A 70,815-nucleotide genomic window follows, 5' to 3' on the forward strand; every position below is an offset into this window, starting at 1 on the left:
GTGGGATGCAGAGCTTCATTAGCCAGAGACAAGCCCATTGTGGTGCCGTGGCTTCCACCGTGGCAGGGAGGTCTGCGGGAAGAGGCTCCTGTTGGAAGGAGAGGAGCAGAGCCCAGCCAGGGCCACCGGGCCGTGTAAATTCACCCCCTGCTCCTCCTGGTTTGTTTAGAAAGCTCAGGGGTTTGTGTTTACCGAGCTGAATTCAGAGAGAGGCCAGCAGCAGCACAGAGAGCATTTCTGAGAGGAGGATTTATGGAATTATGGAATCCTTTAAGCTGGAAAAGACCCCTAAGGTCAAGTCCAACCATTAACAAACACCACCAAAAGCAGCCTGGCTGCAGGAGGAGCCAGCCAAGCTGGGATGGGGGTCCCAAGGGCTGCTGCCTCCAGCAAACCTTCAGCACCAAGCTCAGCCCCACCTGAAAAAAGGAGGGATAAAGATCTGCTACCCTGAGCAACGCCCAGACCTTTGCAGGATACACAGCACACCAATTGATCCTGTTTGGAGGGCCAGGAGCACATCAGGATTGCTCTGAGTGCCACAGACTCCCAGATTCAGGGATTTAGACTTGTCTGGAAATCCTGCAGCACTCAGGCAGCCCTGCATCCCAATCCTGCTGGAACCTGGATGAGCAGAGCCTGCACTGAAGGGAAAAATAACACAGGGGGAGGAAGAAAGTCAGCTGAACTTTGTTTAACCCCACAACGAGTGCAAAGGGATTTCTTATTTTCTTCCCTCTGGTTTGTCCATCCCTAATTAGTATCTCAGAGAAAGCCATGTTGGAGTTGTGTAACCCCACAGAGCAGGGAGGCTCGGCCAGGACTGCCTGGGGTTGCAGAAATTCAGAGTTTTTGCTCTGTCCTCCCAGCACTTCTCCCAGGACAGACCACGGCGTGTGCCAAGGACCAAACTGCCAGACATCACAGCCCTCTCTGGCCCAAAAAGTCCTCAAAGGGTGACCAAAATTGGAATGTCTGGAGGCTGGAGCTCCCTGGCCTGCAGCCAGCACTGGGAACATGCTGGACTGGACCAGGCAGGAGGGATAAGGACTTCACCATCCAAAGATTGGCCCATAAAAGCTGTTGTGGACAATTCCCCCACATTTTGCCCATTTAATCTCAAGGGTGAGGAGCTTTGGAAGTTGTAGCACCTCAGGCAGAGCTCCTAGAGGGGCAGGAGACTGAGATGGGGTGGGAAGGATGCAACCCCCTCTCCATCCCAAACCCCAGGGCCAGCAGCTCTCTCAGGGGATGCAAATATCAACTATCAACCACTGACAATCAGGATTGCTCATCCTGATTGAGCAGGTATTTATGGGGTGCTTCCAGGAGCTCTGAGGCAGGGAACTGTGGACACTGCCTGGAAAGCCTGTGAAGGCTGAAGTTGGATTTTAAGGGCTATTTCCTGGCACTGGGTGTGTCAGGAATATTCATTCATAACTGCCAATTCACACCAAAAATCCCAGACTTGCCATTAGAAGTCAGGCCTAAGAGCTCAACCAGGCCAGGGAACAAAACCAGTGCTGAATGATCCATTATCCAGCCAAGGGAGTTAAATAAAACCACCGTGACTTCCTAACAAGCCAAAATATGAGACTGCTCACTCAGAAACCTTTGATCCTGGAGGACAACAAGTGCTTAAAAGGAATCTCATCCATTCACCAATTCCTCCCACTCACGGGCTACCAAACCTGGCCAGGACATTCCTTTGTGGAGAGATGAAGATTTTACACCAGATGTTGGAGCCTGAGCTTCAGAGCCCCACAGAGCCTGGTTCACCAGGACTTGGTGCTGCCTGGAAGGTTCCAGGGGTGTCCCCAGCCCACACCCACCACAGCAGGGCCCACAGCTGGCTGCTCCTGGAGCCACCAACAGCCAGAGGAGGGGGCTCCTTGGGAGGGATTTACTCCAGAGGAGACACATCCTTCCTGATAATGTGCTCCAGCTTCCTATTCCCTGTTCACATCTGGGCTGTATTTCTAGGTAGCCAATTTAGCCCCGTGGTTCCACACATGGCACCGCAGCATCGCCCTCCCTACTCAGAGAAAACCCTTCCTCTGCTGAGAAACAACCCCCAGCAGCTCCTAAAGCTCGACAAGGAGTGGCCAACATGAAGGAACAACAGAGCAGGGGGGGGAGGAAAAAGGAATAAAACACAGAATGAAGCGGTGTGACAGCTCTGGAAAAAAGCAAGCAGCAATGATGCCGTTTGTATAAGATATTCCGAGAGCCGGTGTCAGTCCATCATGGTTTGTATTAAAGCCAGATGGAGATCATCTCCTCTTCAAAGAGAAGTGGCTGTAGTTGTTACAGTCGGCCAGCTGGTTCTGAGCTCCCCTTTTCCCTGCAGTGTAATATATCCCGTGCTCGTTGGAGCTCACGTCCCATGGAATATCTGTGCAATTTGTAACCAGCACACAATGCGGCTCAGCTGTAATTCCATAAATCACCCCGCAGCCTCCGTTTAAGAATAAATCTTCTGATGGCTCTGCCTTGCAAAGGACCAAGCAAAGGTTTGAAAGGGTTTGGGTTTTTTTGGTTTTTGTTTTTTTTCTCCTCCTCGCCTTTCGAAGAGGAAAAGAGATTCAAAGACAAAATCCACAAGGGGTCAGTGTCTTGGCAGAAATCCTCCTCCAGCGCTGAGGAACACAGGCATGGCCCCAGCTCCAGGATGTTTTTAATACTCCGAGACAAGGGAAGGATTTGTGGGGGCAGGGGGTTGATTTTGATGTTTCTCCCTGCCTCCTTTTTTAATGAAAAAAAGCAACTCAAGCAGCAATTCTGCTTTGCTGCGCTGTTTTTCTGCTTCGGCACGAGTGACCTCTGAGGAGTGGGAGAGCCCTGGCGGGGGATGCTGACCTTGGACCTGCCCTGCTCAGCCAGGGGGAGGCTGGGGCCAGGCAGGGAGGGGGCTCAGCCCCAGCAGCTTTCCCAGGGCTCAGACACATCCCCTGTGGGGCCACGGTGGTGCCACAGTGGGGTCACAGCCCCTCCATGCTGGAGCAGCTCCACGGCGAGCTCAGGGTGCTCCCAGTGTGGGGGTGTCACCCCCAGCGGGCCTGGGGACATCGCACAGGCAGGATGGAGCAAGGTGAGGCTGCACAGCAAAGTGAAAAGGGTCAGTAACACCCCAAAGCTCAGCCCAAACCCACATCCCACCACGGGGCTGGTGTGGAACTGAACTTGTGCTCACACAAAGCCTCAGAGCCCTAAATAAAGCCCAGCCCCAAATCCTTCCCTCTCTTTATACCAAAAGCAGGTCTAAAGGAGGGATGGAAACTACAGCACCTTCAAGGTCCCTTCCAACCCAACCCATCCTGGGGGGAGCAGAGCATTTCCCAGCCCTTCTCTAAACAGCAGCCCCAGAGGTGTTTCTAAAATAAATAAAGAACATGTCCAGTGTTGCTGCTGAAGCTCATTCATGACCACATAAGAAGTAGGCTGAGCTTCCCAAGCCCATCTGCTGCATTTTCCTGCCCACATGGAGGATTCAGGGCTGTTTTCTGATTTTCCCCTGACTCAGGGGCTGCTGCTCCAAGAGGTGATGCCCAGGGGCTCACAAGCCTTGACTTGGTCTCCCTGCCTCAGGTGTGTGGCACCAGATCAGCCAAAGGCACAGGAGGGGTCTCTGAGGGGGGCTGTAGGTTGGTGAGAGAGGAAGGATTGCCCAAGTCTTACTCAAGGAGCAGCTCTGACCTCCCACCCTCCCTCCACACACCACCACTTACTTATCTTGGAGGAAACATTTCACAACACCACATTAAAAAAATTCTTTTACATTTAATAAACCAAAGTTTATGACCATTAAGCTGCTATCAAAAGCCTTCTGGAAATCTCATCTCAGCTTGTCTTATTTCAGGCTGAAAAGCTCCAACCATGTTGGTTAACTCCAAAAATCACCACAAACCCCCTTTCATCTTGCTTGATCCCAGCTCATGTGCACATTTCTGTGAGAAGTTTCCTAAGCAGGAATCCAAGGCTATCAAGGTTTTTTTTTAAGGGAAAAGCAAAGCTGAGCTCAGTTCCCATCAGGGCACCTCACATGAAGCCACCTCAGATGCTGGGAGGCTCCTGCCCGAGTTCCTACAGCTGCACTGCAATCCCACAGGTTACTGATCCCAACAGCAGCAAAAATCCTGCTCATTTAACCCCAGCTGGGCCACATCTCCAAGTTCAGGGATTGATAAATCTGGGAAGCAGAGTGGAAGAAAGTTCTGCCATCACATTGCCACAGATGGAGGGCGATGTCAGATGTTCCCTCCAGCCTTTCAGGAGAGCAGAGCTTGGATCCTACCAGGGATTTCTCTGCCAACACAACCAGCTGGAGGAGGGGAGGATTTGCCCACAAGCAGAGGGGATCTCATGGAGCAGAAACACAACTCAGCAGGGACTTTCCTGTGGGAGGCTCAGAAAAGCAGAACAGCCTCTCTGACCATCCTCATGTACCTGGACCTTCAGATCCAGCAGCAAACCTCACACTCAGAAATCCACACCTTGGGCAGTTCCAAGAAGCAATAATGGGTTAATTATGGACTTGCCAAAGCTATTTTTAACTGCTGCTGTGACAGAAGAGCTGCAGAAGCTGCTCCAGCACCAGCTTCCCTGGGCTGATGGTCCCACTCCATCCCCAGCATGAGAGCTGCACCAAGGGCTGGCTCAGAGTCCTCAGAAGAAAGAGAAAAACATGCTGAATTCCCCAGCATTTGAATCACGGAAGTGTTTGCCAAGAATGGGCCTCCCTCGTTCCAGTTTCATAATTCCTCAACGCTCTCAGCCCCGCTCAGACCCCGTTTGGGTAATAATTAACTGTTCCCAGCACAGCTCCAGCTTGGCACACAGGCCTTCCAAATTAACAGCACTGAGGAGTTTATTTCTGTTAATTGCACTGTTTTGGAAGGAGAAGAGGAAGGAAAGCAATTTCCAGAGACGTGTGGGGGTTTTCTTCTCACCCTTCCCCCCGGCATCCTTCGGGAGAAGGCGCTTCACGCCCACCACGGAGCTTCCCCAGCATTGGGCTGTGGTTTCAATCCCGCATCCCCAAAGAGAACACAGATCCCTGCTGCCAGGGGAGGAGGCCCAGCCCTGCTCCACACACAGCCCCAGGGGTGGTGGTGACTCAGTTCCCTTCCTGGAGGGGTTGGTGCCACCAGCCTGGAGAGCCTCGTGTCCCAAATGCCACCCACAACCCGACTCGCCCAGCGCTGGGACCATCAGAGATGGACAAGGACAGAGGATGGGGATGAATGAGACCAGCAGGGACCAAGCAGAACCTTCTCCCTCCAAAACCTGCCAGGGAAGCCCTGGGGACCCTTCCCTTTGCTCCCTTCCCTGTTCTCTCCCACTGCCCATGCTTGTCCCTGGGATGCCAGGCTAGGGCACGCCCTGGGGACAGAGCCAGGCTGTGACCTGCTGCCACTGTGACTGAATCACACAGGCAGGAAATCAAAAATGTTTTGTGGCCACTTCAGTTGGTTACTGCCCCACCTTGGGGTGCAGAGACACTGGGGGACCCAGCAAGTGCCACTGTCTCCTGCCCTATTATCACACATTCCATGGCAATGGAAAACCCATCCTGGAAAGAGGCCAAAGACACTTTATTATTAAAAAAAAATTTAAAATTAATAAATAAAGAAGCTTCTGTGAGTGTTTCATAGAAGAGAACAATCTCCTTTCCTCTTCCCTGTGACACAGCTTGGTGCCCGCTCTCTGTCAGCACAGTGGAGTCCCCAGCCAGTCCCACCAGCCCTGGCACAAGGCCACCAAGCTTGTCACCCAACCCCAGCTGGCAGCTGGAGGGTGCTGAGGCTCCCAGCACCGCCAGGGCTGTGGAAGGAAGGAGCTGGGAAGCACCAGCCTCTGAGGAAACTGCTGGCAGCAGTTTGAGAGCAGCAAGGAAACCCTGAGCTCTGGGCTTCCTCCTGACCACAGTGCAGGGAGATGCCACCAGCCCATGGCCCTGGCACTCCCAGAGCAGCTCCCAGTGCCAACCCCTCCCACAGATGTGATCATAGCAAGCACAATCCCATAAACAGCATCCAGATGTGCTTTGGGAGGCTCCATAAACCTTCTTGATCTCCTGACAATGGTGCCCAGAAGGACTTGGAAAGCTGACAGAACTCTTTGAAGTTTTATGTGACGTGCTTTGGACATCCACAGCAACTGCTCCATGGTCCCCATCCCACCGGGCTGAGCACCCTTCCCACATCCCCAGGTGCTGCTGGGGCAGGAGCACGAGCCTGAAGCTGCTGGATTCAGGAATTGGGGAGCCTGGAGGCTGCCCCACCCTTTATCTCCACCCTGGGGGTCTGGAAACCGCTCTGGCATCACCCGAGGAAAGCAGCACTTGGGACACTTCCTCTGCTTCCCTGTCCAGGCTGAAAATACTGTGGGAAAAATTATTCCCAGGGAGCAATTTGCTATCTCCAAGCCTGGCAGTGAGCAGAACGTGAGGGGCAGGAAAAGCAGAGGAGCAGCACTTCCCAAATCCAGAGGGGAGCTGAGGGGCGTCATTTTCAGCCAAGTTTCCTAAGGAAACAAGGAATGAGCCACCCTGCCAGCCCATCCCCTCAATTCCTGAAGCACTGACTTGCTTTTACCCAGAACCGTGTGAGGATGAGCCCGAGCCAAAGCCATTCCTGGGGGTCTGAATGCCACCCCACAGCCCCTCCTGTCCCTGCAGGGAAGCAGCACCAAAATCCTGCTTCAAAGAGGAGCCACCAGAGATGGCCCAGCCTCCAAGCCACAGCCAGAGCTGCATCTTCTCAGGCAAGCAGGAAAATCCAAGCCCCAGATGCAATTCCACGCCAGCTGGAGCCCCCCAGGCCCCTCCTCAACAAACTCCTTCATTTTCTCCAAAGCTTTGCCTCTCCACCAGCCCCCACAAGTGGGGTGCACCTCCCACCACCCTCCCAGAGCTCCAGGCCACTTCCCCAAGGTCCATTTGCAGCTTTGTCCCCCTCAGCCCCGTGGCAGGGCTGGAGGAAGGCTGGGAGAGTCACATTTCCCCAAGAAATTCCGGGAAAAGCACTCCTGCTTTTAATGAGAAGACTTTTTTTTTTTTTCCCTCTGCTCTCTTCCATAGCCAAGCTAATAAAAATGGAAAGCACTAAGAAATTCCAGCAGAAGGGAGGTGCGGGGGAGGAGCAAAGGGAAGATCCCACTCATTTAAACCTATCCTAAGCAGGAGATAATTAGCCACATATATCCCAGAAAGAATAGCAACAGTATATGCAATTATTGGGAATGCACACTTTAAGAGCATTTGCCAAAAATGCCTGTTTTTATTAAAAAGGAATGGTTTCACAAAGGCCCAACTGTAAGAAAGGTTGTAATTTGCCCAAATAAAACTTAATTTGATCCATGGAATAGCTGTGGTTTATTGTGTAATATATGTGCTATGTGTTTTAATTTAATAGAATCCAATATAATTGTAAGCCAGTTGAGTTTCAGAGCAATTTTGGGTTGTTCTCACAGTGTGCAGAGCACAGATGCCACTTTGTGCATCACACCAGCACATCCATAAATCAGGAATATAGGAAGGATTATCCACAAAGCAGCAAGTAATGCTTCATCACGCCCCAGACAGAAAATAAGACCTTTGAGGGGAGCAAAAGGAGTTATTCACAGGAAATAACTCTGGATGCTCTGCACTCAGCCAGGCTCCTGGATGCAGTTTTGGGGTGCTGGAGCAGCCCCAGGTATCACCCAGCAGACAGTGATGCCATGGGCCCCCTTGCAGAGCCCCCAGCCCACCCCAGGGGAGGGGAGATGGAGGTGAATCCTTATTTTTGCTTTCTAGGAAAGTCGTGGTCCCTGCTGGACACACACAAGAGCAGATCCTGTTCTCCCACCAGGCAGCTCAGGACACACAGAGGGGAGGTACAGGATCTCCCCTCCCCAGCACAGCTCTGCAGCACCCAGCTCCCATTTCCCCCAAAGCTGAGCTTAAACCAGCCAGGGAGCAGCAGATCCACCACCAGCCTCTCCCCAAGCCCCCAGCCATGCCCTGCACCAGCAGCAGTTCCCCACACCAGCTCTCTCCACAAGGCATTGGGATGGATGAGATTTAATTTTTTTTGTCCTGGTGTTTGTCAGGAAAAACCCCACAACCCCCTCTGGCTGCTGAGGCTCATCCCACATCCCTGAGAGGCACCAGCAGCTCCATCCTCTGAGCCAGCACCACCCTGGGCAGCTGTTAAAGCTCCTCCTCCACCTCAATCCCACCCCGGAGCAGGCAGAGCCCCAGCCTGGAGCACCCAGGGCTTTGGGAAGCGCAGGTTGGTGTGTGAGCAGCTCTGCTAAAAGCATTAACACACGTCCCAAAGAGCTGGAGACCTTCCACCACTCACAGCCCATGAAGCCAAGCAGCCTCACACCCCAAACCAAACCTCAGCTCCCTTCTCTACACCAAAAGGGATTTTTGTCCTCTCCCTTGGTAGCCCACACAGAGTCCTGAATTTGAATTCCAGCTCTGAATTATATATTGAACAAGCCCCCCACTTCCACTGTGGAGATAAAGCCCTGAGAAGGAGGATTATGGCCCAAAGACTGGCAGCCCCCAGAAAACTGTGGCCAGACCTGTGCCACAAAGGGCTCTCAGCCTCTCTTTTTCGTAAGACCTGAGAGTGGATGAATTTAGCAATAATTTCTTTTCCATTCTGGCTGCTGAAACACATTTCTCAGTCATAGCAGCAGTGAAGTCAAGGACTGGGATGATGAATGTCTGCTCACAGGAGGAGCAGCAGCCTCTGGGACCCACCAGCAGCAACTGGCTGCTCCTCCCCAGCCCAGTACATGACTTAAACCCCATTATTGCTAAATTAAGAGGATCCTATCAAATAAACACAGTCCACACACCAAAGCCTGCAAGGACTCAGGTCCAATATGAGAATTACTAATTCAGGACTTCCACTGGAGTGGACTCGGGGTACATGCACAACACCAGGAGAACCCAGGTGATGCCTCCAGCCAAGCCTTAGCACTCACAGAAAAACTGTCCATGAATTTCACTGCTCAAACACCAGCTCAGAACATCTCCCTGTCCCACCACCCTCAGGTGACCCACGGAGAGCCAGGTGAGCCACTCCACCCACCCCAGGCTCTGCAGCAGCATGGAGAGAGCTGCCTGCTCCCTGCCAAGGCCGTGCCCTGGGGCAGCTCCACCTTAGGAGTCACTGCCTCAGAGGGGTGACAGTCACCAGCTGAGGCACCAAAGCCACCCAGCAGCCCTGTCCTGCAATAAAACCATCCCCTCTCACCCATAAAGCAGAGCAGCTCCGGGTCAGTGCCCAGCTGGGCCCTCAGCACCAGGACAAAGCTGTGTTTGCTGAGGGATCCCCGCCCCGGCCCCTGAGGGCTGCTGAGGGCTCCCCGCCCCGGGGCCCGAGGGCTGCTGAGGGATCCCTGCCCCGGGCCCCTGAGGGCTGCTGAGGGATCCCTGCCTGAGCGCTCTGAGGGCTGCTGAGGGCTCCCCGTCCCGGGGCCCGAGGGCTGCTGAGGGATCCCTGCCCCGGGCCCCTGAGGGCTGCTGAGGGATCCCTGCCCCGGGCCCCTGAGGGCTCTGAGGGCTGCTGAGGGATCCCTGCCCCGGGCCCCTGAGGGCTGCTGAGGGATCCCGGCCTTGGCACCACAACAGCAGACGCTCAGAACTCCCTCAGCTCAGTGTGACCCTGGGTGTTTCAGTACTGCTACAGGGAAAAAAAAACCCTCATTTCCCCACTGCACTGCCCAAAATAGGCACCTGATGATTTGTAACCACAGGGGCGACCCAAAAGCCTCCTCAGGACAAAGCTGAGCCAGCTCCAGCTCAAAAGGAGCCACAGAGACGCCACAGATCAGGCCAAGCACAGGCCAGCACCCTCCTGTGAGGGAGCTCTTCAATTTCTACCCCTAAAATGCTCTAAAACACCACACAGATCCAACAACAGGGAACATTCCACTTACCTCAGGTACTGGGAGAGCACAATTCCTGCAGGAAGGAGGAAAATCCCACATGGAGAAGCTCAGGAGGCAGCTCAGAAAAGAGCAGGGTTGTGGCCATCCTGCTTATATAGCTGTGGGTGCTGTACAGCAGGACCCCATCAGCTCCTTAACCAACCCCAACCGTGCCCAGCTGCTCCTGCAACCCTGGCAGGAAATTCACTCCTCCTTCCCCATGGCAGTGCCCTCCACCCACAGCCACCACCCCAGGGCTGCTCCAGGTGACATTTCCCAGCCCCAGGTCCATCCCCACTGCGGGGAAGGCTCCGGCTGAGCTCTGAGAGTCCAGTGTGGAGCTCAACTGCTTTGAAGTCCTAAAGCTCCTGTAAAGAGTTCTAAGTTTTGATGATTATAAGGTATTAAAGGGGCAAAATGAGACAGAAAAGGATACTTGATGTCTTATTTTGTTGCCTCTCCATAAAATCCTTTTTTATTCCCTTTAAAGCCCCGCTGTCAACTGAAATAAAACTCCAGATTTATTCCTGGGGAAGCGCATGAGTAATGAAAAAAAAGAGAATTAAGCACCACCAGTGGATTGCACAAGGGAAAGCCCCGAGTTAACCCTCAAATCCGTCCTTGGTGCTGTTTTGTCCAAAATTATGGATGAAGTGGGTAGAAAGTGGAAAATGGTGGCACTGCTCCACAAGGAGAAGAACAGGGAGCAAAGGTGTGAATGTGGTGTGGGAAATGCTGGGGAAAAGAAAAGGAAACAAAAAAAGCAATGTTTGCTGGTGCTCCCCAGGTAAAATGAGGACAGTATTGAGAAAAATCTTTTAAAAGCCCCCAAAACATAAAAGTGGCCTCTTGATAGACTGTGTGAAAGCGATACAACAAAGGAGGTGGGTGGTTTGGCAGGACCCACCAAACCTAAGCCAAAGGGATAAAAAAACCCCTGCAAAGCTCTTGAAAGCTGCTTTAAATGAGAGTGACATGTTTTGACACCGTTCCCTAAGAATGGCTGTAACACAAACAAAAATTAATGATGTCAAGTATTAATACTGATGCTGCAGGAATTCAACCAATGTGGTCCTAATTAAACATCAAATATGGTTATAATTTGAAAAATGACTGCGGGAATGTCATTGCAACATTCCCTGCTCAGATCTCTCCAGCATCCACCCAGGTTCCTGTGTTTCCCTGTGGGATGCAGCCCCCACCTTCCTCCATCCCTGGAAATCTCCAGGGCCAGACTGGACGGGGCTTGGAGCACCCTGGGATGGTGGAAGGTGTGCAACAAGGTGACATTTCAGGTCTCCTCCAACCCAAACCACTCCAGGATTCCACAATTCTGCGATTCCCCATCCTCACTCGTGGCTGTGGCAGGAACATCAGGGACAGGTGCCAAAATGCAGGACCCTGACATGCACCAGAAGAGCTTTTGAGTGGTAAATTCAGGCCCTATTTAACCCTTCGAGGTCTCATTGAATCTTTTTCTCTGCAAATACGAAGGTGACAAAAACATCCTCTGCAACCTTGAAAGCTTCCCAGTCACTGGGCTCCAGAGGCTGGGATTTTATGGAAATCAAAGGCACAGACTGGAATTGTAGCAGAACTCCAGGACTTGGCAGAGCTCCTCCCTGGCAATAAATAACTTCCCTGACCAAGCAAAGCCCGTGTCCAATCTGCCCCTGCCAGGCCCAGCACAAGTCAGAGCAAAGGAGCTGATTTTATCCAGGATTTCCAGGCAGAGTAAATCAGCTGAGACAGGCACATCTGACCAGGACATTTTTTTGGCTGCAGCTGCTCCTCAGAGTAAATATATTCTTCCCAAACACTCCTGGATCATTTATTGCCTGGATGACAGACTGGGAGATCTACAGGACAAAGCTGCTCATGGCTCCTCCGAGGCACTGGAGACGTTCCCAAAATCCAGGCCATGCTCCAGTGGAGGATCCACCCAACCATGAGTTGTCCAAAACCTCCATTTGTTTCTCAACCATCAAACACGTCTGGGACGTGCAGGGCTCACAGACAACCCCTGGGTAAGGCAAAAAATCCAAACTGGTACTGCTGGGCAGCTTTGTGGCCGTGCAATACTCTGCTTTTCTCCAAGACCTACTGATTAGCACTGATGAAGATTAATCTGCACAGCATGGATGTGCACCCTCATCCCCACCCTGTTCTGTGTTATCAGAGAGGTCAGACAGCCCTGGGTGAGAAGAGCTACAGATCTTCCTCTCACCTCCTCCCAGTGTTCCCTGGCACTCCAACTGGCCTCACTCACCCTCCTCTTGGAGCCAGCTGCAGCCTTCCAACTCATTTATTGCTTTTCCAGGGTCCTGGCTGAGATGGGAGACAGCAGCTGCCCTCTGGAACCCCCCTGACTGCTGCCAACTTCAGCTGGGGGGGGAAGAAAAAAGACAAATCCCCCCCCATAATGCGAATACTTTATTATCAATGAGTGACTGGTATTAGCTTTTTGTCTGGGTATTAATAATATTTCAAAAAACCATACATCAAAATTAGGGCTTTCTCCTATTTTTGCTGTATAATTTTTGTTGTTTTTTTTTCTTTTTTTTAAAAATCTGTATTGAAAGAATTATATAAGCCAAAGTGCATTTTCTGTTTTTTGTCCATATACACATTGCACCATACATAAATAATTACATTGTAAAAATGACTCCATAATTACAAGTATAATATATATTTTCATATAATATATAAAACTTTATATTAAATCTAGGTAGATGATATTTGGGATAGTCTGTGTCTTTTTTTTTTTTTTCTTTTTTTTTTCTTTTTGTGTGTGTGTGTTTTGTTGCTGTTGATGTTTTCCTTTCCTCGGAGAGTTACCGGTTGTTGCTGAGTAAGATCTCCAGCCAACACGGACACGACGTGATGAACTGTCTGGAATAACAGGGCCCCCAGCCCTTGGCGAAGCTGATCCGGACGCTGTTGGGGTCGTAGGGCCCGTCTGCATAATCCAGCTCGGCCGTGTGCTGCAGCAGGCAGGACTTCTCGTAGTCAAACACCTTGATGGAGTAGCCCGGCATCACCTTGCGCACGATCAGAGTCCTGCAGTTGGGGATGTCCAGTGTCGGGGAGTTGACGAAGATGGGATGCTCGCTGCGGTTGTAGGCCCACACCCCGTCCGGTTCCTTGCTCAGTAAAATCCCGTAGCCGATTTTACTTCGAGTCCTTCTCACAGTCTCGCTCCTGTTGTCCAGGTTTAGCTGTCCGAGGCAGAAGCCGTTTCCTTGAGGTAGGTCGTAGAAGATACTGACAGACTGTTCGTACACTGTGTAGAGGCGGCCCACGCGCGTCCGGTGCTCCCAGTAGGCCACGTTGCACCAATGGCTCCTCTTCACGGCATCGGGCGACGTGCTGGCGTCTGTGGGGACAGAGAGCGAGTCAGGAGTGCTGGGATCACCTGGGGAACCACAGGGATAGAGCCTGGGAAACAGCTCCTCCCACCCATCAGCTCTGCTCAGTGAGAATTTGAACTTGCGCTCAACTCAACCCAGTCCTTGCGTTCAACACAAATCTCATGTTCAACCCAAAGACGGTGCTCAACCCAAAATTTGTGTTCAACACAAATTTCACACTCAACTCAAAACTTGTGTCCAAGACAAAGCTGGAATTTATTTCGAAGTTCATGCTCAAGCTAAAACTTGTGTTCAACACAAACTCCATATTCAACCTAAACTTGTATTTAACCTGAAATTCATGCTCAGCCTAAAACTCATGCTCAACCCAAAGCTTGTGTTCAACACAAACTTCATGTTCAACCCTGTATTTGCGTTCAACCCAAACTTGTATTTAACCCAAAATTTGCATTCACCTCAAAAGTTCTGTTTAACCCAAAGTTTGTGCTCAACCCAAAGTCCATCTTGAACCCAAAGTTGGTGCTCAACCCAAATCCTGTCTTCAGAGGTGTTAAATGCCACTAAGACTGGTGGTCAAGCCCAGGCTGGAGATCCCACAGGATGCCCACCATCTCCCTTGAGCTCAGCACATCTCTCTCCATTTAATGTCCAACCCTGCATCCACAGCTGGGCCCGCGTGTCCTCAGGATATTTGCATTCCTCCCACTGGAGCTGGTATGGACACTGTGCCGGTATCCTGAGCCTGGTGGCTCCCCAGCACCCCTGTAACCCCACCTTCCAGGCCAAACTTGTGCCGAGCTGACCCCCAGATGTCCAGGATGTGCCTGGATGAGCGACCCGCCGGGTGTCTCCTCAGTGTAATATTCTCTGACAGCCACGCTGATGTTCCCATGGGGAACATGAAATCTGAGGAAGTGTTTCATGCCAAGGGGGAGTAGCTGCTAGGAACTATACATGTCCTTCTAAAAACCCACTGGAACTCTCCAGACAATGAGAGACGTCTCTTCTTTCTAGGAATTACACTCAGGGAAGACGGGAGGGACGCAGGCTGCCAGAAATCTGTTTAATCTATGATGCCTCCAGAATTTATGATGTCTCCAGAAGGAAGACAGGAAGAGAAGGAGCCCCAAAGAGGGCGAATTAACCACTTGCTGAACACCATTCCTGCTCCTGCCGCACCGGTTAAGGGAAAACCGCCGTGGAATTTCCAGTGAGGAGCTCTGCTCTGCTCTGGGCTGGCTGTGCTCCGTGGCCAGCATTAAGCTCCCTGACAATCCCTCACGTGCCCGTGGCCTGCTGACCCCGGTGCCTCCGTGCCATCATGTCCCATTAACTCGCCCGCGGGGTGATGCCATTATTTTGCTCCAGAGCCCCCATTGACACACCGGATTTCAGGCCCAGCCCTCCAGCCCCGCTTCTTTTCAGGCTCAAATTACCCCGGAGGAGAGCGGGCTCCCCTCCCCATTAACCAGCTTTGAATTAAGCGGCTTTGTTGGAGTTTAACTGGAGTTGTAACTATACAAATTTAAGGGGAGGGCCGAGGGGGAGGGGGTGACGGGGCAGGCAGGGAGGCAGCAGGATGCCCTTTGCTGTGGGCAATGCTCATCAGCCTGAAGCAGCCCCTTCACCCACCACAGGTCACATTCTGGGGACACCATCGCAGTCCATCCCTCTGTCAATCAACTGGGACAACTTCCACTGAACCAGGGTGCTAAGAGACCCATCCATCTTCCCCAGCATCCAGTTTCCACAGTCATTTTTCCCCTGGGACATCCTACAGTTCTCCCAATGCCTTCCCAAAGCTTTCCCCAAACACTGAACTTTGCTGCTGTCCCACTCAAGTGATCTGGGGGCTACAGACCAGCTCAGAGCCTTTCATGTGCCGGGGCTGGAGGCTGGTAGCAATTACTGAGCTCTGCATCTGTTTAACCTCCCAACCTCCACAAAGCCCTCCATGCCCATTAGCTATGTTGGTTTTGTTATTACATTTTTGAGAAACTACTGCTCAGCCCCTGCATTTCCCTTACAGATTAAGGATGGGACAACTTCAAACCTCCAGTGTCCCCAGCAGCTCCATTAATCAGGGGAACAGTCAGCAATAAACATTTAAATAGGAGTTTCTCATGGTTTAGTGCAAATTAATATACAAGGGGGGGGGGGAAGTAAAGCTGGAGGAAAACAGTGCCTATCCTACAAAAATATTTTGCTGCAAGCGCCAACAGCCCTGGTGCCATCTCTGCTTTCCAGGAACTGGCAAATATCTAAGCAGAATCACCCATGAAAACATTCATTTGAAAGAGCTTTATTAAAAGCATTTCCATGCAACTTAAGGCAGGAACTTTCCCCTCCATCCATCCATGAATGCAGCCCCCTGCCAGTGAGCTCCTCATCTCTGTCATCCCACAGCCCCTGCCTGGCAGTGCCAGCTCTGCCAGCCCACAGCACTCCTGGAGAAGTCCTGTGCTCCTTCCAGCAGGTGACAATGTGACTTTCAGGTAACTGCACCTCAAGAAAAGAAAAGTTTCCTTTCAATCCACTTCTTCTGAACAAGGGAGAGGAAAGTCTTTAAAATCCAAAAAAGCAGCGCACAGGGAAGTGACCCCCTGGCAGGGGACAGCTCAAGGCTCATCTGAGCAGCCCCTGCCCTCGGGAAGCTCTCAGGGTCCCTCTCCCAGCGCTCCCCGTGCTGCGCTGGGTTCCTCTCCCTCCTTTTATCTCCCAGTGCACTCAACCAATTCCTGCAAAGATGAACTCATCCCACAGCCCTGACATAAAACAAGCACTTCAGCAAGCCCCCAAATCAGGGGGGCCTGTGCTGTGTCTCATCCCCTGCCAAGTATTAGTTTCGCCTCCAGCTATTAGGCACTACCACTCTGCAGAGAGCAGGGGCGGCCGGCACACCACCACCTCCTCCTCTGCCTTTTAAATAAATATTCCACTTTTCCCTCCTCTTTTTTTCCATGCTGCCCTTTATGCACAGACAAGAAAATCCACTTTTTGTTCTGTTTTTTCCCCCCCTCCCACTTCTGCTGGAACAGAGGCGGGCTTGTTAGCGTTCTTTTTGAAGAAAGGAAAATATTTGAGTCCCGCAGTGGTATTACAGGAGGGGTTTTTAACAACTATCATTGTAGGCAGCTACAACTTGTAGCAGCTCCAGAGGGGCTGGCGTCAGGGCTATCTCCTCCATCAAAGCCACCTTCATCCATCAGATGGAGGGGCTGAAACTCTGCCTCGTGTTTACTCCTTCCTCCACCACTGCTCCTCCACACAGCCATGCCTCGTAGCACATCCCAAAGTGAATTCAAACAATTAGAGATAAAGGAACAAGATAGGAGAATCCAGCCCAGAATTTAAAGGGAAAAGGCTCCTGCATGGCTCAGGCAAAAGGAATCTGGCTCTGGGAATAAATGCAGAGAGCAAACACTGTAAATCCTCCCGGCGTTAGCAGCACTGCTGCTGTCACTCCCTGCAGAGTGTGGAGGTAAAGAAAATAACTTGAGGTTTGAGACTATTTGTGATTTGACAGCATTTTATGCCAGTAAAGTTCAAAGGAGTGCTTTAAAAGAGAAAAGAAAGATGCTTTTTTCCAAAACAAAACGTTGCACAGTCCCACTGCTTGATTTTGCACTTGAAAGCAGGATGGAAAACATGGGCAGATCACGAAGCACATGAAACAAACGGCTCTGATTCACTCCTTGGCTTTTCCAAAGCCACCAAACCTCCTCCCAGCAGGTCAAATGGCCCCCTCAATACATGGCTGCAAGGAAGAGCTTCTCAAAACACACTGAAGAGGTGCCCATAGGGAAGACCATGCACATGAAAAATAAATCACTGCACTCTCCAGATGTGACGGGGACTTAATGCACATCTGGGCAACCTGGAAATGAAGCAGGATGTTCAGAAGTCCTCCCACCAGAGAGCCCACTCCCCATGGAGCTCAGGTACACCCTGCCTCAACACCTTTCCATTCACTTTTACTCCACTTTTGGACTATCAGACCCATGCTCAGTCTTTTTCCTCCCCTCTGCCACAGCACAGATCTGTATTTACACTGCCTGACACACAGGAACAGGGAAGCAGGAAGGTTACAGCCATACACAGGGCACTGTGAACATGGTCCAGATAAAAAACCCAGCACAAAGAACACACACATTTCCCCAAAATCTATTAACAGTTCACTGGGGAGCCATCACTTAAAATAATCCCCCATTAATACCCCTGGAAACAAGTGCCAGGGTAAGAAGGGGTTAAAACTTTCCACAGAGAAATGGAATTTTTATGGCCCTGCAAAGAAAAAAAAAAAGAAAGAAAAAAAAGAAAAAAAAAAGAGAAATTAATTGTCAATCTGCCCCAGCAAAGCTCACAACCATTTTCTTTAAGCCAATATACTTAAAATACCTCTGCCTTACAAGTTTCAGCTGGAATGCATCACTGTGCCCCCCAGAGCCCCCCTGCCACCAGCACCAACCCCAGCACGGCCCCTTGGGCTGGGGAGAGGCTGGAGCTGTCCCCAGCATGGGGGGCCCCTCAGGGGACACAAACCAGCCCTGCTGGCTGCCCATCCTTAGGGGGAGCTGTGGATGGCACCTTGAGGGCACCTCAAAGGGCTTGGGGACCCCATCTTGGTCCCAGCGTGGGAGCACCCCAATGCTGGGCACACTGTGTGTATTTAGGGCAACATCCTAATCCCAGCAGGGAACAGACACAGGAGGCTTGGCAGGAGCTTCTCCAGGTGAAAATCCTGCTGAGGACAGGACAGCTCAGTCCCCTTGCCTAACTCCTCCTTGGTTTCTCCAGGGAAGCTGCTCCTGAGGGGAAAAGGCAGGTGGGTATTTTTGCCCATTATCGCAGCATTTAGAGAATCCCCCTGCAAAAACCCTGAATAACTGGGTGTAAAACCAGGGTTGGATACTCTTCCAGAAATACATTCACAAAGCTCACACAAATTCCCACTCTGGGTAATTTTTGCCCATTATTGCAGCATTTCACACTGTTTCTGATGGAGCTGTGGATGATGTGGGAGCCTCATTGTCCAACCCCACTCCTACATGGTGCAAACAGATATTGGTGTTATTTCTGGCTTACTCCACTGAATGTAAGGATTCAGCCCAGCTCCCATCTCAACTACAAAACAAGAATGAGATTTTATGTTGTCAATAACCTGGTGTCACCACTGTCACTGCAGGGTCCCCCCCACAAGGCATGTTCCTCGTGCTGGATGTGGCTGTTGAGCAGCCATGGACACCAGTTCAGCTCATTTATCCCAAAAAACCATGGGAAGACAGCTGAGAAGAGCCCTCCCCACCATGGCCACCATCCTCCTCCTCCTCCAGGCCTTCCCTTGGAGCAGAGCTCTGCTGCTCCCCAGCCTCCTCCTCCAGCAGATTTAATTTGTTAGCCCAGGAGATGATTAACTCTGAGGAACACTTGCGTTGGGTTAATTAATTAAATTAGTTCAAAAAAAAGGGTCTGACGAGCACCAGAGCCGGTGCAAGAGGTGTGTGGAGAGGCCTGGGGGGAAAGGGGGACATTTCCATGGCAGCCCAAGAAACAAAAGCAACACAGGACAAGGAGCCAATGCCAAGAATGAGGATGAAAACAATTTTCTCTGCATAAAAGAAACCACTCTGCAAAATCATCAGCTCATGCTAATTTTTTTTTATATCCTTCAAAGCAAAACACATGCCATGTTTAGTTCTGCCCGGAAATTTGGAAGTCATCATCAGTTAGCTTATTTTTAAGCTAAACTCAAGGAGTTTTCTTCTAATGGACCTTCCCTGGCCATTAAATCCACAGTCCAGAACATGATTTTAAGGTATTTTAGCACTGTTTTTCTCCCCAGATCCCCTGTTTTAGAAAGGATTTTTCAGCCAAGGGTGAAAACTGGAAAAACCCAACTCGGGTATTTTTCCCTGACATTTTTATGTGTTCCTTCTGAACGCCAAAGTTTTCAGAGATTTAGGTGATATTTTTAAAATGTTTTCGAGTCCAACAGTCTCCATTAACCTCAGCCCGTCTTGCTCAGAGCTTTCAGGCACATCCATGGCTTTTCCAGCTCCAGGTACCTGCGTTACACCTGGCACGTCCTAGGGAGCACAACAATGTAAATACAGCTTCAAAAGGAGCCCCGAACGTCACCGCCCACGCTGGCTGCCACTTCTGAGAGCCTCAGAGCTGTCATCAACCACAGCCTGCCTGGGACTTCTGCCCTCTTGGAAACCAGCCCTGGATAAACCCAAACCCAGCAAAATCCTGGGGTCGTGCTTGGCATCTCCCTGAGCATCCACCCCTGTGCCCCAACCAGCTGGAAAATGGGGAGAAAAACGAGCTGGTGAAAACCACAGGGGAAGGGCTGGGCGAGGGAAGGTCCCCACTGTTTGATTTGCTGTAAAATCCGGAGGTTTGATGAAAATCTTCCGTGTGTCGTCTGGTTGGGATTGGCTTCTTCTTCTGCCTGCTCCTGGCAAGGCACCAGCTCCACTCACAGGGGAGAAGGTTCATTCCCAAAAGTGCCCTCTGCAGCAGGGTGAGGGAAGCCAGGACAAAAATGGGGAGGAAACCCCTCCTTTTCCCCACTTTTACATTGAGAACTCGCACATTTTCAGGTCCTCCACCCAACCATGTGTGCAGTCCCTTTTTTGTTCCCCTAGAGCCTGAAAAACGCTGAGGATCTGGGAGAAATCACCCCATAAATCACAGGATGGCAGATCTCCCTTGCAGCCACAGCTGTGATGTGCAAGGCTCCTTTCCCCACGCCTCTCCCGCTGCTCACCAGTCCGGGGGCTGCAATCCCAGCCACATCCCAGGGGGTGGGCACGGACTGGGATGTCCAAATGGGATCTCCTGGGCTCTCCCTGCCTTTGGAAGCCGTTGTGGCTCAGCAGAGCAGCTGTGGGTGCTGTCAGCCTCCCCTGGGGCAGCGGGATAATCCTCCCAGCGGCCGGAGCCGCGGCAGGGCCGGGGCGCTGGGGAATGGGATAAATATAAATAATCATAGTTTTCGCTCCCAGAGAAGTTTCGGCTGAGCGCTTCAAAGCCTTTTAAAAGCAGAAACTAATTAGTAGGTCCCTCAGAAGAGAAACAGGAATAACACCCCTTCCCGCCTCCATCGCGCCGCTCGCGAGGAGCACGTTGGGCGCTGGAGCCCAGCCTGGGAACCTCCTCAGCACAGGGGGACGGGCCAGAGGCTGTGGCTGCACCAAACCAAGCCCTGCTGCTTCACACCAGCACTAATCCTCAATCCTTAACGATGGAAAAGACCTCCAAGGAAGGGGTTTCTCCCAGGGTGGAGGGGGCACTGAGTGCTGGAGCTGGTTTTGAAGCCAGAGGCTGAGGTGGTGAGGATGTCATGAGGAGGCTGCAGAGATGCTGCTTGAGCCTCCTCGTTTCCCACACTTCCCAAGAACATCAGGGTATCCCCAGCAGCAGCAGGACCACTGACCCAGCACTGGCTGCTTTTTATGTCCAGTTGTTGGATAATCCATGGGCACTGAGCTCCTCCAAACCAGGAAGGCAGTCCTGCACAGGCCAGGCAGCCCATCACCACCTCCTTGCACAGCCCAAGCCCAAATTACAGCTCAGCTCCCTCCAGGAACAACCCAAACTTGCCATTTCCAGAGGGGAATGCTCAGCTTCCCCTTCATGAGGCCTCCTTCAGATGTCCCAGCTGATCACAGAAAATCCACTTCCCAAAACACCGGGGAAAATGGGAACTTTGGGCTTTGCAGCTTGGACAGGACACAGGACCCTGAGCATGCTGTGGCTGCAGCAGATTTTTAGTGTCCTAACCAGAAATGAGTGGAGCTGGGAGGAAAACCAAAGCAATACCAAACAAAACACCACCACCAGACGTATTTTGAGAGCCTGCACTGCTCCAGCCCCAGCCATTCCCTTTGGAGCAAGAGCCTGTCCCTGCTCTCACACCTCCACGGGATTTACTCCTGAGAATAATGGTTTCCAGAGGTGAAGTGAGGAGCAGCAAACGGGCTGAAAAAACCCAAGGCCACCCTGATTTCTCAGCATCCACAGCAACACCTTCAAGGGCAGAGTTGGCTCCATGGGAGTATCAAGGACTGAGAGAGTTTTAGGAAACCATCCCCAACCTGGAAAACAACCTGTGACAGGGAGGCTCCCTGAGGGGGCACAAGCAGCAGCCCAAGGAACACTTTTCTCCATATAAGCTGGGAACGAGCTGCATTGCTCCTCCTTGGCCGGCTGGGTGTGGAGCTGGGCAGACACGAGGTCTCAGCTTGGGAACTCTGCCTTTCAACCCAACCCTGTGCCAGAGGGCTCATCCCAGACCCCACAGAGGCTGTGGGTCCTCTATTCCAACCCAACCCTCTCTCCAAAAGGGCTCCAGCTGAAGCCTCCCCTCCTCTGATAATTCTTCCCCAGCAACCCCAAAAAAAGGCACTTTTCCCCAGCCTGGTATCAGTGCCCTCACATATATGGGAAGCAGACAGGGGCTGTGAGAGGAATGGGAATTCAGGCTTTGCTCTGCCTGGCCAGAAGCCAAGCTCCTGCTCCTTCTGAAGCTCTCCCGAGCCTCTCTGTCTGCGCAGGCACCTCGAGAGGGAGCCGGGGCTGCGGGGCTGCCACCGCTGTCACAACGCCCACGGCTCCTGCAAGTCCCCGCTCGTGGAGGATTTGCTGGGGTTTTACAGGGAATTAAAGGATTTTGGGTGCCAGCCTGGCCTTTGCAAGGAAACAAATCCCTCTGGTGTGCTGGCCAACCTGGTCATGCTGAAAGGCTGAACCTGTACGGGGAGGTGTCGGGCTCCTGCCTGATGGAGGGATTGAAAGGGCTGGGATGGGATTGGGGTGAGCAGGGATGAGAAGGGCCTGGTGCAGGAATCCCACCAGGAGAGGTGGAAGGGAGCACAGGGATGGCTCCTGCCTTCCTACGTGCCCAGGGCTGCGTGGGCACCCCCACACGCCAGATTTTCCGATAGCTGCTCCATGAATTGTGTGTAAACATCTGCTGGGGCTGCCCCAGCCCTGCTCCAAGCAGGCAGCTGGTCCACTCACCACTGCCCGTGGCCAGCATCCACGGGCTCTGACTCCCACTTCAAGCAAAGACTAAACAATGACTTCAGCAACTCGGGATTTAAGCCCCAGGGTCAGTCCCTGATGTGCACAGTGGAGCAGGGAGGATGCTGGGCTGGCATCTCCTGAGTGCCACAAACACAGCCCTTGTGCCATCTGTGTGCATGGAGGGGCCCTTCTCCTGCAAAATCCACAAACCAGCAGCCCAGAGAAGTGCATGCACAGAGCAACCATTTCTGCTAACCTGGGACAAGGCCATCCCTGAAGATCGAACAAATCTTTTCTAAGAATTGTAGAATTGTCACAGCTGTAACTCTAAAATCATTGAGCCCAACTGTCACATTTTTATACTCCCTGGAACGGTGCTGTAAAACCTGTTAAAGTGCAGATAAACAGCAAGAAAACTGGTGGGGGATGAAAATCAATGTATTTGCATGAAACCCACAAGACTGAAGAGCATGACTGCAGCCCAGACCTCTGTAAGTCCCCATGTCCCAGTGTCATCTCCCAGATTCCTCACGCTGTACTTGCCCACGGAGTCTGGAGGTGACTCACACCAATTACCCTCCCTGGCCAAGAAGGACTTGTTTTCATTTCTACAAACCACAGTTTCTTAAAAAAAAAAAAAAAAAAGGGGGGGGGGGAAATAGGAAAATGCCAAAATACACAGAGAACTCCATGGAATACATCCTGTCCTGCTGCACTAATATGAATCCCAGACAACTCCAGCTCTGCTTGGGATATTCCAGGAGAAAAGGATTAATGAGTTATCACAGAATGGTTTGGGTTGGAAGGGACCTTAAAGCCCATTTGGCTTCACCCCTTACCACAGGCAGGGACACCTTCCACCATCCCAGGTTGCTCCAAGCCCAGTTCAGCCTGGTTTTGGACACTTCCAGGGATCCAGGGGCAGCCCCAGCTTCTCTGGAAAATCTGTGCCAGGGCCTCCCCACTCTGACAGGGAAGAATTTCTCCCCAGTATCCCATCCATCCCTGCCCTCTGGCAGTGGGAAGCCATTCCCTGTGTCCTGTCCCTCCATGCTGTGAGTTATAGCAAGGACACAGCCAATGGAACTGCATTTTCAAGCTAAAAAAATAACCTTTTCAGGACTGGTCTATGCAGGGCTTGTGGCTGCAACTCCTCCACGAGCTGTTTTGGGGCTGAAAGCAAAGGCTGAACTCAGAAACTGCAGAAGAAGCAGCACAGAAATGACCTTCCCATGGAGAGGGAAAGGGAAGGAGAGGAAGGGGAGCAGGTCGGGCTCTTTGTACATCAAGGCCAGGGAGATTAAGGGAGCACGTGAAGGCATCCTTAGGGATAATGAGTTCAACACTGCACTCCCTCAGCTCAGCACTGCAGCAGAAACAGCAGATTCCTCCCCTCCCTCCGGGGAAATCCGTTCTAAAAAATAAAGTGAGGAATACTGGGGGAAACACAGGGCATTACACATTCAAAAGGCAGCTTGTCACCAGCCTGAACCAGACCCTTTTTTTTCCTCATTCCATATATATCACACATATAAAGAATCCACATGGATGTAGAGAACCCCCCTGCAAAACCCTGAAGAATAACTGGGTGTAAAACCAGGGTTGGATACTTTTCCAGAAATACATTCACAAAGCTCACACAAATTCCCACTTTGGGTAATTTTTGCCCATTATTGCAGCATTTCACACTGTTTCTGATGGGGCTGTGAATGATGTGGAAGCCTCATCGTCCAAGCCCACTACTACATGGTACAACAGATATTGGTGTTATAAACTCTGTCAAGTCCTGCACTAGAATCCTTAAATTGTTAAAAATAGGAAAGAAACTGCACAGTTCACATATTTTATAAAGCTGGGTTAAATCAACATCTGCAAAAAATATCCCCGTTAAATGAAATAGCAGGATTTCATTAAGTAAATTGCAAGTTGGCAAAAATTCTGAAAGAAAGGGAAAAAGCCACAGCCAGCCCTGTAATTTAAACCTTATTTTAACTGTGACAGCATGGCTGTGAGAGGCTGCATTTCCAAAGGAAAAAATAAAATGAAGTTTAAAAAAAGTACCTGTTCCCCCTGTACCTCACCTCAGTGTCTGCAGTCGTCACTCAAACGAGTTTTTCCACAGGGAGATGAAGAGGGAGCAGGACACGCTGCCACCTCTGCATCCTCTGTGTCAGAGCTACCAACCCTGAAAAACTCAGCATTTTCCACCACAGGAGCACCTGGATGCTGGTGGGTGATGGTGTCTGTAAACCCCTCAGAGCCAAGAGGGCTCAGGGACACCCCAGGGAGGCTGCAGCCCCCCTTCCACCCCTTTCCCTGCAAGCTGAGCAGCTGAAACCTGGGATGAGATGGCTGCAGAGCTGTGAAACAGCTCAGTCTGGGTGACACTTCATCACTTGCTGTGTTTTAAACACATCCTGCTTCCCTGCATGAGCCTCTGGGGGTACCACAGGAGTGGCAGGAACCCCAAAGAAACCCCTGAAGTGCTCACCCTGGGGAGCTCCCTGGGCTCTCCTCTGGGGTCGCTGTTTTGGGGTGGTCCTGGCCCCCTTTTCCCACCTGGAGGGTGCAGCTGTGGGGCAGAGCTGAGCCCTGGGGCAGGCAGGCAGTTTCCAGCTGGTTTTCCCAACCTGCTGAGCCTTTCCCTGCCCGGGGTGACTCAGGCAGGCTGGGCTGGGCTGCGTGGGGAAGCCGAGCTCTTCCCACAGCCCCGGCCAAGGGCCCTGCAGGAGCAGGGACAGGGACAGGGACAGGACACCCTGAGGGCACCGTTCAGGGCCACCTCCTCCAGGGCAACACCCAGCACCCGGGGTCCAGATTTCAGCTCCAGAGCTCCAGTAACTCCCATTTCCCACCCAAAAGCTCTGCATGTCCCAGGGGAATCACCTGGAAGCAGCACTCTGGGACCAGTAAAACCCATCTGGCACGTACTGGATCTGTTTGCTTTGAGAAGAATTGCAAAACCTCAAAACAAAACGTGAAAAGAGCAGCTCTGATTTGCAAACTTGGAGCTGAAGAGGAGCCCTCTCACAAAAAGGCCAATTATTTGCTTACAAGGTTTTGGCTTCGCTGTTTTTCCTGGCACTTACGCCACTGGAGTTATTTTGAAGGGCTGTTTGCTCCAGGAGGAGCCGAGCAAACAGCAATCCCATTTCCTTTCGAATCTAAACATCCGTTTGCCGTGCGAGCGGGAGGAAAAAACCCAACCCTGAGAGCCTCAGGAAGCACAGGGGAAGGGGAGGTGGGTGCTGCTGGGCAGGGGAGCACAGCACCCACCCAGCCAAGGGGTCCCATTCCCTGCTGGCCTGAAACGACAGGGAAAGGTCACCCAAGGGGCCTGGGATGCTCTGCTTGGAGCAGACCAAGCAAAGCTCCAGCTCTGGACCCTCCCACCTTCTTCAACACATCCACGGGGGCTGGACTTGATGATCCTCACGGGTCCCTTCCCACCCAAACCAGTGCAGGATTCCACCCTTACAGTGGGATGGGGCAGCTCCTGAGGGGGGAATTCCAGGCAATGTCACAGCCTGGTGCTGGATGAAGCAAGAAATAAAAGGGGGGTGCACAGGCCCCTTGGAGCTCCCTGGAGATGCAGCATCGTTGGAGCCTTGCAAAAGGAAATTTGGGAGCAGAAGCAAGGCGGTTGTGCTGGGGGAAATGCAAGGCAAAGAAGGACATGGAGCTGCTGGAACAATTCCAGAGGAGGCCATGGAGCCTCTTTGGATCCAGGCTGGGAGAGCTGGGAATGTTCACCTGGGGAAAAGAAGGCTCCAGGTGACCTCAGAGCCCTTCCAGGGCGTAAAAGGGCTCCAGGAGAGCTGGAGAGAGCCTGGGGACAAGGCATGGAGGAACAGGACACAGGGAGTGGATCCCACTGCCAGAGGGCAGGGATAGGTGGGATATTGGGCAGGAACCCTCCCAGCGACGCCTTCTACCCTTCAGTGAGCAAAGGGCCAGCTCGCCGGCGTGTTCCTAAATTTCCTGGCTTTTGAGGATACAAGCCAGGTCATTAACATTATTTATAGGTTCCTGTGTATGAGTTTCCATTTGTTTGCCTGCTTAAAACCAGTTAGGTGGAAAAAAAAAGCAATTCCTGGAGGTCAGACAGTTAAAAAACCCTCATGTCCATGGTCTGATGGACCCAAAGGATCAGCAGCTCCTTTAGAGGCATAACTGTTTCCTTAAATGCTTATTGTGTAAATATTTAAGCTACTTTATAAAACTTTTACAATGTACTTAGGAAGCATAAATCTCCCCAGCAGAGCACGGCAGGCCCTGGCCGTGCACGCTCAGGAACACAAACAGGGACATTTCCAATGCTAATGCTGCACCCAAGGGGCCCTGAGGCCACAATCCCAGGAAAATCATTACTAAGCTGATCCCCTGGGCTCACCCCAAAAGGGAGCTGCTTATGTGCTCTGAGTCATTGCTACGGGGTGACTCCAGCGTGGCTGCCCTTGAAAACAATCGGGGATTGATGGCTGCTGGGTGGTGGTGTGCATGGAGCCCTGAGGTTTTTCCTCTTCAAAGCACGGCTCTTACACTCCAGAATTATGTAATTCACAAACAATCCACTAACGCTCATCCGTTTTAAGAATGAAATTTTTTTTCTTTTTTCAGTGCCTGTGGAAGGTTTGAAGTCAAGCCCAGCTCGTCAGAGCCCACTGCTGCATCCCTCACCAGCCCAAACCAGTGCCACCCACCCAGAGCAGCCTCTCTCCTGGTGCTTTTTGGGGAGATGAACTTCCCAGAGGTGAATATTCCCTCGCACTGGGAAAAATCCCCCATGTGCTGACGGACACATCCGTATCCAGGCTGGTTCCACAGGGAAACTGCAGCTTTGTGGGATTTGCTTGGACACAGCACTCACCAGCTCCAACTCTTCAAAGAAAAGAGACCTTATTTAACAGAGGAAATAACATGTTTAGGATTTTTTCCCCAGAACAGCTTCTCTACTGTAATTTAGGTGCGTCTGAGGCAACAGCAACAAACGGAATCAGGGAACTGGAAGTTTATTCTCTCTGCAAAGCACAGCTTGCTGTTGTATATGATGAAGTACATAGAAAGTCTGGAAAAAACTTGGATGGGAGTTCAAACACTGATGTCTTAAAGATGAAAGCATGTTCTGCAATTAAATGTTTAAATAAAGTTTTCTGGTACTAAATCATTTAAACATTTTCACATTCCTCACATTTCTAGAAGTGCTGTTGGCTTTTATTTATTGTCATAACCCAGTGCCCTCAGCAAGCCACCAGGGCCACTTGAGGCAACCTGCTTTCCAAAGGGAAAGTTCTTTCCGGATGGTAAAAAGTCAGGAAGAACAAGGGAGCCTGAGCCTTATTCTCCACCCCCCATTTATTCTCCAACCCCCATCATATTTTCCTCTTTTTTTTTTACAAATAAATCCTCCCATGCTGCACATGGGCACAGCCAGGTTCTGCTCCAAATATTGACCAGAAATTCAAAGTAACTCCACTGACTTCACCATGGTTGTATTTAGACAGCTGAAAATCAACAGAAATTGGCCTGGGTGTTCAGATTGTCTTTCTTAGCAGCTCTCAGGCCGCTCCAGGGTGGTGTCAGTGATGAAGTCAGAATTGCCCATGGGGACACAGAGCAAGGCTCCACCACCAGTGTCTCAAACAGCTCCAGAAGAGGAAAAGCTCAAGTCCTCGAGCTTTTTGGGAAGGTACAACTCATCAAACCACCAAGCCCAACACTCCAGCCCAGCAATGCAAGGAAGCTCTGACCTGGCCTCTCCCAGCTCTGCCACAAAGCTTCGAGGAACTGCAGAGAGATCCAAGGAAAATGGGGATAAACCTGCCATGAGCCAATTAGAAGTGGAAATGCTGGCGAGGTTTTTCCTGCAGGACAACGCAGCAGTAGCAGAGGAACGAAAATCTGAATTTCTCCTATGACAGAGCTCGATAAACACAACGTGGTTTCCACAGCCAGAAGATAACTGGGCTCAGTCACCCAGCGTGCTGCTGCCGACCCTGATGTCCTTATTTCCTTGTAAATCCATCATTAAGGAATAAAAACAACAGCCCAGGCTCAAGGGGACGTTCCTGAGCCGCGAGTCCTGCCCGGCGCTCCGGGGTCCCTGATGGTTCCATCCCTGCTGCCCTGCACTGAACCTCTCCCCAGGAGCTCCCAGGGCTGTTTGGCTAACACGGCCCAGGATAAAGCTCCCTATTTATCTTGGCTCCCTTCACTCCCAAGGCCCTAAAACCCAAATAAAGTCCGTTCCCCTCTGTGTGTATCTCCAGCTATTGACACTGCTCGGGACCAATTTGCAAATCCAAACAAATGCGCTGTTGTGTAATGGGGCTGGAAAAACAATCAGGAAGGGGCTGGGGGTGTGCTCACAGGTTCCTGCTGAGGGAGGGCTGGAAGGGCCAGCAGCCCAGGCACAGATTACAAGAAATTCAGCTTTTACTCTGATAACAACAGGGGCTATTTTCTGCCCATGACATCACGCTCCCAGCCCGCCGCGAAGCAGCGGAGATGGTGCTGGGGGAAGTCACGGAGGACTTTGCTGGTTGTTCCAGTGGCCAACGTCCCACAGTTCCCTCTTTTAAAAATAGTGATTTTTCTTTTCTTTTCCAGTGCCTCATAACCACCCAAATCCTCTCTGCTGGCTCAGCTGATCCGAGGATAAATCACAGCACCCCAAATCTGTGTGAACAAGCCCAGACCCTCCAACCTGCACTCCCCAGCAGGGAATGATGGGGACACAACTCATCTGCCCTGTTTTAGCCCTGTTCTGTAGAGAGAAGATGAACTGTGCCCTTCAACTGGCTCTTCCTCCCTGTTGGCTGCAGTTAAGTGTCTAAAAAAACCATCTCAGACATGGACATCTGTATTATTCTGAGATTAAGTACACAAATTGCTACCCAAACACCATCAAAATGGTCCAAAACATTATTAGCTCTTTAATCACATGCAAAAGCAACATCTCACTAAGGGAATTCAAATCTTAAGGGCAACATGTCATTGTCTGGATGACTCTGGAGAGGAAATGGAGCTGGAAATGGATTGTGAGAATAAATACATCGATGTGCTCTACCTGCAGACACAGAATTGATGTCTAAGTGGTGGCATTAAGCTACACCTACCTAACTGAAGGATGTCAGGGGCTGGAGAAGCACAATGCTGTGCTGTGCAGGGCAGGGTGAAGTTAAAACTCTTATCACGAGCCCCTTATTTCAGAATCAATGGTTGAAACTAAGAGCTGCCACAAACTTCCCCTGCAGCTTGAAGGACCAGCCCAGAGCCCCATCCCAGCCACCACAGGGGCTCTGCTCAGCAGAAAAAGGGTCTCCTTTCAGTGCAATGGAGAAGGCAGAGCAACAACTCTATTTTAGCCCTGTTGCTATGAAATGTCTACAAAAATAAGTCCTGGTTGTGCCCTCCCTGAGGCACATCCCTGTGCTGCTCCTCCTCGCAGCCCTGTCCCAGCCAGAGCCTGGCCTTGTTCAAACTCACCTGGTTTCAGGTTTCCTGACAAACCCTGAAACATAAATACATCCCTAATTCTGCTGGGGAAGCTGAGCCAAGTTTCTGGCAGGGCTGTGCTTGGGATTGAAACAAGGGGGGGAACAAAACCACAGCGGTTTTGACCCAAAACCAAGACTCCCCCCCAAACTTGGCACTTCCCACTGATTTTTATTTTGACTCAAAACTCAGGGCTCCAACACCCCGCTTGGGGAGGGGGATTTTCAGAGCCCAGCAGGACATCCAGCTCCCTGCCTGACACTGGATATCTTGATGCAAGTGTGCTGCAGCTCTCCAGTGCCGTGAGGAGGAAATCCCAGCTTTCACTGCAGCAGAAACCCCAAAACAAGGGAGGCTGTCCCTAAACCCTCCCTGCAAATCCCATCCACGCCCAGAGCCCAGCACTTGAAGGCTGCACACAAACAGAGCTGCAGGCATCTTTCTGAGTTTAAAAGCAGGATGTTTGGCTGAGCTGCTCTTCCCTCAAATAAACACCCAGGACCTCACTCCAACAGAGAGGCACCACTCTGGGAGTGCTGGAATTGCTGCATTTCCAAAGAGCCAGCCTGGATTTCCCCCCTGCTCTGGGAGTGCCACCAGCCTGGGTGGCACCTGGGGAAGGCAGCCACGGCCACAGCTCTCCAAGGGCCACGCTGGAATTCTGGCATGTGTAGGGAAGTGTTTTCTCATCCCCCCTTTCTCACGGACCTGCTGGGTTGAGTTAGTCAGAAAAACTCTGCTCTGGAAGCTGTGAAATGCTGAATTGGTGAGAATTTCTTTCTGCATCACAGTCTGCTGCATCACAGCTCAGGGAATGAATCCAAGGTATCCAAGCTGATGCTCCCAGGCTGGGAGTGGATCTGCATTCAACACTCACTGTTGCCTTTGTAGTTTGGAGACCACCAAACCTCCAAACTGCACCACCCACAGCAGGAGCCAGAGTCTCACCCCTGTGCCACCACTAATCCAGGATAAAGACACAGCTCTGGAAAAACATCTCTGCTGCCTGCTCTTCATACACCCTACACACTGCTCCAGGTCATTCATGTGACACAAGCATTAAGCACAACTTCAAAGGAGAAATAAGGAATAGAAGCTCCAAGATAAGCCTGTGCTGTTTCCCTCAGGTGGCTGCACTCACCCAGGCACTGCAGAAACGCTCCATCCCTGTTAAACCAGCCTGTGCCCACCCTCACCACTGCCCTGAGCCACTGAAGGCTGGATGTGAGGAGTTTGGTACCTGCTGCAGCTGGCACATGTGAGTTGTTAATGCCTGAACTGCTTTCAGTCACTTGCCTGCCTTGGCAGCATCCCCTGAATCCCTAAAACCTCCCTGGGGGTTTGAACAGGGTGGAAAACATGACTCCAAATCCCAGGGGCTGCTTCCTGCTCAACACACACCAAACACTCAGCCCCAGGGATCTGCACCGAGGCAGTCTGACCCACAGAAACAAGAGAGAAACAAATAAAGCCAAAATTTAACAACCTCTAACCCCAGCAGGGCCATGCAGCGATGGCTGGAGGCGGCAGTGCCACGGCACATCCCAAACCCGGGTGCTCCCTGTGCCCACCCCAGGATGCTCCACAGTGGGATGGCTCCAAATCCAGCCCCAGATCCCAGGAGCACAAACACCACCGAGGGAGGACAGAGACAGCAGGAAAAGCTCAGGGGGCTGGGGGAGAGCCAGGCAGCCACGACCCACCCGGTGCCAGGCTGGCCCCGCTGCGAGGGGAGAGGGCTCTGGGAGGCAGCTGCTTCTCATTGAGAGCTCTGAGCCTGCATGGGGGGAGAGAGCCTGCAGGGAAGGGCACAGCGAGGAGGAGGAGGGGCGACAGGATGGGGATTAAAATAATATTGTGTCGAAATCTCAATGAGAGGGAGCAAAGGGGGAAGAGCGGGGAAAGCAGCGCCAGCCATCCGGCCCGGGGCTGAGCTGGGATTATCTGCTGGCTCCCAGCAATGTCCTGGTGCTGCTTGGTTTGTCCTCAGTTAAACCTGCCAGGTCCTACTGCATGCACCCAGCCAGGGCAGCTCCTTCCCTCCAGCCCAAGGCTCCCACAGTGGACAATGCACTCACAGAAACCTTCCACAGCTTGTCCAGGCACAGGCAGCCCTTCTCTGGGGCAGCCCTTCCATTAACACCTTCTATTTTATGGGGTTTTTTCTGCTGTTTCTGTGTTTTAAAGTGATCAGTTCCACAGTGCAGCCCGCTGGGATGTGCATGGATACACCAGGCTGGAGGGGAAAGGGCTCCAGCCTCACTCCAACAAAACCTGTTTGGTGACAGACCTGATCTAAACATGCACAAGCCCAGGATGTGAGACAGGTTCTCCCATTTTCCCTTCTGAGATTCAATTTCTTTGGGAAAAAAAAAAAAACCACAACCCACATTTCAAGCCAAGAATCAGGAAATTTCATAATATTATTTTCACTGTTTACCTTTGTTTGAATACTAGCTCTAGTCCAACTGAATCTCTTGTGTTTGGTTCTCACTGCCAAGATCTCAGCTGAATTTTCTGGGACCTACTACCCCCAATTCTCCAAACACACAGAGGTTTCCTCTGACCCCCAGGGAAGGGCCATGGAGAGAACCATTGTTGGGGCTGTAGCAATGACACACACCAGCACATGCAGCTCCAGCACCCGTTTCCTACAGGAATAAGCCCCGGGCATCCAGTTTCCTTGAAAGCTTTGAAAAGCCACGCTCAGCTTTTCCTTCCTGCAGGTTTAACATGAGCTGACACTTCCCAGCGAGGCAGCAGAGCTCAGGGGACTGCAGAGCTCAGCACATAAAACACCCAGAGCTGCAGCCTTTGAAGCAGAGCCCTTCAAAGACAGGCACATACCAAATCTACTGAGGTTTTCTACACAAACAAATTCAGCATGGCAAGAGCAAAACTAATTTGCAAAGATCTTTTAATGTTGGAAGTCTCAAATGACCGACCCTTTCAAGCACAGCTGAATTCAATCCTGCTCTGAAGGTCTGCACTGGCGATTCAACATGGAAAAGACACGGAGATTTCAAAATATGTGCCTGTAATTACTGGGGAATAAAGAATGACTCCAATTTTCTTGTTCCAGTGATGAAGAAGCTGCCCAATGTGCTCCTAGTCTGTAACCTGTGAAGTGACTTTTTTTTTTAAAAACATGATTCTGCTGACATTTCCCTTCCATTCAAATAACTCAGCAATGGGGGAAGAGCAGCTCCATGAACTCACAGGATCTTCGCCTTGGCTTGTCCTCTCCTAGGAATTTCCTTGTTCTGCTGGGGTGGAAGTCCCCTCAGTCACACACATCCCTTTGTGCAAGCACTGCACAGGCCTGGTGCAAATGGAAGAACCAGATGAATTCCCATGCTGGGAACCCCTGTGGCATTTAAAGATGAGCCAAAGCAGCAATGGGCCCGTTCTGGGGGCTGGTCCTCCACACGAGCCAGCTCCTGACTCCTGGGACACCACCCTGGGGCCTGGGGGCGCTGGGATGTCCCCACCAGAGGCAGGAGCAATCCCAGAATGGATAAGGCTGGAAAAGCCCTCTAAGATCAGCAGCTCCAACCATTCCATTTGTCCCCAGGTGCCAGAGGCACACGGCTTTGACATCCCTCCAGGCATGGTGACTCCACAACTGCCTGAGCAGCTGTGCCAGGGCTGGACAGCCCTTGTGGGGATGAAATTTCCCCAAATTACCCATCCTAAACTTCTGCTGGAACAACACCCAACAACACCCAACACCCCTGAACCGGCACAGCCACACTGACCCAGCTCTTCCCCTGGGTCAGATCCAGGAACAGATCCAACATCCCACAGATGCAACTCCCATCCCATGTCCTCACCTGCACCCTGCAAACCCACAGGAACCCACCTGAGATGGAGCAGGGAGCCCCCAGGCAGGGCTTGCAAACTGCAGAGCTGCCACCCAGCTCAGGCCCCAGCCATAAAAAGAGCTCCACAATAGTGTTATTTATTTTTTTGGAGTCACAAATGATTTCCAGCAGCAGGAGGGTGAGGGATGCGGCGCTGGACCCGGCACCCGGCCAGTCTCATAAATGGTTGGCAGCCAGCAGAGCAGCAAACCCATTTCCATTGAAATCAGCTTGTTACTACTAATTTTTACTGGCTTCCTGGTCGATTCATAAAGTTTTGTTGGGTTTTTTTGTGTTCTGTTGGGGTTTTTTTTGCAGATCTCAGAAAGCGACTCCACAACGCTCAGGGAAACTGAGCCCTGGCCTTGCCACCAAGGACTGCTCTGCACCCACAGCCTCTCTGGAAACACTGTCCTGTTCCCAGAGCTTCACAAAACCTCAGCAGAAAGAGCTCTCCAGAACAGGCAGAATCAAAACCTGCTGGATTGAGTGTTACAGTGATCAGAGCCGTGGCAGAGCAGCCTGAGCCCTCAGTGGCAGCTGCAGACACACAATTTATAGGGCAGGATTGGGTCTGAGACATTAAACTGCTCATTTTCACATCTGCCCCTTCTCTCACAGCTGGACACCCCGAGCTGCTGCACCAGACAAACCCAACCAGATCTAACCTTGGAGCCTGAGATTTTTATAAGCACCACTGACTGCTGTGAGACTTGGCAAAGCTTTGGATCACAGAACCATGGAATGGTTTGGCTTGGAAGGGACCTTTAAGATCATCCTGTTCCGCCCCCTTCCATGGGCAGGGACACCTCCCACCACACCAGGTTGCTCAGAGCTCCATCCAACCTGGCCTTAAACACTTCCAGGCTGAGAGCTCCTGTTGGGCTATGTCACAATTCCTCTGGATTTTAAGAAGAATGCTGGAAAAAAAAAACTGTAACTTTTTTACCCATAGCTTGGATATATTTTTTGAACTCTAGCTCATTTTTACCTACAGCTCTCACTGTAGGGTTTAAAGAGCAACAAATAACAAAAAATAGGCAAAAAATCAGGACACAATGACTGTGTTTGCCACAGAGCTGAGGGGAAGATGCAGCATTGCTTCCCAAGGAGCAACATTTATTCAGGACTAAGGGAAAGCAGAACCCTGGGAGTTCCCAGCCAGCACAGCCCATGTTTGCCTTCCCTGTGGAGGACAGGGATGCTCCCAGACCCCACAGCCTCACACAGGGGGGGTGAATCAAGTGCCTCATTCTTCCCCCTGGACAAACTTGGCTTTTCCCAGCACAGGCTCGCACAAACGGGGCCTTGTGTGAGCTCCACGCTCAGGAACAGCACAGGCCAGGCCTTGGAGCAGCCAGGAGGGCAAAAGAAAGAGCAAAGGGAAGCCAAGGGATGTGCTGTGCACAGCACGTCCACCCCAGCAGGAGCCCCTGCAGATGGGGGGGTAAATCTAGAGCTCATCAGAGAAACAGAACGGGCTGGGTTGGGTGGGAAGGGCTCATCCCATCCCACCTTCCACGAGACCAGGCTGCTCCAAGCCCAATCCAACACTCCCAGGGATGGGGCAGCCACTGTTTCTCTGGGAAGCCTGGGCCTTACCCAGCTCTCATCACCAGCACCTGGTGCTGCAGCTCCTGAGGTACCTTTTCCCTATTAACCACACAACTTTGCATCACTCTGTGTGAAAGCACAAAGCAGCTGGCACTTCTTTTTTTTTTTTTTTTTTTCAAGTCTTTAACATTCTTTGGCTTCTCTCATGGAAAAATCTTAGCAAATGAGACCTTAATAAATGGAAAGAGCTGAAAAATAGCCTTTCTGCTGGCAGGTTCTGCTCCTGCTCATGGAATACACAGATAAAACCAACACAGTTGTGTCTCCCGCCCTTCCGTGGAGCCACTGTGAGAAATCCTGCCCAAGCAGCCCTGGCACCAAGAGATGCCCCTGCAGCAGCCTGGAGGAATGGGCAGCCTGATCCTTCTGCCACAAGCACTTAGGAGAGGAACATCTCCAAAGCCATAAACCAAACTCAGGAGCAGGAAGGGGAGGGCAGCTCTTCCAAGCCCAGGTGGGGCCGTGGCCAAGCTGCAGTGGGGCCAGCAGAGCAGCAGTGTCCAGCTGGGACAGCAAATGTGGCACCAGGGCACTGCCATGAATTGCCTTGGGAAGGGAGGGATGGCTCTGGCCCAGCTTTTGCTCTGGGAATGCCCTTGGAGTGGGTGGGGGATGCTGCAGGGCAGGACAGGAGCACGTGGGCTCCCTGAAGCCTCAGCAAAGACCCCCTGCATCCCCCAGGAACTGCTGTGAAGGGCAAAACAAACTCTCCACACATCCCTCTCTCTTGCACTGCTGGGAATTTGACTTTTTGGCAGGTTTCAGACATGGGCTTTTATAACCTGGAAGGCAAAATGCTGAGGGCAGGGAGCAGCATCCCAGGCTGAGCCTGCTCCCTGCAGGACTGCATCCCTGTGGGGAGCCAGGCTGTATTTTGGGAGGGTTTTCAGGCCTGGGCATCAGAGGCAACTCTCAGCCATTTAAAGACTAAAACTAGGAAAATACAAAAAGACAAAAGAGGAGGAAACCTGGGGTGTGGGGCTGATCAAGGAGATGCTGGGGCAGGAGAGGAGCTCTGAGTTTAATTCTGTTTATACCCTCTGATGCTGGTGGCTTTTTCCCCATGTATTTTCCCATATCCAGAGCCTGGGATGAGGAACCAGCTTCTCCCTGAAGGAGCAGCTTCTCTGGGGCAGCAGCACAGCCCAGCACATCCATGCCAGAGCTGTTTGATCCCTGCTCCAGCCCCAGGAGCTGCAAAGGCCATTACCAGGCAGCATCGGCAGCCCTGCCAGAGGTCAGCCAAGACAGGCATTTCCATGTGAAATGTTTTTGTTCTTACACAAAAAACACACCCAAACAGGAATCCAACAGTGCTGAGCATCCCCAGCCCAGACCCCAGTGCTGCACAAACTCCCAGTTAAACTCCCAAACCTGCAGAAGGAGTTCTGCCAAGGTGGGCAGGCCCTGGCACAGGTGCCCAGAGCAGCTGGGGCTGCCCTGGATCCCTGGCAGTGCCCAGGGCCAGGCTGGAGCCCCCTGGGATGGTGGGAGGTGTCCCTGCCCATGGCAGGGGTGAGCAGGATGAGCTCTGAGCTCCTTCCCAACCCAGACCAGGATTTGATGACTCAGCCAAGTGAAAGGCACAGAGCAGGGGCAGAACAAGAGCTGGGACAAACCCCAGTCCCCAGGAGCCAGGTGGGGCCTCAGTGAGCCCATGTCCCCCTCCTGCACCACCAGCCAGGAGCAGGAGCCTGGGGCAGAGCTGGGAACGACAGCCCCAGGCTCTGGGGAAGCACAAAGAGCTGAGTCTCCTTTGCCAGTAAACTGAACCTGGGCTTCCAGGGGCTGGGGACACTTCAAAGCCCTCAGCAGCACTGAAGGGATGGACTTTTCAGCTGTGGAGCAGAGAGGCAAAATCCACACAAACAAGCAGTGTTCCAGAAAACCAGGTTTAACCATCAGCAGCTCCCAACGACAGGGGAGATATTTTTCCTGAGGTTTTTTTTTTCCCTCCTTCTTCCAGTTTGCCTTTTTTTTTTAATTTCTTACTAAAAGCCAGCTCTAGCTCCCACACCACACAGCCCTTTTGGGTCTGAGCATCCTCCAGAGGTAAAATGCTGAGTTAGACCTTGGAGCCCAGGGAAGGAGGTGCCTTTGATGAAGAGCAAATCTCCAGACTTCAATGGCTCCGGTGAGCGCCACACATTTAATAAGTTATTTCCGTGGAAAACCTTGGTAACTCAGTTATGAATCAAGCCTATAAACACCTCTCACTCATCAAAGTGCCACAAAAAAATCTATTACTGGGACTGTGAACACAAGCCTCTCTCTACAGGTCCCCTATAAGAAGCCAAAATTCCTCCTTCAAAACATTCACCATTTTCAAAGGTCATAAATACACTGTGTCCAGTATTCAGCAAATCCCTTTAAAAAGCAAAACACAGGCCCAGGGAAAAAAGGAAAGTTCAAACAAAGCTGGATCCATGGGATCCATGCTGCTTAAAGGACACAACCAGAGCTACATCAAAGGAACTTTTACTACCTAGAAAGTCGTATCCAGCCCCTAATAGGGTGCAAGAATGTAACGTTTAGGCTACAAAGATTAAACTAATTTACTTTTAAGTAACTTGCTTACTTCCTGATGTTTCTTTTTATAAAGAGTGATGCCTAGGTGCTTGGAGAAGAGAGGGACGTGATTATTCTGTGATTCAAGGCCAAACATCATAACTACTCAATGAACCACAGACAAAAATATATTTTATCTGGGTCTTGGAGAAAGTACAAGAACTTCTAGGCTGAAAACATCCAGGCTAGCTGTGAAAACCCATCCCAGTTCTAGGTAACAGAGGGAGGAAAAGCAACTTTCTCCTTCTCTGCTGGAATATACTGAGGACTTCAGAGTCCTGCCTCCAAGGGAGCCATGCTCCCCAAATACTGCCCGTGGAACCTTCCCTTCATCCAGGGCATCATCCTGCCTGAATCCCTGATGGAAAATTCTCCTCTGGGGCTCTGGAGCTGTGTGTGCACACAAATACAGAGGCATTGTCTGCAGGGCAGCTTTCATCTCTGCATCAGGCCCAGGGTTTTACCCATATTGGTAAAACCAACCTTCTCCCACCCTTGTGCAGCCTGGGCCTCTCCAGGCAGATGATCCCAGGCTCTGGCAGCCACTTGGGATTTTCTGAGCAAGGCCCAATTCCACCTGCCCAGATTTTTTCGGGGACAGCTCTGACTGTCCTCATTTCTAAAGTGTGGCTGTTGGGTGGTTTTAGCAACAAAGGGACATTGTCCACCTCCACCTCCAGCCCAGGAGACACCTGCCCTCCTGTCAGGCTGCTTTGGGAGGCTGCTGCTCCTTGCTGCACAGATGGAAAACCTCAGAGGAACCTCAGTGTCCCTCCTCAGGAGACCCTCAGCACAAACCACCCCTTCCCACCTCCACCCAGCAAATTCCTCAGCCTGTGTAAAATGAATTTCTCCTCCCCACATCACTGTCCTGGCTGAGCCCTGCACTACAAGCCCATAACCCACGGGGTATTTTACACCAACAGCTTCACTGGCTTTAGGAGCACCTCTACAGCTGCACAGGCACTGCCAGAGCTCCAAACTCTGTTTGGATGGAGCCACAGGCACCTCTCCACACAGGACAAGGGGTACAGGTGGCACCACAAAGGTGCACTGCCACCAGAGCACTGCCACTCACCAGCTCAGGGACAGCTCAGTGCCCCAGCTCTTGGTTTGGGGGCCCAACCTGAGCTATCCCACAGGGTTTTAATGGAAAAACAACCACATGCAGGTAATATCTCCCTCCAGCCTTGATCTAGGGTGCTTCTCTTCCATTTGTAAGTCATCTAACTCTTAAAAAAAAATTTCTTTAATTGCTGCTTGCTCGTTGCTCTGAACAGCTTCTTCATCTGCTCATGATTTTCCCAGGTGGAATCAACAGGATTTGGACACAATGAGGAGCCCAGCTGGCTCCAGAGTCAATGATCCCTTCACCTTCTGCTCCAAAGGAATGGCAGAAGTGCAGGAGCTGCCACCTGAGCCCCCACCTTGGCAAGCACAAATGGGATGTGGAAAAACCCCCTGCCCTCCATAAATCCACTGGCTCCAGGGGTTTATCACCACCCCAGACAGACATCTCTGTATAAAAGAAAGGAGCACACCTGCACCTCTGTGAAAGGCACAGCCCTGAAAGCCCTGGGAGCAGCTCCCAGAGCTTCCCCACCTTCCCTGCAGGGATTAATCCATGATTCACCCTCAGCTGCAGAAGCTGCCTCGATGCCAGCCCCAGGCAGGGCCAGAAGCTGCCCATGAGCAAAGCCCCAGGCAGGGCAGGTTGCTGCTCTGAGGGTCCCATGGGGTTCCAACACCCATGGCCATCCCCAGCCAAGTGGGAAAAGCCTCCACAGCGAGCAGAGAATTCCTCTCTGAAGCACACTGGAAAATAGATGCACTTTATTTCCCGTTGGCAGAGTGAAACTATGGAGGAAAGCTGTTTAATATAAAAACATCTGACAAAGCACCTCCAGGATGTATTTTTTTGCATCAAAGAAGTAGCTCTTGGCAACGGGCTCGTTCCTCCGACCAGGAGAGGCTTTGGCCAAACCCTGATTGTTCTAGACTGCACAGGGGAAGACAAGCCAGCAAACCTACAGTTAAATATGAAAGAAAAAAAGAAACCAAAACCCTTACTGGCCCAAACAAACATCTGTCTGTGATTAAACTGGATGCACAGATAGGTCGTGTCTTTTTTAAAGGATTTGTTTCTGCAGGAAGGGAGGGGAGAAGGGATGAAAAGGCTCCAGGGTGGTGCTGGGCCAGACCCAGCCCCCAGCCCAGAGCTGTCACTGAGTCTGTCCTCAAAACTCAACATTTCCCCCCAGAAGAAACTGCTGTCCCATTGCTGACAAAAATACCCTTTTTTCTATGAACAGGTAATTCCAGAGCCTCTCCCCCAGCCCGGAAAGGGCAATGTTTGCCCAGTTGCCACACACATCCGCCTGACAGATTTAATGGGCTGCTTTTTTTTTTTTTTTCCTACCTCCTAACACACAGGATCTTCATAAATTTCCTTGTTAGCATAAATCCTGCAGCCTGTTATTTCTGGGGGGGAGAGGAAGGGAGACGTTCACTTTCTCCATTCAGTGGGTTTGAAAATATGCTTCCTTAAGTTCATCCTAAATATTGCTGGGAGCAGAAAAAACCCTCTGGCTCTTGCCTGGAGCTGTGGCATCACCTCAGCAGGGCTGAGTCACCAGCTGGGATGGATGCTCCTGTCTTCTTCCTCCCTTTGGTGCTGCAGGAACCCTGCTCCCCAAACCCACTGCCCCCAGCCCCACCACTGCCCTGCAAAAACTGCCCCATCTTAAGAGAAAAAAAAAAACAAACCAACCAAACCAGCAATAATTTAAATAAGCTCCTGCCCATTCAGACTCTGGTTTTTTCTCTCTGTTAATTCTCAGCTTTCCTCCACCATCAGTCACCAAGCACAGCTCATCTCCACATGGAGCTCAGCACCTTCTGGACATCAGAGCTGCTGGAATAAACTCATGCCTGTGCTTCCACTTCCAGGCGGAAAACACCTTCCTGTTGCTTTGGAGCATGGACAGAATTCATCCCTCCTCCAACAAACCACCAATTCAACATTTCTTCTTTAGGATGCACATTTTCAGCTACACCTGGGTTCACCAGAGCTCAAAACTCCTAAAGAGTTTTAGCACATGGGAAGTGATTTCAAAGTTTAAAAAACACCCAAAACAACTACTTTTGGAAAAAAACAAACCAGCATCTTCCCTGGGATGGTCAGTCAGCACAGAGACCTACAGATGCAAGGTCACCTTTTGCTCTCCCACCTGCCCTCCCCTATTTAAAGCCACCACTAACAAGAACTCTGCCCAAGACTCATGGTGGGGCTTTTCCAACAGGAATGGGGCTATTCCATGGGTTTTATGAAAAGGTCCCTGCCAGGGCCAGTGAGGGAGAGCCCTGTGGGATTCAGAGGAAGGCAGGCAATCCCAGAGCCGCAGCAGCTGCTCCATCCCATCCCACCCCATCCCTGCAGAGAGGCTCAGCCTCCACACGCCTGGCAAGTCTAACGGGTACAGCAGCTTCTTGGCAAGTGCTGGAGGAGCCAAGTCTGAGGGGAAGGGAAAAAAAAATTACTACAAATGTTCCACCAATTATGAGTCACGAGGCTGAGCTTTTGTTCCTGCCTTGCTGGGCTTTGCCCTTTCCCTGGTATTTCCCCAGCCCCGGCGGGAGCCGCCAGGACTGGCCAAGGCTCTGCTGGCTCCCGGGGCACACAGGAACGACCTGGGCTTCAAATGTAACCCCAAACAGCAGGTTCTGCTCAGCTCTGCTCCCCAGGCAGGAGTGAATCCGAGGAGGGAAAGATGGAGCTCTCCTTGTGCTGAGCGTGGCACTGCCTGAGCTCAGGAGGAGGAAACTGCAGGGTCAGACACCTCCATGTGCCCTTGGCCACCAAGCCAGACCTTCCCAGGCCACTGCACCTCACTGGGAAAACAGGAGCATCCCCATTCCAAGGGAGAAGCTGTGGCTGCACACTGACCCTTGTACAAACAACTCTGTTCCAAGACCCAGATGCTTTGATCAGGAGATGAAGAGGGCTCTGGGGAATCATCCATGGATCCAGGTCACATCCACCCAACCACCCACAGCTTGTGCTTCAGTTAGCACTGACTGCTCCTCTGAACTTTACAGTGAGCCTGACACTTCACTGTTTCCCTCTTTTTAAGGGTAATATTTTAGCCATGGAAGGTTCTACTTCAAAAACAGGGTTTGTTATTTTTTTAAATTAACACATGTGACAGAGATCATCTTTTGCCTTCACCCTAAAACCTCCTGTTTAGAAGTTCATCAAATAAAGGAGAAACAGGAGAAGAATGGTTCTCTTTGTTACGCAAAATTGAATTTTGTGGCTTTAGTAGGAAAAGCCTTTTTGATGATCAAAGCTGGACCAATAAATAGCAGTGGCTTGATGCTAGATCCAAAATGTACTTATTTTTGGAAGACAAGCTAAATGCACACTGAGTACACAAGAGGAGGCAGGGAGGACCACGTGCTTTGTGTATCACTCCCACAGACCTACACTTCAAGCAGAGCTATTAAATGAGCTGAAATGGAGAATAAACAAACTGAAATGTGGCAGGTAGACTGGAGCCTAAGTGGGTTTTTCCCCTGTACTTGCCTGTGATGACATGTATGGGTTAACTTCAGCAGGGCTCTTATCCTCTTTCAGCAATCCTGAGCACTGGGGAAAAATAAATCACCCAGCCCCAGACTCTTATTAAAAGTTACACCATTGGAAACAGCACAGGGGGAGAGGAGGGATCTGGTTTCAGCACAATCTCAGTCACATGTTATCATTATATTGTTCAAGGAAAAGTTAAAATCTCTCTTCTTTCCAGCAAACCCACCAGATGTCCCATAAAGACTGAGCCACGAGGGAAGCTAAACCATTACATCTTCAGGAACCCCACTTTTCCATCTTGGCTGCTGTAATTAATGCCAATTATCAAGTTACAACAAAAGCCACGGGCACGGGGAGCTTTAGGGATGTGCATCCAGCCCTAGGAATGTTTGTTGGGAACTGCAAACACATTTATTAGAGCACAAAGCTCAGTGATCCCAGTCCTGCTATCAACTGTTCCCCTGCTCTGGACACTTGGCAGCACAGCAAAAGCCTGTGGGCCAACCACAGGGACACCTGAAAGGACAAGGAGAAGGGAAAATCCCTAGAGAGACGTGTGCCACCCTGCCATGATACAGACCCTGTGCTGTTTGAACACCCTTTGGAGCTGGGACTGACCTAAACATCCCCAGGAATGCCCAAGCCTCACCAAACTGACCATGAACTCTTGCAAGGAAAGAAAATGAAGAGAAATGCCACAACCAAGGCACCAGTACCCCAAAGGTCCCCTCCAGCACCTCCCCTGACTGGCAGCATCCCCAGGTGAGCAGCACATCCCATCCACGTGCTCAGCAATCCAGCCAGGAGCCTCAGAGGCGCCCAAGCCCCACCCCAGCTGCTGAAGGAGGCACATGGGGCTCCACCAAACCCCACGTTTGGCTCTCAGACCATGAACCAGGCGAAGGAATTAAGGCTGGTCCTACAGCCAGGCCCCTCCTGTCACACAGTGAGCCAGCAGGGACAGAGATGTGGGATGTGCTGAGCCAAGGACAGCCCCAGCTCTACCTGCTGTCAGGTAAAACCACCCCAGGCCTTGCAGAGCCCCATTAAGTGAATGAAAGGTTGCAGGGTGGGGCAGAGCAAAAACCAGGACCTAATTAAGCCAAGCTTTGTTCGGGATCTCCAATGGCTCCGTAGCTGGGAGCTGCTCATGAAAGCAGGGAGCGCAGCCCGGGGCCAGGGCCCAACAGGTAACACCAGCCCGACGGTCCCAGCAAGAACCTCCCCAGAGCAGCAGCTCTGCAAGGGCCCCTCTGCCCTGCCATGGCATGGGGAGGGCCCACAGCCCAGCCCCACAGTCCTGCAGCCTGGCACCCATCCTGGTGGCTCCACACGGGACACATGTGACCCTGTGGCCACCTCCAAACATCCCTGCCCACCCCACAAACAGCATCTTACCACAGCACACACAACAGGGATGGCTCTGAAAAACCAACTCAAACAACTGCTTTTTGTCCTTCTCTGCACAGCCAGAGCACAAACCAAGAGCAGGACCAGGACCCCCATCCCCTCCTGCTGTCCTGCCCCACCACCAGCCCCCATGGAGGGGGGAAAGCACCAAGAGCTGAGAACCAACCTGAGAAATCTCCGGGCGTGACGTTGGGAGAGTTTGTAGCCTCTGTTTCAGTGTAGGACAACGTGGAATCTGATAGATCTGGGGGAGGAAAACAAAGGAAAAAAAAAGCACTTTTAGTGCTGCTGCGTTTGCCAGCGCTACGTGAGCACCCGTGGCTGCTGGGCTTCCCACCACCTCCCCAGGAGAGAAACTCTGCACAGAGCCAGAGAGCAGCCATTAACTTTGGAGCTCCACCACGCAAATGCAAAGTTTGAATTGCCTCGACCACAAAAATAACTCCAGTTAAGTTGATCAAACAAGTAGGAACTTGGTGCTTACTGGATAAAGTTACATTAAGCCTCTAAACAAGTCAGAGTTACTATACTTAATTATCACCATTAAAATTCTTGAAGCTGTTTATTCTTGCTTCCTTCCTTCCTCTTTGCTGAAGCGAAGGAAACTTTGTTTTAACAAGTTAAGAGTCTTTGTTATTCTCTCTTGCTTACACCCCTCTAATTAAGTGCTCAACTGTTTGCTCACAGATTAACTATTATTTTTCCAATCAAACAAGCCAGTGAAGCAAATTTCAACCCCTGGCTGTTGTTTTAATAAAGTCACGTGTCCCTCACTATCATCTCTCCCTGCAGCACAAGCAGTTTCTAAAAGGAATTAACTTGGAAGGGGGAGTGCAGGGAGGGACAACTCCTTTTTTTTTTTTTTTTTTTTTTTTTTTTGCCTCAACACATAACAAAAAAAAAAGAAAAAAGAGAAAAAGCCACCAGAAGCCAAGTTGGCCTTGCAGGCTGCTCTGGTCACAGCCCTGTGGCGATGCAGGCGCGGGGTGCACACATGGCTGAGCTGCTCCCAGGCCGGGCAGGGCAGGGACTCGCCTTGGCAGGGGCAGCAGCGCCTTCCCCCGGGGCTGGGCGGGACAGGCGGGCACTGCTGTCCCCTCCTATCCCTGCCAAGCCCCGTTCGTCTCCTCCCTGTCCCTGCCCCACGGCAGCAAAAGCAGCTCCCCTGGGCATTAACCCCAGCAAATCACTGACCACGGGGTAAAGGCAGAAAGGGCCCAGCTGCACTGATCCCAGCAAGAAATCCAAGAGGGATGTGGGATTCCTCCCTTCCCTCCCATGCTCCCGTGTCTTTGCCTCCCATTTAATTGCACAAGAGGCAAAGATGAGAAAGGATGGTGAGGATGCAGCGATGCCAGCTCAAAACATCTCCAGGCCAGTGTGCAGCACACAGGACCAGGATCCAGGGCTGCCAGCATCCTGCACTCCACACCCAGCCTAGCCACCCCAAAGCTGCTCTCACCAACTCTGCTCGGAAAACCTCTTATAATTCCCCAGGAGAAGTGACACCCCGCTCCAAAATGACAGAGCGCCGAGTTTCAAAGGGTTTCCATCTCTTTGTAAGGAGCAGAGGAAGGGTAATAGCTGGTTCCTGCATGGAGCAGCACAGCCAGGCCTTTATGGAAATGGCACCCAGGAGCTCCCACTCCCGCAGATTACACACGCAGACAAAACATGACGTCTGGTAACCTTTCATTACGCCTTCATTAAAAATAGAGCTTCATATTATTTTGGAAAATATGCATGTGTCTGCACGGTAATTTGGTAGGATAAACTGGCATCCATTTACTTCTTAAAACTTGTCAGCTGATGCTTGCTCAGAAATAATGAGCAGCCATAAAACCCCGACTTGTTGGCTTTTGCCTGGCGTGCCAGGCAGGGCTGTCTCAGAACCAGCACCGGGGCTGCACCATGAAAGAGTTCCCAGAGATCAAAAGAGACAAAACACGTACCCAGTGGCTTTTGCTCATCATTAGGAGACAGCCGAGAGTAGGGAGGTGGTGGAGACTCTGGAAAAACAAAACTTCAGGTTAGTGCTGGGCTCGGTTTATCAACAAACCCTCTCGCTTTCTCTTTAGGGGTAGGAGGAACTCTTCCAAGGTTATAAACATCCAGTGCAAAACAAAAGCAACTGGAGACCAAGGTTTCCCTAATTTTTGAACAATGGGTGTTCCACCTTGAACTTTCAAAGTGGGCTTTGCTACTGAAAGTGCTGCACCCCTCTGCCCCATATCTGTGCCTGGACACCCACAGATTGAGTCACACAAAACATCAAATTGCTGCCCAAGAACCCCATTTCCATCATCTGCACTGGGAGACAACCCTCCATGGGTGATTCCAACACACAGGGCTTGACAAGAGCTCCCCAAACACTTCCCAAGCACTGAAAAGAAGGATTGGGTGATGAGAAGGCTCCTCTTGGCACGCAGGGCTGGCACCAGAGCCGGGCTGGCTTCAGCCACCAAGCCATGCCATAACCCCGGTCCATCCCAAAAGGCTTTGACACTAGAGTGACTCAGGAGCAGAGGCCACCATGATCCCCCTCACCCTGAATCCATCTCACAAAGCTCCCGAGCTCAGCTTTAAGCAGCAGCACTGAGCAGCCATGTGCTCCAAGCCCAGCGAGTCCTCAGAGGTGCTTTGCTGGACCAGGTCATTCAACCATTCTCGCTGCTCTTGGAAGGGTCAGGACCACGGGGAAACTGCAAGCCCTGATTACAGGGGTTTCTTTTCCCCTTCCACAGTATGGCAGTGATGTTTCTTGAATTGTAACTTGCCAAAACTGAGCGTGCAGCCAGCTGGGCTGCATCAGCATTGAGCAGGCACAGACTCCAGTGAGGAATTGCTCTGTGAAGTCCATGAGGGGCACCACACCGACCCCAGAGCAGGGAAACACGGGAGTGCCCCTCAGCCCCCACCCGGACCGGAGAGCACCCAGCCAGCAACTGCAGCTCACCCGGCTGGGCTCCCCTAAAGCACCTCAGCATCCCCCGTGTGACGGCTCTGGGGCCATCTACTGCTCCTCAGAAAAGCTTCCCCAGTCCCCCGAAGGGAGCAGGGTGCTCTTCTCAAAGGGTGCTTATAAATCCCAAAATATAAAAAAAATAAAGGTGCTGGTGTCCCCGTGTGGAGGTAACAGCCAGACCTGGCTGTGCTGGTCGCACTCCATCCTGCTGTCACCAGGGCCTCCTTGGAAGCGCCCCAGAACTTTCACACCCCAATGGGTGGGAAACACCAACAGGATGATCCCTGCAGGGAGCCACTTGTGGAAAAAGGGCATCAAGGCCTTCTCCTGGCTCCTGTTACCAGCGCCCAGCCGGCGCGGGCGGGGTCCTGGCACCGTCACCCGCTATCAAGGTGATAAGGAGCCACTCGATAACAGCTCTGCTTTCTACTACTCCCAGCACAGGGCTGGCAGCCGCTCGCCGCTGGGAAAACCACCACGGCTGCAGGACAGACACTGGGAAACTTCTCCCGTTTCTACAAGAAATGCCCCGTTCCTAAAAACGCAGCTCAACTCCAGCTGGAGTCAAAGAGCTGCCTCCAGCCTCTAGCGACCTTCGGGAGAAGCACGCCCAGAAGAGAAGTTTCTTTGAAAGAAGTGATGCAAAGCGAGGCAGGAGCCCAGATTGCAACAGAAATAATAAAATCAAAGTTCTTGCCAAAAAAAGGGACAGTCAGCATAGAATCATAGGATGGTTTGGATTGGAAAGGACATAAAAAATCATCTCCTTCCACCCCTGCCATGGGCAGGGACACTTTCCAGTGTCCCAGGCTGCTCCAAGCCCCATCGAACCTGGCCTGGGACACTTCCAGGGATCCAGGGGCTGCCCCAGCTTCTCTGGGCACCTGTGCCAGGGCCTGCCCACCCTCCCAGGGAAGAATTTCTTCCCAATATCCCATCTAACCCTGCCCTCTTGGCAGTGGGAATCCAGCTGTCCATTCTCATTACAGTTTTTGTACAGCCTATTAAATATTATTTCCGTTTCTGCACCTCAAACTCCAACATGTCTCTGCTCCGTGTAACCATTCCCTGCTGACACGGACACACAATCGAGTACTGCTGAAAAAAACAAAAAACCCTCAACAATCCCAAACCCACGCCTTGAAAACGGTCATCTCTGCCCACGGTAAAAAAAGAAAAAAAAAGAAAAAAAAAAGAGAGAAACCCTGGAGAATTGCAGGAGCCCCCGAAGTCCCCGCGGGTGCGGGGATCCCCGCGGCGGGGACATCCCCGCAGCCCCCCCGAAGCGCCTGCGGCTTTAAGCCGGCGGCGGTGACCGCCCGGCTCCGATAGGAGCGAGCCAGGCTGGCGCCAGCGGGATGGAGCCGCCGATTATCGCCCGTCCGGCTCCCGGAGAGCGGGGAAACTCCGCGGGAAGGGGAAAAAACCAATAAAGAGAAAGGGCTTTGAACGCACAACTGGAAGCGCTGGTTCCCAGAGAGGGGGGATGCCCGGCGGGGACCCCGGAGCGGGCGCGTCCCCCCGGGCATCCCCGCAACAGCGCGGGGCCGGGGCAGCGCTGCCCGCCAGGGCTCGGATAAACCCAGGGAGGGGTCAGAAACCCCGAACCCCCAAATCGGTGCGTGTTTGTGGCGGGGGGGACCCAACTCGCCGCTGCTCACCTGGCCCACAGAGGCGGCTGAAGTGGTAGGGGTTGCAGCAGACCGTGGGTCCGTCGGCGACGCCGAAGCTCTGGCACTCGCAGAGGGGCTTCAGCTCGGCGGGGTGCTGCAGGTCGGGCCAGCGGAACAGCTTGCCCAGGAGGAGGTGCGGGGGCGCCGCCAGGCCCCCCAGGCGCACCTCGGTGCGGGCCACCAGGACGCAGCCGCCGGGCATCCCCCCGCGGGACTCCACCGCCTCCAGCAGGCTGTCCAGCGAGCGCTCCTTCAGCCGCTTCAGCAGCGAGTAGGTGACGGCCTTCAGCTCCTGCTCCAGCAGCAGCAGCCGCGCCCGCGCCTCCCGGCCCCGCCGCTCCGGGGAGCCGCCGTCGGCCGCGCCGTCGGGGCCGGGGGCGGCGGCGGGGGGAGGTTGGGGGCCGCCCGGCTCCCGCTCCGAGAAGAGGCAGCAGGTCACGGTCCGGCCGTCGCTCTCCGGCGCGGAGCCGGGGGCGCGGAGCCGGGCCCCGCGCCGCTCCGCCATGGGGTCCCCGCGCGGCGCCGCCTCGCCCGCCGCCCCGCGCCGCTCCTCCGGCTCCCGCAGCAGCAGGCTGCGCGCTACCGCGCGGAGCTCCACCGAGGGGCTTTTCTCCGCGATCTTGCAGCTGCCGGTGGCTCCGAGGTCGTGGCCGCTCCTGGCGCTCCCATCTCCGCCGTCCCTGTCCGGAATGACGCGGCTCCTCCAAAGTCGCCGCACCAGCCCTGAGCGTTTGGACCTGAACATACGACCCGCGGGCGGCCGGGGGTCGCGTCGCTCTCCGCCGCCCCCCGCCCTCCTCCGCGGGGCTCCTCGCTCCGCCGCCGGCTCTATCTCATCGCAGCCCCGGAGCAGCCCGGACTCCCCGCGGCGCTGCTGCCCAGCGGATCTCCGACGGCCCGCGGCGGGGCCGCACCATGGGGGGGGCGGCGGGGCGGCGCGGGCATAGACGGCGCCGCGGGGGCCGCTCCCGTGGCGGCGCTGGGGCTCGGGCGCGCCGCGCCGTGCCCTACATCGGCTGCCAACGCGGGGCCGGGCGGGGAGCGGCGGGGGCGAGGGCCGGGGGGAGCCCGGGGCAGCGCTCGGCTGCGCCCCGCGGCCGCTCCACCATACAAGGTGGGGAGGAGCGGGGAAGCGCGCCCGGCGCGGGGGTGCCGCCCGGCGGGGAACCGGCGCCGGGGGCCGCTCGGAGGCGTCGGATCCCTTCAGCCAAAAATAGTATTTAAAAAAAAAAAAAAAAGTAAAAAAAAAAATTATTTAAAAAAAAGGGAAAAAAATTAAATCAGAAAGGCGAAGAAGCAGCAGCAGCAGAGCCCGCAGCGCAGGCCGGTTGTCAGCGCGTCCCTTGTCCGCATCGCAGGGCGCGGCCCCGGTCCGGCGGGTCCCCGCGCTCCGTGCGCGGCTCCCGGGGCCGCCGCCGCCGCCCGCTCGCGCCCGCCCGCCCCTCGCCGGCTTTTGTGTGGCCGGGGCGCGCGCGCGGGGCCCCTCGCGAGCGGCGCCGCCATTGGCTGCCGCCCATCATGTGCCAGTCTAGACACTCCGGCGGCTCCGCGCGGCACCGGCCCTTGCGCAAACACCGGCTCGGGTTTCCGACCGCTTAAAGCGCCCCGCGCCCCGCGCCGCCCCGCGCCCGCCCGCCGCCGGCCCCGCGCGGCCCCGCGCTGCCGTGGGGCGGGATGAGGGGGGGTCGCTCCGCGGGGAGCGGCGGCGCGGGGCGGGGGGGGGTGGGCGAGCGCGGCGCGGCGAAAGTGGGTCACGGCAGCGAGGGGGTTAACGGCCCCCCCGCGGGCCGCGCGCCGGACACACCCCCGCGATGTATCAACTTGTCCGCCGTGGCAAAAGTTCAGGCCCGGCGCGCTCCCATTGGCCCGCGGCCGCGTGACGCGCGGCGCCGCCGCCTCCCATTGGCCGGCGCGCGGCGCGGGCCCCGCCCCGCTCCCAGCCCGGCGCGGCCGTGAATGAACGGCGGGGCCGGGACCGCGCCGGCACCGCGGGCTGGGGAGCGAACGGGGGAGCGAACGGGGGGACACGGACCGGCCCGGGCCACCAGCAGCGCCGCCGGGAGCGGGGGGAGCCGCGGCCGCGTGTCCCGCCCCACAGCCACACAGTGCCCGTGGGGCACCCCGGGATGGGACCCATCACAATAACCCTTCCCCGAATACAGAATGAATAAATAAATGCCTATAAAACAGCCATTCCCGCGCGGCCAGGGAGGCGAGAGCCGGGTTCGGAGCAGGACGGCTTTGCCCATCCTCGCTCCATCCCAGGGATGTGGGGAAGTTCCCCCACCCTGGGATGGATCGGTGGGAACCTGCTGGAGGAAAAGCTTGGGGCCAGCCTGAAGGCTTCGCTAATAAGCAAAAATTAATCTGGGCAATTAATCCCCCAGCAGTTGATCAGTTAAGCGAAAAACACCCAAAACCAAATAAATTATTTCTACCAACAGAACCTAGGCAACCTTAATGTTTGCAGTTTTTCTCTTGGAATCTTTTGGGTGGTTTTTTGATACCTGAAGGCTTCTGTCCAAATTTCTGTCCACTTTTCCCCAAACCTGCCCTAATCTATTCAAGAACACAATTTAGATCCACTGGATGAAGACTACCTTTTTTTTTTTTACAGCAAAGCTAATCAGTGCAACATCAAACAGTCCATTTAAAATCCATAGCTGTGTGCCACCGATGTTTGCATCAATATAAACACAGAATGTAAATAGGTATTTTGATTTTGGGGTCACTTCTGCCCCTTCTGACCTGTAGGACCAGGGGCAAAGCTCCTTTTCCCCTGCCATTTTGGGGTGAGGTTTAGGAAATGTGCAGCTTGCCTGGTTAAGGATGTAAAAACTCCTACAAAACCTGTGAGGGACTTGCTGCCCCTGACACTGCAGCCACACTTCACACCTGAACCACAGTTTGGACTGAAGTAACCCAGCACCCCACTGTGGGAGGGAAACGCCTTTTTTCACAGTGAGAAGGCACAAAAGGAGTAAAAAAAGAATATTTCAGCTTCAGACATGGAAGTAGAAACTGGGATTGCCTGGATCTCATGGAATCATGCAATGGTTTGGGTTGGAAGGGACCTTAAAGCCCATTTGGCTTCACCCCTTACCATGGGCAGGGACACCTTCCACTGCTCCAGGCTGCTCCAAGCCCTGTCCAACCTGGCCTTGGACACTCCCAGGGATGGATCTGCAACCCTGGTGGGATCCCTGCCCATCCTGAGGCTGCTCCAGAGAGGTCCCAGCCCTTGTTTGAAATCCCCACGGATCACCCTGCCCTGCATGACCCCAGGATTCACCTCCCCAAACACAGCTGATGCTTTTCTTCCCACCACTGTCTTTCCAAGCTGTCACCCAAATTACAATATGTCCCAAATGTGCAATTACCAGCATTTAAATATATATAAATCTTAAATATAGCAGTGCTAGAGCTAAGAATAGGTTATTATTGCAACCAGGGACTCATCCAAGGCTCTGTAATCATGGAGTGTGCAATATGGCAGCAAGAACAATGGGGCTTTCATGGGCTCTGGAGCAGCCCAGCATCTCCACGGGCACAGGTATGCAGGAGCAGCCCCACTGCACCCGCATGCCATCCATCCCAGCCCCTGCAACAACAGCACTTTGTTCCTGCTCCTGCCCCAACGTGGGCAGCCACAACAGAGCCCTCGATTGTGCCCCCACAATGCACACACAATTTATAGTAATGGTGCTTATTAAAGGATTGCTGGTGATTAACAGCAATGTCCTCTTTCACTGGCTTTTTTTATTTTAAACCACCTTTTTCTTTTTTTTTTTTTTTTCCTGTCATAATAACAAACATTCCTGGGAGATGCTCTGGAACACATCCTATAGGTCTTGGCAGGGAAGCTGGAGAGAAGCTTTTGAAAGCCTGCCAGTGTTATCTGACATGGATCTCCCAGGTATGACAGAAAGCCAAATCCTCCTGGGTCCAAGAGGACCGTGGGTGGCCAGGAGGGCACCAACCTCTTCCCAAAGCCAAACTGCAGCTGGGATGGGGAAAAAAGGGGGACAGGGACCAGCCCTGCCATTGCCAGCACCCTCAAAGGCATCAGCAGAGCCCAAACCCTGACTGTGGCACTCCAGGTATTCAGTAAGGAAAATTAATATCATCATTTTCTGCTTCTTTAAAAAAAAATCTCTAGTATTTGATACATTCCTGATCAAAAAGAAGAATGCAGGGGTTAAAACACAAAATTAATAACTGACACTTAAATGTTGTAGGAGCTCGACTTGTAGGTTATTGTAATGCCTTAAAATGGGGGCAGAGGGGGACCCCCAAGGGGTGGGGAGGGCTGGGGGACACATTGCACCCCCTTTTCCCCCCAGGAATGGGGGCTCAGAGTGACTGGGCCCGACCACAGAAAGCACCACAAACCTGCTGCGCCAGAGCCAGGGGCTCTGCCAAAAACTAAAATGCCTCATAAAATCCTGCTGGTTTTGCTGGAAGCTGATTTTGAAAGGAACCAGAGAAAAAAGGATTTGACAACATCAGAATGTCCCGTTTCCTTTGTTTTCATGACATTGCCATGATTTTCCAGTTCAAACTGATTTTTCATTTTGCTCTTGCAAATGTTATACCCTGTGTGGTAACACACTGTGATAGGACCTTGGCCCCTCTTCAAAATGGAAAAAGCTAAAATCAGAATGAGGCATTTTGATAAATCCAAAGTATTAAAAAAATTATGTTTGAAGAGTTTTCCTCCATGGAGAATTTCCCAACTGCTGGACTCCACACTCCCAGAGCTCCTTGGCATCTTGAAACCCTTTGTGCAGAGAGGTGATCTCACCTCAGCACCTCAGGCTGTGCCCCCATCCTGGAGGAGCTGCAGCCTTGGCAAAACCCTTCCCATGGGATGTAATCCATGGGTTACAAGTGACCCACTTTCCCAACACTCCTGGGGCATAAAATCCTGCAATGGTTTGGTTTGGAAGGGACATTAAAGCCCAGCCAGTGTCATCCCTGCCATGGCAGTCCCAGGCTGCTCCAAGCCCCATCCAAGGGGGCTTGGAATAGCCTGGATGTACTCCCAAGGATCCAGGGACAGCCCCAGCTTCTCTGGGCACCCTGTGCCAAGGCCTGCCCACCCTCACAGGGAAGGATTATTTCCAATATCCCATCCATCCCTGCCCTCTGGCAGTTTGAAGCCATTTCCTGTGACAACCCCATGGAGAACCTGGGACATCAGTGCAGGAGCCTCTGCCTGGCCAAGGAATGCTCAGGTGGGTGCACTGACATCCCAGCCCAGCGGCCAGCTCTGCTCTGGCACCTTTCCTCCAAGTGGGATCCAAGTTTCCCCATCCCTCCATCATCCATCCATCCATCCATCCATCCATCCATCCATCCATCCATCCATCCATCATCCATCCATCCATCCATCATCCATCCATCCATCCATCCATCCATCCATCCATCCATCCATCCATCATCCATCCATCATTCATCCATCCATCCATCCATCATCCATCCATCCATCCATTCATCCATCATCCCTCCATCCATCATCCCTCCATCCATCATCCATCCATCCATCATTCATCCATCCATCCATCATCCATCCATCATCCCTCCATCCATCATCCATCCATCCATCATTCATCCATCCATCCATCCATCCATCATCCATCCATCCATCCATCCATCCATCCATCATCCATCCATCCATCCATCCATCCATCCATCCATCATCCATCCATCCATCCATCCATCCATCCATCCATCCATCCATCCATCATCCATCCATCCATCATCCATCCATCATCCATCCAACCATCCATCCATCCATCCATCCATCCATCCATCCATTCATCCCTCCCTCCATCCATCCATCCATCCATCATCCATCCATCCATCATCCATCCATCCATCCATCCATCCATCCATCCATCCATCCATCATCCATCCATCCATCCATCCATCCATCCATCCATCCATCCATCATCCATCCATCCATCATCCATCCATCCATCCATCCATCCATCCATCCATCCATCATCCATCCATCCATCCCATCCCATCCCATCCCATCCCATCCCATCCCATCCCATCCCATCCCATCCCATCCCAATTCCATCACAGCCCGTGCTGGGGCTGCATCTGCTGCCCGTGGGGGTGAATTGGGGCCAAATCAGCCAAATTGCTTAGGGATGGACTGAAACTAAATATCCTCCACAATTCATCACCATCAGGAGGGAGAAAAAGGAGCCAAAATCCGTCAGGAATTGGCCAAAGGCTGGGTTTCAGCAGGGATTCATGGGAACGGGTTAATGGGAGCTGCACAAGGCAGGAGCTGCTGAGTTTCCAGGCTTTTCAAGGCCCTTCCCACGAGTATCTGCTGTGGGTGGGGACAAGCTGACTCACAGTTTCCAGGGCTGTAGTAACATTTCAACACCCCGGCGCTCCAGCCTTGGGGACTGATGGCAAAGAGCACATTCCCAGCAGAGTGGTTGGGAAGCTTTTTGACAAAATGTTTTCTTGGGTCAGAAAATGTCACTTTGGCAAAACCAGAATTTTTTTTTTTTGCTTTTTGGTAACAAAGTACCAGTTTCCACGAAATGTTGCTTGGAAGGGTTTTCTGGGAGCAAGCCTGGATTTCTAGTCAAACCCACAGAGGTAAAATCATCTCCCCAGAGGTCCTTGGGGTGGGTGATGGCATCCATCCGTGGTGGTGCCCATTCCAAGAAATGTCCCTTGCTTGGAGCAGGGATATGGATTCTTTAAATCCCTTCTAGGTGGGGCTGGGCCAAATTGTACAAACTAATTTAAGCAGTTACTGAGGGAGAAAAGTCTGACTTTAGCACTGAGGAGGAGAGCCCTGATCTGAGATAGGGAGTGTTGGGTTCAGTTCCCTGGTTTGGCTCATGACAAACAAGGACTGAACCACAGGTCAGGCCAGTGCCACGAGTACAGGATTATCCCCTGTGCTGCTGCTTTCATTTTTAGGAAAACAAACTCAAGGCATCCCAGAAAAGCCCTGCTGCAGTCCAAGGAAAGCATTGGTGTCTCCAGCTCTGTAGCACAGGAAGAGTGCCTCCATCCAAGCACAGTGCCAGCCTCCACAGAGAGAAAAGTGGGGCTTTTCTCCTGAATAAAAGATTCATTTCCAATTTTCCCATGGCAGAAGGAGCCAGAGGCACCCCGTGGCTCTTGGTCAGTCACAGGGTGAAACACAAAGCAGGAGAAGCAGCTCCTGTCATTCCCAGAGGTGCTGAAAATCCCCTCTGTGAAGCGCAGGCCTCTCTGGGCAGCCTTGGATGCCTTCAGAAAATGCAGAGTCAGCCCAGCAAAGCAGAGAAGGGTGAGGGGCTCCTCAGTGTGCCCAGGCTTCCCTTTGGCAGGGGAAGGTGACCTGTGAGCACGAGGCTGCCATCTGTGCCCCTCCTGCTGTCACTGACTGGGATCCTCCCTGGCCTTTTGCACTGATGAGCTGAGAAAATGAGGCACGGGGTAGGAGAGGTGAAGGCATTGATTGCTGGGCCTCCATCTGGGCTTCATCCAGGAGCACTTCCCACCTGGGGGTGCACTGGGAGCTGCAGTGGGTCCCACAGGGGTGGGAGCATGAGGAGGGGACGTGCAAGGTCCTGCCAGGACTGAAGGGAGCCCACAGGAAAGAGGGAGAGGGACATTTACCAGAGCCTGGAGTGACAGGACAGCAGGGAACTGATTAAAACTGATGGAGAGAAGTGTTGGGTTGGGTATTAGGAGGAAGTTCTTCCCTGTGAGGGTGGGCAGGCCCTGGCACAGGTGCCCAGAGCAGCTGGAGCTGCCCCTGCATCCCTGGCAGTGCCCAAGGCCAGGCTGGATGTGGCTGGGAGCAGCCTGGGATAGGGGAAGATGTCCCTGCCCAGACAGGATAAGATTTAAGATCCCTTCCAACACAAACCATTCTGGGATTCTGTCAGATGAAGAAAGGGATGGGGAGGAAAAGTCACCTTCAGTGCCTCCAAAAATGGTGCAGCCTCTGAGGAGGACAGAGAGGCACATGCTGAGCCCAGCCCCTGCCTGCAGGGCAGTTTGGGAATTTGGGCCATCGGCCCCAGCCTCAATCCTTCCCTCCCCAGCCCTGGAAGGACCAGCAGCCCCTAAACCCCTCCTGTCCTGCTCTGGCTGCAGGGGCCCAGCTCTGTCACATGAACCAGCTGCTGTGCTCGGATGGGAAGGGAATTGCAACCAGAGGACATCCAGAAATCACACCCCCCTAACAAACAGCAGCAGTTTGTCCTTCTATCAGCTCTTATTCAGCAGCTTGTGGAGACAGTCTGCCTTTCTGGAGGCCTTTCCAGGCAGATAACACCCAGTTCTGAAACTGCCCTTGACGTTCTTGTTGGCTTGGCTTGGGTGAATTGTCATTTCTGACCTGGAAAGGGACTATTTGAGTAAGAAAAACAGCTCTGTGTGCTGCCACCACGCTGATCCAGCAACAAACTGTGTAACATGCCAAGCCCAGTGTCCTTAAAAAAAATAAATCTACCCCTCTCCATGTTTACCCATACAATTTGCAAACACAAAACTGGAAGTTCCCCAGGGGGATAGGATTAAAAAAAGGATTATTCTATTTGGAGCTGGTCCAGAAAGCAAAGGGAGTATATATAAATGTATATGTTTATGTCCAAAATGGGTTTTAATTGAGGATTGTTGTGAACAGTGGTGCTCTGCTAGCAGCAGGAGCTAAAAACACAGTGGGGCTGGAGGAGAAGGAAGGTTGAGGAGGACACCAAAGCAGATCTGAGAAAGGTCAGCCCTAAATGGCAACCTGTCCATTTCTGCAGTAGTTTGCTCTCCTATTTATGATGGCATTTTCTGGGAAGAGCTGGCCAGAGCCAACTAGGGCAGGCTTGTAAAAAGATAATTTTTCTCCCTTAGAAAACACAAAGACAGACAGACTGGGCTGCTGGCTTTTCTCCCTGCCCAAGATCTGCTGCCCTGGGCAATTTGTTCTGTTGCAGCAGCTCTTTGCTGGAGTGAGTGGCGTCTGGGCAGCCTCAGAGCAGACGCCAGTCACTCCAGCAGAGCTGCTTAGCACAGCTTTGTAAATATTTTCTGCAGAGCTGCAGCAGCATCTCACAGAGCAGCACTGTTATTGCACAGGCATCTCCAATAATAACTCCGAGAGGAGCGGCCACAAGACATCAGCAAAAGCTGCTGCCACTGACCAAAACTTTGGAGGAGCAGGAACAGAAGTGGGAAGAGAATAGAAATAGGGACTGAGTCACTGGCTGGAGAGGCAGCAAGGGAAAATTGAAAAAGGCAGGATTCTGAAGCTGGGACACGGCTGTGGGATCAGCGCACGCTGGGCTGATGCTTCCCCAGATTTCTCACAACCTCTAAATGGGGACATGAAAATCATTATGGAAAAAGAGAATATTGGCTTCCCTGTTCTGAGTGCAGACCAAAGGTAGCCAGAGGCACTCACTGCTGAAGTACCACAGCTCCATCTCCTTTTGTGCTGAAACTGCCTTCTGAGTGTCCCTGCTGGCAGCTGGCTGCAGGACCTCCAGGGCTGCTTTTCCAACAGAAAGCAGGACTGGGGAGGAAAGGAGCTGACCCTGGAGTCATTGGCACTGCTGGGTGTTTCTGAGAGCAAATCACCCTCAAACAGACACCAGGACACAGTTTGGTGCAGCGAACACCAGCTCCCACACCCAGCACAGGAGCAGGCTTTGCTGGGAGGGAGATGGGCTGGGAAGCCAGCCAGGTCTCCAGGGGATCCTCTCCATTCCATTGCCACACCATGGAATGAGAAAACCCCTCTCTGAGCTGGCACCCTGGGCTTGGCCCTTCTCTTCCTCAAGCTGCTGAGGGCCCCTGTCTGTCCAGGAAAGCGCTGGCTCTGACTTCCCAGGCTGCTGGGAGAGGATCAGGAGCAGCAGCTCCTTCCCCAGGGGTGCCAGCAGCATGAATAATGCTGCCATTAATGCTGCACAGGGACCCTGGCTGCCAGCACGGCCACCCTGGGCATGCCAGGCAGCCCTGGGCTGCAGGTGCCCTCTGCACACCCCTTGCCATCCTCTTGGAGCCAGAACTGGGGTTTTCCCTAGCTGGAACATGCATTTCTGACACTAAACCCTGGTGTTTTGGTGAGCCAAGCCCTGGTGTGGCACCTGTCACCTCCCCCAGGCAGGTCCCAGCTGAACTCTGACCGTGATTTCCCTCCCGAGGTGGGCATGGCCTGGAACAGCTCCTGCCCAGCCTGACCTGGCACGCTGGCTCTTGCCCACCCTTCCCAAAATGCAGCCTGGCTCAGGGTGCAAAGCTGAGCTTCCCAGGGCCACCAGGCCAGGCTGGGTGACAGTGAGGGAGGGGATGGAGCCCTGCCTGGAGCAGGCACTCAATAGAAAATTAATTTTATACAAATGAGGGGGGTTTAGCTCCTGGCCTCTTTGTATTCAGCTGGTAAATGCCTGATGCACAGGGACCATGTGCTGAACCCAGACCAAACCAGCAATGAGAGAGAGAGGAGGAGTGTGGAGAGCTCAGCTGAGGGATTGCAAACCCCAGAAACTCTTGTCCCACTTTTCATGGGACCCTCCCTCCCTTCACTGAGCTCCACCAGCCCTGTGGCAGGGACAGCAGCTGGTCAGCACAGCTCAGGACAAGGGAAATGAATTAATGAATTCCCAAAGCCAGGTCAGCACAAAGCTTTTGGCTGCAAGTGCTGCCAACCCCTCCCGAAGCCACCTCCAGTGAGGGCAGTGCCCATGGCAGTGACAGTGCCCCAGCTCCCAGTGCCACCCTGTCCCTGGGCTCTCCAAACAGGTGGGACACGTGCAGAAGGACAGAGGGACACTGGCCATCCCAACAGGAGCTGCTCCCATCATCATTAGCCAAGCAACAAACGCTCCTCGTGCGGCCATAAAGCCAGGGTGGCATTTTTATTAGCTGAGGTTTCCTCCTTTCTTTTTTTTTTTTTTCTTTTCTCCTTTTTTATGGCCTTATCCACAAATGCTGAGAGCCAGAGGGAATTATTTGTTGCTTACATTAAAGCAAGAAGCCCTCAGACCACAGTGCTGCAACCACTCCCCGTATCATTATTTTCTTCTTTTTGGATTTATATGAAGCTCATTATTAAACCTGAGCTAATACAGACATCCTGACAAGGTACCCAGTGCTAATAACTGCTAAACAGCATTATTAATTATTGTAATTACAGCGTTTAATTGGTGATATTAAAGAGAATACTTGCCTACTTTTCCAACAAAAAAATTCCACAAATGTAGCTTATTAACACGAGTTCTATTCTTATTGGTAAAACTATTGTTAGATTTCAAAGACAGCAAGTTTGATGCATAAACAGCACCAAAAAAGACAGCACAAAAAAATGGCTCATGCTGGGATGGTGGGGCACATTCCCAAACTTTGGTGTTGCTTAGCTGGGATGGAGATGGAGGGAGCTGGGCAAAATGAGGAATTGTGTCCCTGAAACCTGACAGCAGCAGCACTGGTGGCTTTTAGGAGGGGCATAAATCCATATATTCCCTAAAAACAGTGCAGGCAGGTCCATGCAGGCTTGGGGAGCCAGGATCACCTCTCCAAAGGCTGGTTCTGTGCAGGGAGAGGGAATGGGAATGGCAGGAAGCATCTCCAGACTCCCCTGTGGTCAGTTGTGGGTCTGGTTTGGGGCTGGGATCCTGTGACAGCCCCATCCTCGCTGCCCCTGCTATGTCCAGTGGAATTATTTATTCATGCTGAGCCCAGACACCCAAACGGCCGCATAAACGCCGAGCTGCGCTTTTAATTAAGGATGTGCCGAGATAAAAAGCTGTACAAACCAATTTTGAACAATTAAAAGTAATATTGGAGACGTTTGTCTCCCCAGCCTGCCGGTGTCCCAAGCAGCTGCGGAGCCTTGCTGCATTTTCATGGTTTTTATCTCAGTCAGGGCTTTTCGCAGCCATTCCCTGGGCAGGATGAGCCCGCGTCCAGACGTCTCTTTGCTCCAAAGAGTTAAGATTTCACTTGTCAGGCTGTTTTTGTTTCTATTCACATGTCAGTGCCTGTCATTTATTTAGTCAATGGGACATGTCCAAGGGATGGAGACAGACTGGGTTAGTCATTCTGACCGTGGGTCGCCAGTCACTGCAAACTGCCTGAGGTCATTTCCAAAAGCGCCAGGAACAATGAGAGGGAAGCTGGGCCCGGGAGACCTGCAGGAAACGCCGCGGAGATTAAAGACAGAGATAGTCCTTTGCAAAAGTACACTGGAGGAATGTTCCCTATGTTCTGTCAACAGAGTTTCTTCCTCGCTCAAGACTGTCTATTTTAAGTCTGAGCTCGCACCAAAAATGGAAATCCTCGCTCAATGGCTATCAGTGGATCTTGGGTTTCTGGGGCTGCCTCAGCCGAGGAAATGAACCCTCCGGCTGGGCTGGAGCAGCTTCAAACGATCCCTCCTTGCAGCAGCTCTGTGCCTGGCTGAAGGATGGAGCTGGGGCCACGGCAGTGCCCTATTGCCCACCAGCATTGTCCCCACGGGGTCCCCACAGAGCCCAGAGTCACAGAAGGGCTCAGCTTGGAAGGGACAGCGCTGGGGACATCGGCTCCAGCATCCCTGATCAAGCAGGGTCATCTCAGAGCACCTGGCTGGGCACTGGAGTGGCATCCCAAGCCCTGGTGGCAGCACAGAGCCAGGCAGGGCCGGCAGCCCCTTCCAGGACACTCTCCTGCTTTGGGGAAGGGGCTGCAAAGGGAGCAGAAACACAACCAGAAATATTTGCTGCAGCACCTCGGGCTGGGCTCAAGCCCCGTGACTGCAGATTTGGGGGAATGGGAAATTCCTCTGGCAGCCAGCTGGGCCTCAGTGCAGGGCTGGAACACCAGAGCAGTGTGAGGTGCAGAGATGCACTTCTTGCTTTTTGAACAGGCCAGGCCGCCCTCACTTCACACACAAGGTACCTCTGGGTGTTTTGGAAAACACTAATAACAACCACATGATTGGTGTAAAACGCTGCCTTTTCCATCCAGACACACTATTGTTTTCAGATAAATACATTCCATCGAGCTTTTTTTTCCCTATCCTGACTTTCTGCATGTGGCTTCTGCCTCTCAGGAAGATGGGGATGGGGGTTTGACCACGGTGGTGGCCCAGGAGGAGCCACTGGAGCCCTCAGGCTTGGGAATTAGGGATGGGGGCTAAACCCTGCCCTGGGTGAGGGTACAAGAGCCAGAGCTGTGGGACAGGGATGGAAGGGTGAGGAAAAGGAGCTGCACAGTAGATCTGCAGTAGTTTTTCCAGAGGAAAGCAGAAAATGCATTTTTTAGAACACAAGCATCCCTCATGGACACACACACAGGAGAAAACCTAAATTCCCAAATTCCTCAGCATGGTATTTATGAAGCCACTCGCAGACATGATACAGGCCAGCTCCAGCTCCAGGAGATCTCTCCACGTGTTCTTAAAGATTCAAATTACAGAGCAATTTGGAGCCTTTGAAGAGGCTGGAGCGGGCACCGCGAGCCCGGGGCTGCTGGGGCAGGGGCTGGCTGGAGATAAGGCAGAGCCAGCAATGACGGAGGCACTGGGGGAATTGGCTCTGCCTGCAGATAAGGGAAGCATCCTGCTTTGAGCACGGGGTAAACAACTTTTAATACACAAGTGACTTATCTGGAGAGTCCCACGGGAGGAAGTGGCGCTGGCCGAGGAGGCTCCGTCTGTGCGGTGACACGGCGGGGACGCGACACCGCCAGGACACCCGGGGCTCTGGGGACATCAGGGGCGTTTGGGGAGCCCAGGGGTGTCTGGGGAGATCAGGGGGTCTGGGGAGATCAGGGGGTCTGGGGAGATCAGGAGGGGTTTGGGGAGATCAGGAGGGGTTTGGGGAGATCAGGAGGGGTTTGGGGAGATCAGGGGATTTGGGTTTGGGTTTGGGGAGCCCGGCTTCTCATGGGTGCTGGGGGTAAGGCTCAGCCAGCTTGCAGAAGGGGATGGAGAGAGATGGATTTGTCTCTGGCAGAGGGACCAGGGCCGCAGGTAGGGATTGAGCCAGCCAAAGGAAAAATCACAGAACAGCTGGGCAAAATTAGAAAGACTCCAAAAAGAGCTTTAAACGCTTTTTCTAAACAAAAAACTGCCAACACCAATCATTTTCCCCACTAACAATGCAGAATACTGGGTAAAATTCAGGTGTGTTTTCATTGATAAGGCCAGGAAAGCACTCCCAAGCTGGAGACAAGAAGTCCCAGCTGTTTCATCACAGCTGGAGAAGGCTGGTTGTTCATCATGGCAGGATAAGATTTGGAGAAATCAGGAGGTCCCAGGCACTCCCTGGTGCTCCCTGTAGCTGCAGGGCTCATCTCTGAGCTCTGCCACCTCGCTGAGCATCACTCCCAGGTGGGGACGTGGCCACAGCCTCGTCCCTGTGTGGTTTTTGGGAGAGGAGATGGAGTCAGGAGGCAGCAGGAAGAGCTGCTCTCCAGTTGAGAGCCTGATTTATGGCCCAGGCCTCAGGCAAATCCCTCACCGGCTTTGTGGTTTCATTTCCCCATCTCTACAATCTCTTTCACGGGTCATGTGTGAGGGGGAATTAACAGTCAAACTTTGTTTTTAATAAATATTTAAAGATTTCTCTGGTGTTTTATGGGTATTTCTGAATGATCCTCCTGCCCTTGCATAAGGGTCTCTCCCTGCCAGCTCTTTAATCCCAGCTCCTCTGCCTGGCGTGGAGCGATGCCTCTGCTGCAGATTTGGGCTTTCATTGAGTAACAATTAAGCTGCCTCACTTAAATGTAAAGGCATGTGAAGAAAGTTTGCTGCTGCCAGACCAGTGCTGGGTGCCAGCAGCACCCTAAACTGAAGGGCTCCTCTGCAAAAACTCAGCCAAAGCAGCACCCAGCGCCCAGCAAGGAGCTCTGAGTGACCCCCAGCACTCCAAAATTCCCCATTTATGTGTGAAGCATGAGTAAAAACTCTGTTTTCAGCAGCCCAGCGTGATTTGGAAGTGAAAGCACAGGCTTGAAGCTCCTCTGAGCTGAGGCCAGTGGAAATTCAGTGTGGGTTTGACCCCAGCACTGTGCACGCTTTGCTCTCTGCCTGTTTATTGTTAAACTCATTAAAACCATCGGGGTTTTTGCATCTTAAAAGTGTTTTCTGACTTCACAAAATATGTGAATGCTTAAGAAACAATCTGTGTGCAACTGTATAAATAGTGACTAAGGAGGAGGGATTCTGTGGTGTTCAAAGGCAGGAAAAGCAGCTGAGGAGCCTGTGGAATAATGAGTTAATTTGTCTCCAGCCTACCTGGTACCCAGCTCACCCTCCCTCAGACGTGGCTGCTGATGGGCCCTGTGCTCCTCCAGCCTGATGAGTGATTTTAAGCTAAAGATTCAAAATTAGCTGTCTCAGATGTGCCCCAGCACAAGGTTGGTCACTTCCTTACAAGATGGATGTGGGATTTCAATGAGAAGAAATTCAAATAATTTCAGAACAAAGTGTCTTGACTCTTTGAGTTGAAATCATCTCTATTTCTAACTGACACTTCATTCTAATTTGAAAATGTTATAAAGTTTGGAGAGCAAATCCATGCATGCATTCAACCAACATTTTTGTTCAAGCCCTCATTTCCCAGAAAATAATTTGGTTTATCCAGAACTAGAACAAAAATTTGCAACTGCCAACGATCTGTTTTCATCCCAGACTTAATGTAATAAACTTTTTAGAACTGCTGGAAGTTGAGGATGTCATCAAGTGGATACCTTGTACCGTCACCAAGATTCATGGGATTCCCCAAACTCGTCCCAGGCTTCAGCAGCCCTGTTCAGGGGATGTTTACAGCTTATTCTCCTCTTGTAGGAGAATGATCCCAAGCTCTAAACCTGGTGGGAGGCACTTGGCTGTCTGTCACAGGGGACCTGCTGAAATATGGCTGTGAAAAAAGCCAGCAATGCTCAAAGCACTGCAGAATCCCAGCAGAACAAGGCATGAGAGGAATATTTAATATTTAAAATAAATGAGAGGAATATTTTATATTTAGGCAGAGGAGGCAGAAGGCAGGAGCTGGATGATGCTGGGCTTTTCATGATAAGGAACGTTTCTCCCTGCCATGGGAAAAGTTCCATGTTTTATTTTCCTGAGGAACAACTGTCTCCTGTGTTTCCCACCAGGTTGCTTATGGTACAGAGCTGGAGCAATCCTACTTCCCCCCTCCATGTCCTTTTCAGCCCACATGGCTTTATTTGCCAGGATGGGAAGAAGATTTGGAAAGCATCAACAAAACCCACAACATCAATTGCAAAAAGAAACAACTGGCTAAATGGCTGTGCTTGATGAATGGACTTTATATTGGATATTGGGAAGGAATTCCTGCCTGTGAGGGTGGGCAGGCCCTGGCACAGGGTGCCCAAAGGAGCTGGGGCTGCTCCTGGATCCCTGGAAGTGTCCAAGGCCAGGCTGGAGCTGTCTGGGACAGTGGAAGTTGTCCCTGTGCATGGCAGGGGTGGGATGGGCTGAGCTTTAAGGTCTCTTCCAACCCAAACCATTCTGGGATTCTGTGATCCCAAAGGTCTTTTCCACCCTAAACAATTCTAAGATTCCAGCCTCGTCCTCCCAGGCTGTCCTGAGCTGAGAGGTCTCCTTTAATCCTCACAGTCCCTGGAGAAGAGCCTGTTCTGCCTGCCTGTTCCTGGGTGTTGTTTTCCCCTGAATCTTCTGCCCCTCCTGCGCCCCTGCTCCACCTTCTCCCTGTGCCCTGGCTGAGGTGAGGAACCAGCAGCACTGATCAAACCAGCAGCAGAGGGGTGCAAAAGGACCCAAAATGAGGACCCACAAAAGCTCAGGCTGGAGAGACAGGGAAGTGTCCCACAGCACTGCTGCACCTGGGTAAGTGTCAGTGCCCAGTACAGAGCTGGCAGCGATGAGGGAAATTCACAGATCCCTCTGCCTCTGAGGGAACGAGCGCTGGGATCCCTCAGTGACACACGGTGCTGCTGCCTGCAAGTTCCCTTGGCTCCCTCTGAGTGCCTAAAGCAGAGCCCTGGCCAGGAGCAGACTCATTCTCAGCACTCACTCACTCACATCTCGTCCCCAAACGCTCTCCCTGGCCCTGGGCCTGACCCCAGCACCCTGCTCCTGCCAGGGCTGCTCTGTCCTGGGTCTCCTGTGCTCCATGTGTGGAGGTGGAACAATGCAGCTCTCCGAGCACCCCTCCAGCACGGAGGAGTTGGACATTGTTTTGTTTTCCTGTTTTGTTTTGTGTGGAATAACTCCCCTCCATGGAGTCACTTCGGCTCCAGAGCAGACTATTAATAAACTGAAATGCTTTGGGGAGCCCAAGCCAAACACTGCCCTTAGAGGGGAAAAAATAAAATCTACAATTGCACAGAGCCTTTTCATCCCTGTGAACCTTCTGAGGGACATGTGGTGATTATCCACCACGTCACCACGTCACTGCTGGCCCTGGGAGCCACCACAGCCCAGCCTGCCCATGCTGGCCTGGGCTGAATGAGCTCTGCAGGCTCAGCAGGGGCTTTCTCTAAGCTGGGGCTCTTTGGTGGTTTCCATCAGCTTGGTTCATGAATAAATGGTCCCGTGAAGGGGTCAAGGGGTGGCCCTGTGGTTAAGGCACAGAGCTGAAGTCAGGGAGCTCAGCAGGGGAATGAGACAGTGCTTTGGTATCAAGGTTTTCTCTGCTGGCCCCACCAGGTTCTGCAGAACTTAAATTTTAGGTTTAAAAAGAAAAAAACAGCTCCATTATTTTTGAGTCCAAGGTCTAATTCAAGCAGCTAATGAGGATAAAAACAGTTGAAGTCTGTGCTCCCCATTCAATGTTAAATCTTACTGCAGGCACAGGATCAGACTCTCAGGCTGAAACCACTTTGGATAAAACCAAGGGTGTCCAGCAGCAGGAACAGTCAGGGATCACAGGAACAGGCTGAGAGTTACTTTAGTAGTGGGTGAGATGATATTTAAAATATATGAGTACAACATCCAACCTAGAGATGGGACCAGAGGTCCCATGGAAGCACAAAAGGAAGAAGACCACGTGCCAGATCTTTCTCCAGGTGATACTTGAAGCCAATGGAGTTGCTCTGGTCTGTGGTAGAGAAGCCAAAACCAGATTTTAGCACTAATTCTGGACTGGGATGCATGCAGAACTGACACAGGGTTGTAAAACTGCCAGAGAAGAGTGAGCACTGAGTCCAGGTGCCATCCTGGTATGGATCTCCCAGAGAACAGAGGGGTTTCATTATTTTCCTTTTAAAAATGTATAAAATTAATAGAGCTCTGAAACAATAAACAGCACAAGCCAGATGTTCAATTTGCACTCACAAACCACAAACCAGCACCTGCCCCCCACCCAACTCCCAAAATGAACTTGAGCTTAAAATTCAGTAATTTTTAAAGCAGCCTGTCTTTCAATCAAAATCCCCAAAAAACCACAGGTTTCACTTTCTTCCATTATCTCCATCACCGAGAAAGCCTGGCAGCTTCCCTTCCATGCAACAACTGCCTCTCCTTGGCATTAACCTGCCCCCAAACTCCACTGGGGTGGTCACCTCTGTTTTCCTGCCTGTCCTGGAATGAAATCCCTGTTTGCCCAGCATGAGGGCTGGTGCCTTCCCCATGATCACCTGTGCTTGCTCCTGGCCCCCAGAACTCCCTGTCTGTGTGCTTCCCCCTCTCCCTGTGGATGAGGCTTTGCCTGATGTGCAGGGACTTGCTTTGGCACCATCTGATTAGCAGCTGTTAGCATCACTTATCCTGCTGGAGTTTCTTCCCAGTGAGCAATGAAACATTCCTAATCCAGGCAGATTAAAGAGAAACACGTTTCATCATCCACCTCCCAGCTTCCAGCACTCCATTAGGAGGCTGAAGGCCTTTGGGTTTGGGAATTGCTCACAGCTCCATCAGAGTGGAGCAGCCCTGATGGAGACACAGCCTGACAGCTCCCAGCTCCACGGGGAGCTTTGGCTGTGAAAACGATTTTCATGGTGCTTTACCTCAACCTGCTGCAGATGTTCTGTACCCTGGGGGAGCCCTGCCTGAGGTGCTGCTGCTTCCAGACCCTTCCCAAGGCTTTCCATGCTGGGTCAGCTGCAGCCGCTGCTGCTGTCCAGCCTCCTCCCTGGGCTCAGCCTGGGAAACCAGGAGATCATACCCAGCATGGCCTTATCCAGAACACATTTCCCGTGTTTTAACTGCTCCTCTAAGCTTGTGTGGCTGCTCTCCGTGGATGTGAGCATGTGCACACATTCCCCAGCCATGGCAGGGGCTTGCAAAGTCGTGGGTCAGTCACCCCCTGATTGAGCTGTGTTCCATGACCATCCCAGCTGGGAGGAGAGCAGCCTCTGAGCACCACTGCTGGGGGAGGACCAACCTACAGCCCAGAAGATGTGACACCAAAGAATTTACTGGCAGGATGGAAATACTGTGTCAGAAAGAGCTGGAATTGGAAGCTGTTTTTGTTGTCACCCAGAAATCCCAGCACAAGGTAAAAATAGGGAGGAAACCAGAGCTTCACTATTTCCGCTGCTCATGGGGCAAGTTATTTTTATTATCACAATAAAAAAAGATTCTGCCTTGAGAGGTTTGGGGAGGTACCACTGGCCTTCTAAAACCTCTCTCTGGAAAGGGTGGTGACTACTAACCCCAGGTAAAACATTACAGGTTCCCTCCAGCCTTGATCTCTCCCCAGAGTTTCCCATATCCCTCGTTTTGCCTGATCCCCTGACGTTGTGCTCTTGGAGCAGGGGCTCTCTGTGCCTGCCTGGGGCTCTGCAGCTCCTGAGCTCCAGCAGAACCCTGCTATAAACCAGAAGAGCTCCCACATTCCTGGGACATGGCTGGACACAACAAAGCAGGAGCAGAGGCAGCAGCCCGGCCGTGCTGCTCCGCTCTGCCACGACACTGAGAACCAATTTAGATTCAAACCAAGCTTTTCACTTGCCACCAAAATAAGCGACTTATGGAATTGCTATCCTCCCCAAACCACAGGGTTGTTTTAATGACCTTCCATTTAAGCATTAAGGAGTGAAATGTCTAATCCTGTCGAGTGTGTAAGAACGTGACTCATCCCCTCAGTGCTGTAAGCTGCCTCCCTTTTGGCAGCTGCTCTCTACAGCAAGGAGAGCAGCCTCCAAAATGGCAGGGCTTGGATCTGCTCACCTGGAATGAGAAACAAACCCTAACTGCAGGGAAGACCTCATTTCATGTGTGTGTGTGCAATAATATTATTTCAGTTGCCAAGCAGCAACCAGGAGGTGCAGTAAAGGACAGAGATAAACCCATGTGAACAGGGGTGTGCTCTCAGAGTCATTGAATCCTGCAAGGGATCTTAAAGCTCATCTTGTCCCCATGGGCAGGGCACCTTCCACTATCCCAGGGTGCTCCAAGCCCTGTCCAGCCTGGCCTTGGACACTTCCAGGGATCCAGGGTCAGCCACAGCTTCATTCCTTCATAGAGGGTTTATCTGATTGTGCTGGGTTTATCTGATCCTGCCCAGTGGTTAAGAACAAGATCTACTCTGTCTGAATAAAAAAGTTTCCTTTTGAAACTTGATGGTTTGAAGTAAATATGGATTCAAACCTCATAGAAATCCCTGGCTGTCCTCCTACTGGCAGCCCTGAGCTTCACACTGGGCAGAAAAGGAACAATGTGATGGGAGAAAATGTGGCAGTGATCATCCCCTGCGTGGGTGGGTTCTGCTGATGGAAAAGGTGATGGTCTTCAAGTCAGCTCCTTAAATTGACCTATGATATAAACAGTGAACAAACAAGCAGGAACAACCCATGGATGTGTGTCCAACTGCTTCTGTTGTTCATGTAACCACTTGTTTGTCCATGCTGCTACTGGGGCAATTAATGGGGTGAGCTCGCCCCTAATGGGTTTTTTCATCAGCAGAACCCAAACCACCGAGCCCTCCCTTGCAATTCTCCAAACAACACACTTGCTGCCTTAGTCCTCCAGTTGAAAAAGGATAATTGCAGTATCAAGGAGAGCTCTCAAGATCTCCCAGGAGATGTTCTGGAGCTCGCAGGATCAGGTCCTAAGCATGCATGATTCACTGAAATAAGCAGTGGTCTGCATGTTTAAACTTGGCTTTTAAATTGGCTCCCAGAAATGAAGGGCCCACACTCCCTGCAGCAGCAGCATCCGACAGGATGTCCCTAATAGAGGTGGTTGGAACCTCCTTCAAAATGAAAGTTGAAATTCTGAACTTGCTTCTAAAGCCTGGTTTAGCACACACAGAAATGCAGCTCTCAGCAGGTGTGCAGAAATTGCACTTGTATCTCTTTTTCCTTTCCCTTTTGGCTATTTGGCTGGAGAAGGTGATGCCCAGACCCAGCCAGCCATGCATGGGATGTCAGAGCTAGTGCCACCCACCAGATCCCCAAAATCATGCTCCTTTCCTTTTTATGGTAAGCAATGCATTGCACCTGAGCTGTACCCACTCAGACACCTCTAGCTTCACACACCTTGTTAAACTGGCAGCTCCAAGAAATCAGGAACAACCCTAATGTGAAATCTGAAAGTCACCTCACTGCAAAATTACTGGTGTAGTTGCTCCATGGAAAAGACATGAAAATCAAGGCAGTTTTAAAACGAGACAGAGGAAGCACAAAGGAGGAGAAGAACAAAACAATCCTCAAGTAAATGCACAGCAATGAGCCCAGGGATGTCAATTACTGAATGCAGTAAAATGTCACCCCTATTTTTAATTTCTGTTTGAAGATCAGTTCAGTTAAACTGAATTTCACACCTACTCCATGCAACATCTGGCTTTGTGTCTTGTCCAACCCTCCAGCTGCCAGCCAGGAGGCTGCTGGCATCCCTGCCCCAGCTGCCAGGAAAGGGCTGGCACCTGGATTTAGGGATTTCAGGCTAAGGATTTTCTGTAGGAGGCTCTTCTGTGCCGACAGTTATGAATCTCCAGGGCCATGTAGACATTTCTATCAGTGCTGGCCATCACTCAAATCCTTGCAAACAATGACTAACAGGAGCCCACACATGGCTCTGAGGGAGCTGTGCTCTGCAGCCTGCCTGTGTCACACGTTGAGAGACCATTGGGACCAACAGGAGGTTCCTTCAAACCCAGAGAGCTCCCACTGTGGTGTCACCCACTGCCTGGCACACACGTGGGGATCCACTCTGCCACGGGAACACTTTGGGGCACCCAAGCTGAAAAGCCCAGAGGAAACTTGGGTCAACATCCCCACAGTCTGGTCACGCCTCCAATGGCAGCTCTGACAGCCTGTGAGTCACCCAGAAAAGATTAGAGGAAAGTTCCCCTCTGTTTTAATGAATGAATAAGCTCTAAGGTTTTTCTAGGGTGTGGAAAAAGATAAGGCTTAAGGA

The 70,815-nt window shown here is 52.1% G+C and overlaps 1 protein-coding gene across 1 annotated transcript; it reads right to left on the reverse strand.

Annotated features, from left to right (window-relative positions):
* Positions 1-12,353: 12,353 nt before the first annotated feature.
* On the reverse strand, positions 12,354-50,057 carry SMAD6 (SMAD family member 6). Its single transcript, XM_054642042.2, has 4 exons — positions 48,504-50,057; positions 45,830-45,886; positions 44,044-44,121; positions 12,354-13,309 (listed from the first exon to the last, which is right to left on the reverse strand). The coding sequence occupies exons 1-4, from the start codon at positions 49,258-49,260 to the stop codon at positions 12,768-12,770; spliced, it is 1,434 nt and encodes a 477-aa protein (XP_054498017.1). The 5' UTR covers positions 49,261-50,057; the 3' UTR covers positions 12,354-12,767.
* Between the last annotated feature and the right edge of the window lie 20,758 nt (positions 50,058-70,815).

This window comes from Agelaius phoeniceus, chromosome 13 (genome assembly GCF_051311805.1).
Source record: "Agelaius phoeniceus isolate bAgePho1 chromosome 13, bAgePho1.hap1, whole genome shotgun sequence".
Lineage (NCBI taxonomy): Eukaryota > Metazoa > Chordata > Aves > Passeriformes > Icteridae > Agelaius > Agelaius phoeniceus.

Bases quoted from the DNA above. Each gene is read 5' to 3' on its own strand.
- SMAD6 (XM_054642042.2), bottom strand. From the start codon at position 49,260: ATGTTCAGGTCCAAACGCTCAGGGCTGGTGCGGCGACTTTGGAGGAGC. The intron at 44,122-45,829 runs GTACGTGTTTTG...TTCCTCCCCCAG, and splicing joins TGATGAGCAAAAGCCACTGG to ATCTATCAGATTCCACGTTG. The intron at 13,310-44,043 runs GTTGGTTCTCAG...CTGTCCCCACAG, and splicing joins CACGCCCGGAGATTTCTCAG to ACGCCAGCACGTCGCCCGAT.